The following is a 72089-nucleotide window of genomic DNA, read 5'->3' as shown; positions in this document are numbered from 1 at the left end:
ATGTATGATTTTGTTACTATTGCAAGATTGGCTATCTACTCCATCATATTTTCTAATTGGTTGTAAATATTGATTAGGAAAACTGTTGCTCACTGAACATAGATAGTGTAACCAGCCACTTTACTGTTCTCTTATATTCTATTAATAATAGCTTTCAATTTGACTTTCTTGAATTTTCTAGGCATATTATCTGTTAATAGTAAAAATTTGTCCTATTGTCATTACCTATAATTTTTATTTAATTGTTTTCATCTTATTTCTTTGCCTTTAACCTCCAATACACCACTAAATAATGTTGGTTATAGTAACCATACTTGTCTTATTTCTGCCTGTTTCAGTTAGATGTGTTCAGTCTTAAATCATTTGGCTGAAGTTTCCTTCTCCCCTTATTCGTTAGGAGTTCACAGGTTGTTGGTATGGTACAACTCCTCAATAAAAGTGCCAACAGTGAATTGGGCTCTTTAGATCTTTCTCTGCATCCCCCTTAGTATGGTGGATTTCCTTTAGATTCACTATTTGTGGGTTTCAAGATGGCTCCTTCTCACAATCAAGGCAAAAAGATGAGGGGAAATTAGGGACACTCTGGTACCTCATTCTATCAAGAAAGCAAAAGAAACCTTCCAGAATGCACAGGGGACTTCCCTGTACAACTATAGTGGGAGGACCTCAATCCTATGATCCCCTCTAACAGCAAAAGAAGCTGAGAAAATGAGTACATAACCAGGAATCTAGTTAACATCCCAGGAAGAACGTTGACATTTTGCTAGCAAGGAAGAAGGGAGGAATAGATAACAGGTAAATCAGAGATATCAAGGGAACATGCAAAGATGGGCTCAATAAAAGACAGAAATGGTATGGACCTAACAGAAGCAGAAGATATTAAGAAGAGGTGGCAAGAATACACAGAAGAACTGTACAAAAAAAGTTCTTCAAGACGAAGATAATCACGATGGCGTGATCACTCACTTGGAACCAGACATCTTGGAATGTGAAGTCAAGTGGGCCTTAGAGAGCATCACTACGAACAAAGCTAGTGGAGGTGATGGAATTCCAATTGAGCTATTTCAAATCCTGAAAGATGATGCTGTGAAAGTGCTGCACTCAATATGCCAACAAATTTGGAAAACTCAGCAGTGGCCACAGGACTGGAAAAGGTCAGTCTTCATTCCAATCCCAAAGAAAGGGAATGCCAAAGAATGCTCAAACTACCGTACAATTGCACTCATCTCACACGCTAGTAAAGTCATGCTCAAAATTCTCCAAGCCAGGCTTCAGCAATATGTGAACCGTGAACTTCCAGATGTTCAAGCAGGTTTTAGAAAAGGCAGAGGCACCAGAGATCCAATTGCCAACATCCGCTGGATCATGGAGAAAGCAAGAGAGTTCCAGAAAAACATCTATTTCTGCTTCATTGACTATGCCAAAGCCTTTGACTGTGTGGATCACAATAAACTGTGGTACATTCTGAAAGAGATGGGAATCCCAGACCACCTGACCTGCCTCTTGAGAAACCTGTATGCAGGTCAGGAAGCAACAGTTAGAACTGGACATGGAACAACAGACTGGTTCCAAATCGGAAAAGGAGTATGTCAAGGTTGTATATTGTCACCCTGCTTATTTAACTTATATGCAGAGTACATCATGAGGAACGCTGGGCTGGAAGAAGCACAAGCTGGAATCAAGATTGCTGGGAGAAATATCAATAACCTCAGATATGCAGATGACACCACCCTTATGGCAGAAAATGAAGAGGAACTCAAAGGCCTCTTGATGAAAATGAAAGGGGAGAGTGAAAAATTTGGCTTGAAGCTCAACATTCAGAAAACGAAGATCATGGCATCTGGTCCCATCACTGCATGGGAAATAGATGAAGAAACAGTGGAAACATTGTCAGACTTTATTTTTGGGGGCTCCAAAATCACTGTGGATGCTGATTGCAGCCATGAAATTAAAAGACGCTACTCCTTGGAAGGAAAGTTATAACCAACCTAGATAGCATATTAAAAAGCAGAGACATTACTTTGCCAACAAAGGTCCATCTAGTCAAGGCAATGGTTTTTCCCGTGGTCATGTATGGATGTGAGAGTTGGACTGTGAAGAAAGCTGATTGCTGAAGAACTGATGCTTTTGAACTATGGTGCTGGAGAAGACTCTTGAGAGTCCCTTGGACTGCAAGGAGATCCATCCAGTCCATTCTAAAGGAGATCAATCCTGGGTGTTCATTGGAAGGACTGATGCTAAAGCTGAAACTCCAATACTTTGGCCACCTCATGCGATGAGTTGACTCAATGGAAAAGAGTCTGACTCTGGGAGAGATTGGGGGTGGGAGGAGACGGGGACGACAGAGAATGAGATGGCTGGATGGCATCACCGACTTGATGGACATGAGTTTGAGTGAACTCTGGGAGTTGGTGATGGACAGGAGGCCTGGTGTGCTGTGATTCATGGGGTCGCGAAGAGTCGGACACAACTGAGCGACTGAACTGAACTGAACTGAACTGAGACAACCAAGAGGATCTGCCACACTGACATACTAGAGGCTGTGTATAATGTTCCAGAAATCTCTGGGCTCATTTGTGTCATATGTAGAATCGATAAACAACAGGGTTCTACCGTATAGCACAGAGACTGTATCAATAACCTATGATAAACCATAATGGAAAATAAATCTTAAAAAGAGTATATACATATATATATATATATATATATATGCATAACTGAATTACTTTGCTGTTCAGCAGAAATTGGCACAACATTGTGAAAAGCTCTACTTCAATTTAAAAGAGAAGAAATTATTGGAATGTGTACTGTAATTTCCTGATAGAGCATTTTATCAGCCTAAGGAAGCTGGGTTCTATTCTTAGCTTGCTGAGGTCTTTTAAAATGAAGAAAGAATATTAAATGTTATCAAAACTCTTGTGGCATTTATTAGGAGAATATGTATTTGTATTTTCAATTAATATGCTAATTCAAAGTAATAGGTTTCAATTGTTGAATCATTCTTGCAACCCTGTAATAAACAATGCCTGGAATGTGGTTTATTCTGTCAGCTATTACTATATTTAATTTGAAAACATTATTCTCATATTGTATTTGCATTAATGTTCACAAGTGAAATTGATCTATAGTTTTCTCTATGCTATTGCTGTCCAGTTATTTTCATGAGGATTATGTAACCATGTAGAATATATTGGTGGACTTCTTGTCTTCTTCTACTTGAACAGTTCAAATAGAATTACCTATCCTTCCAGATTAGGTTGGATTCTTTTCAACAAGGTAACCCTGTTGTTTTATTAAAGTGACAGTTGTGTGATTGTTTTCTGTTTTCCCTTGATTATTCATATCTTCAGATATTCTATCCTCATTGAAACAGTGGTTATGTTTCTAGTTTATTGAGTGATGTGCTCTACCTTCAGTTTTTTCCCCCTAATACATAATTTTGTTAAAAACTTGACTCTTAAGTATTGCCTGGCACTTTGCTTTTGCTAACATTTTCCTTCCTTCCCAAATAGACTGTCATTTCAACATTAATTTCTTCTTCTACTTGAGTGATTGAACAGAATTTTCAAGAAAATATTCATACAAATAGCAGAGCTTATTTCTTTTATCTTTTGTTGTTGTTATTTCCAGTACTCAGTATCCGTTGTTTTGTGCTACCTAGCATTCAGCCATACCCCTCTAATTTTGAGGCCAGCCTCTGTAGGATGAGTCTTAGTGGAGAATCCAGCAATTAAGGCAGCAGCAAGATTCCGGTGGCAGCAAGTATCAAAAGATCATGCACAGGGTGACATCTTGGCCGTTAGTTCTGCCTGGTTTGGCCTTCCTTGCATCTCACCTTGTCTCCCCACCTGTAGTCAGCTCTTTAGGCTCTTTACTATCCTTCCAATAAGCTTCTTTAATGCTTAAAAGAGTCACAGTAAGTTCTGTTGCTTGCAGCTAGAAGTATGTTTACTGGTAATTTATAATCTCCGACTTTAGACCTAGAAAGTGTTGTTCAAGATTCTGCTTTACGGAAATTTATGGACTTTTTTCTTTGGGGCCTAATACACAAATTTTATTAATAGTCCATTTTTGCTCATTCCCAGGTTATTAGATATATTTTGTATATCAAAGTTGTTTCTAACATAATTCAAGACCTTTTTTTTTTCTCTTTGGCTCATTACCTTCTGAGATAAGTGGATTTAAGTCTCACATTGTTGTTACAATTCTAGCCAGGTCACGGACATTTCATTGGTGGACTCCCAAATGTTAGTATCTGTAGGCGTTTCTCTTCAGCCAGTTTTTTTCAGAGAAGAATCTTCCAACCCTTTGCCAAGAGAGATAAAAGGCTGGCTGCCAACAGGCAAGCTGAGGATTATCAAAGGACAGCCAAGAATATCTTCACCAGATATGTATTTTCTCTTGAAATACATGCTTCTCAACTGGTTTTTATTCAATGCTTAACCTCTGGCCTAAGACAAGGCATTCCAAGGTTATTTCTATGGGGAATAAAAATAACCCCTTGTCATCTGAAGAGCTGGTAAAGGTGAGCAAGTAAGTGTTTGGGACAGGAGGAGAGGTGTGTGTACTTGGTTGCTCAGTCATGTCTGATTCTTTCTGACCCCATGGACTATAGCCCACCAGGTTCCTCTGTCCATGGGATTCTCCAGGCAAGAATACTGGAGTGGGTTGCCATTCAGTTTACCTAATCCTTACACATACTTCCAACTCTAGTAGCCAATGTGACCTACTGCCTTCAGGATTCTGCGATTCAAATGTCCTTGCTTCTCATTTGCTTTTCTTCTCTAAGCCTTAGGTGTCAGCTTTCTCCTCTCTGCTGAAAATATTCTATTCATCCAGTTATTTCCTTTGTTCCAAATCTGCTGATATTTTTGGTCCACGTTCCCCCTCAGTTCTTTTTCTTTGTGGAGATTATATACATATACACTATATGTTACACACACTTGGGGCTTCCCTGTTGCCTCAGATAGTAAAGAATGTGAGCGTGAAAGTCGTTCAGCCGTGACCGACTCTTTGCAACCCCATGGACTATACAATCCATGGAATTCTCCAGGCCAGAATACTGGAGTGAATAGCCATTCTCTTCTCCAGGGGACCTTCCCAACCCAGGGATCAAACCCAGGTCTCCTATATTGCAGGCAGATTCTTTACCAGCTGAGTCACCAGGGAAGCGCAGACAGTAAAGAATCTGCCTGCAATGTAGGAGGCCCAGATTTGATCCCTGGGTCAGGAAGATCCCCTGAAGGAGGAAACGGCAACCCACTCCAATATTCTCACCTGGACAGTCCCATGGACAGAGGAGCCTGGCAGGCTACAGTCCATGGTGTCACAAAGAGTTGGACACAACTGAGCAACTAACACTTTCATTTCATATGTACACACTAAGCCCCCTATATATGAACGAGTTCCAAGAGCACATTCATAAGTCCAATTTGTTAAGTCCAACAAAGTTAGCCAAGGCACCCAACTAACACAATCGGATACATAGTACTGTAGTATAATAGTTTTATAATACTTTTACACAAATAATACATAAAAACAACTTTAAAAGTAAAGACAACATTTTTAATCTTACAGTATAGTACCTTGAAAAACACGATAGTCCAGTACAATGGCTGGTACACAGGGGCTGGGATCAAGCGAACGGGCCAGAAGAGATACTGACTGGAGGAGGGAAAGAAGGTGGGAAACGGTAGAGCTGAAGGACTATCAGCAAAAGGAGACAAGGCAAGCTGCAATTTCACTCATGCCTGACAGAAAGCCTTTCGAATACCATATCCTAGAAGCCTCCCTTGTCTTACCTTGTCTTAACTCTGTTTAAGGCATTCCCTTGTCTGCAGTGCACTCAAAGCATAGCACTCAACAGGAAGTCATACCATTACTGGAGTCATGAGACAGAATTTGGAGCTGCCAGGGTGGCTGGAAATTAATGGAGGAAGTCACAGAAGGGGAGCTACAAATTTTATGCATAAACCTCTCTCAAATTCTTTGCTGATCCCTGAGTCACGCATGCATGAGACTCTAGGGAGCCTAGAAAAGGCTCAGCACCCCTCAGAGGGTGATGGGTGTGTGCTAAGTCACTTTAGTTGTATACAACCCTTTGTGTCCTTATGTACTGTAGCTCGCCAGGCTCCTCTGTCCATGGGAGAATGATACCAGCAACCAAATTCTCTAAAATGTTCGGCAATATCAAATCTAAAATAATTTATAACTCTTATTTTTTCCACAACTTTTAAACATTGTTAATATCAAAAATTAAAGAGAAACTTAAATCTCTTCAGTGTGTACCCCAGTCATATACCATCTTCTTGGATTTCTTTCATTACCCTCATCAGTGAACGGGTTATCTTGCATAATTTTGATTCATTTGTCTATTTCATTGACCACATTGTCTATCATTGTGACAATGACAAATCTGATAAATCAGATTTCTATAAATCTTAGATAAAGTATTTTTAGATTCACAAAAAGTTTTAAAATATGGTCTATAATAAAAAATAATTACTAGAAACAAAACTACAAATATCCCCAACACCCCAAATTTAATTAACAAAGAAAGACTTTTAAATAACAATAATACATACTACGTTAAAGACTCTGCAAAAAAACAGAGGAGAAAAAATCTACAGGAAAAAATAGATCTAATGGCAAAAGGGTGGGGAATTTCAAGAAAGATATATTTTTTAAAGTACTGAAGCCTTATTTCATATATTGAATTTATAAATAAGAATCAAAGGAAATCTTAAAAGTAAAAAAATATAATTACTGAAATCATTGTTGGATGGTAACATTAATAACAGCATACTGGACACAACAGAAGACTGTAGACATGAAAACAAGTCAAGAGAAAATTTAAAAATTAAAGCACAATAATTTTTTTTAAAGAGTGAAGAGCATTCAATGACAAGGGGACAGAGTTAACTGCTCTAAGACATGTGTCATTGTAATTTCAGAAGGAGAGGGGAAAGGCAATGGAGAATAAACAGATACTTGCAGAAATGCTAGCTGAAATTTTCCCAAAATTGATCAAAAGTGGTATCAGACAAATACAGGAAATTCAAGCAAGAGAAGTACACAAAGCCATACATAGGTACATCACAGTCAAACTGCTAAAAAGCGGAAATAAAGGGAAAACCTTAAAAGAAGTCCAAAGAAGGAGGCACATTGCCTATAAAGAAATGAGGATAGCAATAAGCTGACTTCTCAGAAACTATGGAGGCCATAAAACAGAGGAATGATACTTTTTTTATTTTGAAAGAAAGGAACCATCAAACTAGAATTTTATAATCAGGTGAAAATATCTTAAATATATAGCAAAAGAAAAGTCATCTTCAGATAAACCAAAGCTTAAGAATTTGTCTTCTCTAAATCTACACTGTAAAAATGCTAACGGGAGTTTTTCAGATAAAGGCAAAATGGTATCAGATGGAAATTTTAATCTACAGGATTCTTATGCATCCAAACAGAGAGTGCAATGGAAGCTATGGTCTGGGGAAAAAAATGTTCTTTGTTGCACAATGGAATGGCAATAAAAATAGATACAGGTACCTTAAGCTAACCGTAGGAAGCATTAAAGATGTATAATCTATCAGAGATCAGTGAGTTGAGATACTATTAAGATGCCTTAACAATTACAGGTTCTATGCTTGCACTGCGCCTGCACTGCAGGCAGATTCTTTACCACCTGAGCTACCAGGGAAGCTCACATATAGGTCCATGGTTATGATTAAATGCCTGAATTTTAATTAATATATATGGACTAAAAGTATGAAGATATGGTTCAAGGAGGGGAAACAAATTAACATTCTATTATTTTCAATTTGTATCCATGGTGATAAAGGCCAGAAAAGGAAAGTGAAATTCTCTTTTTCCTCTGTGTTCCACCCTTCTGTCTCTATCTGTGTTTTGGGCATTTCCCCCCACTCCCCATTTTCCTAAGCATCAGTTTTCTTATCTGTAAAATGAGAAATTTCCATTTAGGCAGTGACTCTTAAATCCTTCATATATTCATTTGATAATTTCATAAAACTGATAGATAACTCTTCTCAACTGCGTGAAGCTGGACAACCATTTTCCCTCTCACATTCTCTAATTTCCACAATGGCACTTTTCAAGATCAAGCCAACAGTGAGAGACAGTTTTAAGAATTTAACCCTCTGGCTGATATGGAAACTTGATGTCTGATTGTTTTTAGAGATTTCATCCACTAGCCAGGCTTCTGATGTTTTTCCTTTCTTACTCCTTTATACACGGGAACTGGAGTCTCTCCTGCCCTCTCCAGCAAGTGAAATACCAAACACACAAGAAGGTGAGGACTCCAGAGAAAGAGAAGAGGTTAAAGGACCAAATGATTGGGCTAAAGGGGAATTAGAACACAAGTAAGGACATCACTACTGGTAGATAAGTGTCCACAATGGATTCCCCACATGTTTCTGAGAGACTCTTTTCCTTTCTAGATAGGGAACAAACTCATTAATTTCTCCCCATTCTTTGGACTCTGTGTGGACTGGACTGTATCATTTGAACATGAATGAAAGACTTAATCTTTAAGGGACTCTGTGTGTGTATGTGAGTCTGTGTGTGAGAATGTGTTTGAGTGTGTGTGAGACAGAGAGAGGAGTATGTGTGTGTGTGTGTGTGTGTGTGTGTGTGTGTGTGTGACAGAGAACTGAACTTGCTTTTCTGCTTTACAGGATATTCCTAGATTTTTGTATGTATGATGAAAACTCAAAGAGAGCTTCTCATGGGACTTTCCTGGTGGTCCAGTGGTTAAGTCTCCATGCTCCCAATGCAGAATGCCTGCATTTTATCCCTGGTCAGGGAACTAGATCCTATATGCTGCAACTAAGAGTTCGTATGGTGCAACTAAAGATCATGCATTCTGCTGCTAGAACCTGATGCAACCAAATATTAAAACATACACACAAAAAGAGCTTCTCATGAGTCAAACCAACCAACCAGTTGTTTTGTATGGCTTTTCACCTCCTCCCCTACTTATAAAATTTTACATGTGATTACATGAATTCAAAACCCCTAATGTCTATACCGTGGCTCCCAGGATGGGAACTTTTACAAAAGATAATAACTCAGTTCCTTCCTCTTCTAAAACTTGGCACCTATACTTATCTGTGCATATATCTTTATGAAGCAGAGAAGTTATGTTTTATGTCAGAGAAAAGAAACACACAGAGCAGCATAACTCTTCTCAATCACACAGATGATCCATGAGGAACCATTCCTGGTGGATCTCTCTTTTAGGCTTATTATTAAAGAATTGTGTTAACCTTCACCGTTTTAAATGACTCAGCCACTTTTGGATGAGAATGAAGAAATTCAATGGGGTCCATACTGAACAAATTTTACCTAGCTAGTGAGAATTCAGCCAAAGAGATTAATGAATTCATTATTCAGTAAAAGTCGCAGATAACAGTCAAGGTTTTTTCCAAGTAGATCAACAACCCCAGTCACCAGAGCCCTCACCAGAGTGCACAGCTTTTCTCCCTACATAACCCTGCACATTCAGTCAACGCCCATGTGTTCCAAGGTCAATAGTCTCCTCATGAATTCGCTCAGCTTCATTCTGAAGGATTTCTAATGCAACAAAAGTTAATCCACTGCAAAGATGAAAGAGCTGCTTAACAGCTGTGATAAAGGAAATTAAAACAATTTGACATGCTTTCCATTGGGAATTAAACTATTTTCACTAAGACCCACACATACCAGTGCCCTGATAGAGCTGACAACAAACGAATTGAAATGAATGATGACAAAGCAAATCCATGCTTACATTTGGAACTTATAAAAACGGCAAAATACTTGCAGAGAGAAGCTAATTTTCACTTTTAAAAGGCTTACTTCTCTCTTGAAGGAAATCTATCACTCTAAAATGTCTAGACACCTCCTCAATAGATTCTTTTATTGGCATAGAAACATGATAATTCTATAAAGTCAATAATGTCAATTTGTATAAGTTTACTGGAAATATTTCATAAAATATAGTAAAACATCAAAATGACAGTTATGAAATAACAGATTAGTCATTGTAGCTCATTGAATTAAGTGTATGTATCAGGCAGAGTTGGTCTTCCCAGGTGGTGCTAGTGGTTGAAAAAAAAAAGAAAAAAATACCTGCCTGCCAATGTAGGATATGTAAGAGATACGGGTTTGATCCCTGGGTTGCAAAGATCCCTGGAGAAGGAAATATCTACCCACTCCAGTATTCTTGCCTGGAGAATCCCATGGACGGAGAAGCCTGGCGGTCTATGGTCCATAGGGTCACAAAGAGTCTGACACAACTGAAGCAACTTAGCATGTACATCAGGCAGCGTTATGGCTCTTCAAAAATGGTAATTGAAGATAGTTTGATAAAGGGACCATTTACAACATATATCTAGTTAAAGTTCTCCTGGGAAACAGACCTAATAGTGTATATATAACTATACATATATAAAGAGATTTATTATAAGTAATTGGCTCATGTAATTATGGAGGCTGAGAAGTCTCAAGACATGGAATCAGCAAGCTAGCGAACCAGAAAAGCCAATGAGTGGTTCCAGTCCTAGTCCAAAGTCTGGATAACCCAGAGGACCAATGGTTATAAGTTCCAGATTGAAATCCAGATGGAATCCAAGAAAAGTTAATGGTCTAATACCAATCTGAGGGTCATAGAGGACTGATGTTCCAGCTCAGTAGTCATGCAGGAGTAGTTCTCACTTACTCAACCACTTTGGTCTATTCAGGTCTTCAACTGATTGGATAAGGCCCACCCACAAAGCAGGAGGGCGATCTGCTTAACTCAGTCTATTGATACAAATATTAGCCGTATCCAGAAAATCCTTCACAGGCACACTCAGAGTAATGTTTGACCAAATGTCTGGGCACTCCATAGTCCAGTCAAGTTGACATAAAATAATTTTAGGATTGATTGACTCATTTATTTTTTATTGTGATAAAAATATGTAACATAAAATTTATCATTTAACCACTTTGAATCATGACTTTTTATTTTACATTAAAAATTATCATTCAGCAAACTGATTTTTTGTATGCATTTGTATGAGTTCTTACACACATATCAGTGACAGATTTTATTTTCTTGGGCTCCAAAATCATTGCAGAGAGTGACTGCAGCCATGAAATTAAAAGATGCTTGCTCCTTGGAAGAAAAACTATGACAAATTTAGACATTAAAAAGTAGAGACATCACTTTGCCAACATAAGTACATAGTCATATACAGATGTGAGAATTGAACCATAAAAAAAGACTGAGTGCTGAAAAATTGATTCTTTTGAACTGTGGTACTGGAGAAGACTCTTGAGAGTCCCTTGGACTGCAGGGAGATCAAACCAGTCAATCCTAAAAGAAATCAACTCTGAATATCCATTGAAAGGACTGATTCTGAAGCTCCAGCACTTTGGCCACCTGATACAAAGAGCCAACTCACTGGAAAGACCCTAATTCTGGGAAAGATTGAGAGCAAAAGGAAAAGGGAGCAACAGAGGATAAGATGGTTGGATGGCATCAATGACTCAATGGACATGAGTTTGAGCAAACTCTGGGAGACAGTGAAGGACAGGGAAGCAAGGTGTGCTGCAGTTCACGGGGTCACAAAGAGTTGGACATAACTTAGTAACTGAACAATAACAACAACACACATACAGATTCACAAAACTACCACCACAGTGAAGATACAGAATAGTTCCCTTTCCCCTGAAAACGCCCTTGTACTATTCCGTTCAGGTTAAACCCTTTACTCACTTCTAACCTGTGTAAACTACTGATTAATTTTTTATCACTATAATTTTATTTTCCAGAATGAAGTTGACATAAAATTAATCATTAAAAAAGAAATTGCCTGAGTTTAAGAAAACCAAGTGTTTTGGGCTAGAAATAGAATCCATATTCTGGATTAACAAGAGCCAAGAGGATTAAAATTCTCCAAGTCAGGCTTTAGCAATACGTGAACTGTGAACTTCCAGATGTTCAAGCTGGTTTTAGAAAAGGCAGAGGCACCAGAGATCCAATTGCCAACATCCGCTGGATCATGGAGAAAGCAAGAGAGTTCCAGAAAAACATCTATTGCTGCTTCATTGACTATGCCAAAGCCTTTGACTGTGTGGATGACAATAAACTGTGGAACATTCTGAAAGAGATGGGAATCCCAGGCCATCTGACCTGCCTCTTGAGAAACCTGTATGCAGGTCAGGAAGCAACAGTTAGAACCAGACATGGAACAACAGACTGGTTCCAAATAGGAAAAGAAGTACGTCCAGGATGTATATCGTCATCCTGCTTATTTAACTTATATGCAGAGTACATCATGAGAAATGCTGGGCTGGAAGAAGTACAAGCTGGAATCAAGTCTGCCTGGAGAAATACCAATAAGCTCAGAGATGCAGATGACACCACCCTTATGCCAGAAAGTGAAGAACTAAAGAACCTCTTGATGAAAGTGAAAGAGGAGAGTGCAAAGGTTGGCTTGAAGCTCAACATTCAGAAAACTAAGATCATGGCATCTGGTCCCATCACTTCATGGCAAATAGATGGGGAAACAATGGAAACAGTGTCAGACTTTATTTTTCTGGGCTCCAAAATCACTGCGGATGGTGATTGCAGCCATGAAGTTAAAAGATTCTTACTCCTTGGAAGGAAATTTATGACCAACCTAGATAGCATATTAAAAAGCAGAGGGATTACTTTGCCAACAAAGGTCCATCTAGTCAAGGCTATGGTTTTTCCAGTGGTCATGTATGGATGTGAGAGTTGGACTATAAAGAAAGCTGAGTGCCAAAGAATTGATGCTTTTGAACTGTGGTGCTGGAGAAGACTCTTGAGAGTCCCTTGGACTGCAAGGAGATCCAACCAGTTCATCCTAAAGATCAGTCCTAGGTGTTCATTGGAAGGACTGATGTTGAAGCTGAAGCTCCAATACTTTGGCTACCTGATGCGAAGAGCTGACTCATTGGAAAAGACCCTGATGCTGGGAAGGATTGAGGGCAGGAGGAGTAGGGGAGAACAGAGGATGAGATGGTTTGAGGGCGTCACTGACTCAATGGACATGGGTTTGTGTGGACTCCGGGATTTGGTGATGGACAGGGAGGCCTGGCGTGCTGCAGTTCACGGGGTCACAAAGAGTTGGACACAACTGAGCAACTGAACTGAACTGAACTGAAGAGGCATTACAACACCTAGGCCTGGAGGAGAACATTCTTAGTACATCCCAGAGAGAGCCAAGGTTGTCCAAGGATTGATACCTTTGGCAGGGAAGTAGCAATGAAATGAATACCCTAAAGATTAGCTACTCCTATCATAGATCAGGATAGAAAAGAGAAAACATTAAACATGGATAAGCAAAAGAAAAATGTCTAGTATAGCATTACCTTTGAACTCAGGGAAACAATGAAAGTTATAAAAGCTATAGACATGAATGCTTGCCTGAATCCACTTGATATCTTGCTTGGTCTGTGAGTTATAACAATGCAGCTGCTATAAAACAAAATATAGATTCTGAGACCTCACTTATGCCAGTCAAACAAGAACCTCTGAGACTTGATATTAGGCATGAGTATATTAAATATATATGTATACATTTTTAATTTTTAAAATTTATTTATTCAGATGTGCTGGGTCTTTCTGCTGTGGAAGTCTTTTTCTAGTTGCACTAAGTGGGCTTCTCATTGTGGTGGTTTCTCTTGTTGTGGACCATGGGCTCTAGGTGCTTCGGCTTTAGTAGTTATGGTTGGTGGGCCTAGAGTGCAGGTCAGTAGTTGCGGCTCAGGGGCTTAGTTACCCCGCAGCATGTGGAATCCTTCCAGACCAGGAATCAAACCCACATCCCCTGTATTGGCAGGTGAATTTTTAACCACTGAACCACCAGGGAAGTCCCATGGGTATATTTTTAAGTTTCTACAGGGTTTCCACACCCCCAATGTAGGATTCTATTTTGAATAATGCTTATACATCTTTCATCTATTTATTTTGAAATTATACCCCTATTTTCAAAATAAGCTAGAAGAATTATTTTTTCAAAGATAAAGTGCTTCTATGATGCTAAAATCTCAGATGGCTACATTGAGTATTGAAGTGTTATATGGTAAATATACATGGATTTAGCTATAAAATAGATCTTAATGACCCAGATAACCATGATGATGTGATCACTCACCTAGATAGAGCCAGACATCCTGGAGTATGAAGTCAAATGGGCCTTAGGAAGCACCACTATGAACAAAGCCAGCGGAGGTGATGGAATTCCAGCTGAGCTATTTCAAATCCTAAAAGATGATGCTGTTAAAGTGCTGCACTCAATATGCCAGCAAATTTGGAAAACTGGGCAGTGGTCACTGGACTAGAAAAAGTCAGTTTTCATTCCAGTACCAATGGACAGTGTCAAAGAATGTTCAGACTACCACCCAATTATATTCATTTCACATGCTAGCAAGGTAATGCTCAAAATCATCCAAGCTAGGCTTCAACACTATGTGAACTGAGACCTTCCAGATGTATAAGTTGGATTTAGAAAAGTCAGGGAAACCAGAAATCAAATTGCTAAAATCCACTGGATTATAGAAAAAGCAAGAGAACTCCAGAAAAACATCTACTTCTGCTTCATTGACTAGGCTTAAGCCTTTGTGTGGATCACAACAAACTGGGAAATTCTCAAAGAGATGGAAATACCAGACCACTTTACCTGCCTCATGAGAAACCTGTATGCAGGTCAAGAAGCAATATTAAGAATTGAACATGAAACAACAGATAGGTTCAAAATTGGGAAAGGAGTGCATTAAGGCTGTAATTGTCACCCTCTTTATTTGACTTATATGCAGAGTAAATAATGCAAAATGCCAGGCTGGATGAAGCACAAGCTGAAATCAAGATTGCCAGGAGAAATATCAATAACCTCAAATATGCAGATGACACCACGCTTATGGCAGAAAGCAAAGAGAAATTAAAGAGCCTCTTGATGAAGGTGAAAGAGGAGAGTTTAAAAGCTGGCTTAAAACTCAGCATTCAAAAAATTAAGATCATGGCATCCAGTCCCATCACTTCATGGCAAATAGATGTGGAAACAATGGAAACAGTGAGAGACTTTATGTTCTTGGGCTCCAAAATCCCTGTATATGGTGAGTGTAGCCATGAAATTAAGACACTTGCTCCTTGGAAGAAAAGCAGTGACATACCTGTATTAAAAAACAGGGATATTACTTTGCCGACAAAGGTTCATGTAGTCAAAGCTATAGTTTTTCCAGTAGTCATATACAGATGTGACCACAAAGAAGGTTGAGTGCCAAAGAGTTGATACTTTTGAATTGCTGGAGAAGACTCTTGAGAGTCTTGGACATCAAGGAAATCAAACCAGTCAATTCTAATCAAAGGAAATCAACCTTGAATATTCATTGGAAAGACTGATGCTGAAGCTGAAGCTCCAAAACTTTGCCACCCGATGGGAAGAGCCAACTCATTGGAAAAGACCCTGATGTTGAAAAAGATAGAAGGCAGGAGGAGAATGGAATAACAGAGGACAAGATAGTTGGATGGCATCACTGACTAACTGGACCCAAGTTTGAACAAGCTTTAGGAGACGGTGAAGGACAGGGAAGCCTGGCACGCTGCAGTTCATGGGGTCTCAAAAAGTCAGACACAACTGACCAACTGAGCAACAACAACCTATCAGTCTAAAACACATGGTGGTAGAAATCATACATCTACATACTTTCCCCATGACAGCAATGCTCCCAGAACAACAGGGAAAAGCTCCCCAAAATTAGGAAACCAGGGTCAAAAATCGATGGTCATAGTCAGGGAAAATTTCTCAATCTCATCACTTACCCTGGAGCATTTTATCCTGAAATGACATCTCCTGTTAATTCTTTCCTTGATCCTATTTTATTAAATCCTTTTGAAAGCTGCAATTTCATCTTAAACTTTTAAGATGTGAAATATTTTGAGGACATGCTCTTCACACACAATGAGAGTCATAATGTGAGGATAAATATGAGTACATTTAATAAACAGCCACACAGGTAGGTGTTTTATATGCACTTCCTATTAAATATTTGCAAGTATTCTCTATTATAAGCATCATTTATGGAATTTTTAAAATGATAAATTTGCGAGTCATAGAGATTAATGAATTTGCCTGAGGTCACATGGTTATTTAGTGGCCACACCAGGGTTTTAATTACTTTAGAGACTGTAGTCTTTTGGCTATCATATTCTTGTTGTTCAGCTGCTAAATTGTTTCCAACTCTGCACCCCCATGGACTGTAGCCCGCCAGGCTCCTCTGTCATGGGATTCTCCAGGCAAAAATACTGGAGTGGGTTGTCATTTCCTCTTCCAGGGGATCTTCCTAACCCAAGGATGGAACCCACGTTTCTATGTCTCCTGTGCTGGCAGGTGGGTTTTTTTACCACTAGCACAATCTGGGAAGCCCAATATATGTTGTATTGGAGTATAATTGTTTTACAGTGCTGTGTTAGTTTCTGCTATACAACAAAGTGAGTCTGCTATATGTGCACATATATTCCCTTTCATGTTTGACCTCACTCCCACCAACCCCTTCTCATCCCTCTAGGTCATCACAGAGCACCAAGCTGAGCTGCCTGTGCTATACAGCAACCTCCCACTAGCTATCTATTTAACACATGGAGTGTATAGATGTCAATCCTAATCTCCCAATTCACCCACCCTCCCCTTCACGGCTGTGTCCACATGTCCATTTTCTACGTCTGTGTCTTTATTCCTACTTTGCAGATAGGTTGGTCTGTCCATTTTTCTAGATTCCACTTATATATGTTGATATTTGATGTTTGTTTTCCTCTTTCTGACTTACTTTACTCTGTTTGACAGACACTAGGTCCATCTACATCTACAAATTTAGCATTAAGCTCACAGCCAACAACACTGCAATTACTGCCTAGAGAAGTTTATCTAACTTTCGTTTTCTCCACAAGGCACATCACACTCTCCTGGCACTTTGCAGCCCTAAGCAGCCCTATGTTTGGGGGTCTTTGTAAGCAGAGAAATCACCAACAAAAAAGCAAAATGTAAAAAAGTGTGGGACTAAATACACCATGAAAGGACACTCTTTTCTGGTATGAGAAGTGAAACAAGAAAGTAGAGAGTTACTTTGTCTATCTTAGCTGAGAACTTACATATCATGAGGAGCTGAAATTGTTTGCAGCTTTGTGTGTGTGCATGTCTGCAAATGACTGCAAAGGTGCCACAGCACTGATTTGGGGGTGACAAATAAATTTTAGCAATTAGGCAAATTCCCAAACACAGCATCCATGAATCATGAGGATTAACCATTTGAGAATGTATGAAACCTAAATAACAATCAAAGATATGATAGAGTGAAACTTTTTCAAGCAAAACCCTACTGTATGAAATGAAGAATACTCATCACATCCCAGGTGAAAGAAGAGGCTGACTATGTAATACATTCTGGCAAAATATCAGAGTTACAGTCACAGAAGGAGCATTCAAAATGGAAATAAAAAGAGACTAGCCTAAATAAAGCACTAAGGAAAAATACTCCCCAAAGAGTAACGGGTAAAGTACATAAACAGAATGTTCACATGAAGAAAAGTAGGTAGCCAATAACCATAAAGTGATTGAAACTCAAAAATAACAAGGGAATGAAATCACTCACAAAATTATCTTTTTTATGTCAATATCAAGTGTTAGCAAAGGTATGGAGAAGTAAGCATTCCAATAACTTTTTGGTTGGATTGTCAATAAGGACAATAGTTTTGTGGGCAGTTTGAGAACATGAATCAAAAATCAAAAACTTTTTGAGCTAACAGCATTTCTTATAAATCCCTACCATGAATGAGCATAAATCTATAAAGACATTCACCAAACCACTATTTAAAATGAAAAATTGGAAATTCTGTAAATACCAAATGCTGAATTAGAATAAGAAATAGAATTAGAAATAGAACCATAAGATAGCCTATTACACAATCATGAAAATGAGATTGTACGGCATTCAAATTATAAATATATCTTAAATGCAAATGTACTGAAATTATACACATATGTATATGGTCAAATATGCATATAATCAAGTGGATATATATCAAAAATACACATATCAAAATACTAACAGTGGTTACTTCTAAAATTTGAGTAATTAATGATTTTATATTTTTACTAATATTTTACTTTGTTTTCCAAATGTTCTAAAGTAAATATCAATTACTTTTAAATCAAGAGGAGATGTGTTTAAAAACAGGATCAGTCATAATGAAAATAATTTTAATTTTTAAAGAAAATTTGGGCTGATACAAAGCTCTTCAAAGTTAAGTCTTCTACATAAGATTATCAGTTTTGTTTTTATTTCTTCCTTCAACTTCCCTGTGTTCTCTGAAAAATAACACCAAGCACTGCTCTTCCAAGACGAAGTTCAAATATTAACCCATTCTCAAAGTATTCAGGTTTGCCTGTGTTCCACAGAAAATGATCCTACTAGAGCTACTAATATGTTCATACCTGTTTAAGTTTCCTTCCATTTTGGATCTAAGACTCCAAATAAATGGATCATTGTCATAATAAAATTGACTTGGAATGATCCACAGCCTTGGCATCCACAAACATTGTCAAATCCAAAATTCTAATTCAAAAAGATACATGCACCCCAATGTTCATGGCAGTGCTATGTACAACACCCACGACATGGAAACAATCTAAATGTCCATCAAAAAATGAATGGATAAAGAAGATGTGAGATATATACAATGGAATACTACTCAGCCATGAAAAAGAATGAAATAATGCCATTTGCAGAAACACTGATGGACCTAGAGATTATCATATTAAGGAAAGTAAGTCAGAAAGAGAAAGACAAATACCATATCACTTACATCTAGAATCTAAAATACAACACAAACAAACCTATCTATGAAATAAAAACAGACTTATAGAGAACAGGCTGGTGGTTGCCAAGTGAGAGGTTGGGAGAGGGAAGAACTGGGAGTTTGGGATTAGCAGATGCAAACTATTACATGTTGTTTAGTTGCTAAGTCATTTCCGGCTCTTTGAGACCCCATAGACTGCAGCCCACCAGGCTCCTCTGTCCATGGGATTCCCCATGGACAAGAATACTAAAGTGGGTTGCCATTTCCTTCTCCAAAACTATTATATACAGGGTGGATAAATATGGTCTTACTGTACAGCACAGGGAACCATATTCAATATCTTGTTATAAATCATAATGGAAAAGAATATGAAAAGAATATATATGTATAACTGAGTCAATTTAATGTACAGCAGAAATTAAGCACGACACTGTAAATCAACTATACCTCAGTAAAACATTTAGAACATTGTCAAATCCAACTTGAGTACCTTATACACAAGTCTGTGTGGGGCTCAGGGCAAGAAGGTATATCCTTGGGGATAAGTGGGAAGGATTTAGCATTAGAGAAAGGAGGGCATGCACTGTTCTTGGTAGGAAGAATAGATTCATGTTCATTGGATTTAAATACACACACACAGGCACCCTGTTGAATGTGACTGATTGAGAAAATGAGCAATAGGTGATTATCCCTTGAAAGAGAGTGGCTTTAAAAAAAAATACTGGGTTGAACCCTGATTTGCAGCCATAGGCAACAAGGACCTAGGGTGTGTGTGTGCATGTATGCGTGTGTGTATTAAAAGTTGAATTTTCCTATGGCGGAGCAACATAGACTCTGAGAGTGTGGCTGGGCACTGGTCCCTAGGAAGTCACAAAGAGGTGAAAAGCTGCTCTGTTTCTGCTGGAAGAGCAAAGAAGGAAGGGGCTAATAGCCAGGGAAAGAGGCCAGACCATGGATATTCAACCCAAAGAAAGCACAAACACATGTCACCCTGAAAATAGTACTGGCTGGACAAATGATGGACTGGAGGAGCCTGTTGAGAAAGAGATCACTGAGAACATTTTCATTCTCCTCAACCATCTGACATCTGCCACTATTGTAAAAACCATAACAAAGGGAGAAAGGCTTACTCACTGTGGGAGGGAGCCTGTGTGAAGGTCACCCCCACGAAAGATGTGCTACTGAACAGATGTCCGTGTATCATCTCCTGGGGCAATAAAGTTCTGCTCACTAATTCATGACATAGAAGCTTAATCATCCCTCCCTTCTGGTGTAGGAGGTCATGAGGTCTGGTCCAAGAGGCCTGATGACTGGTCCTCCTTGTAACACTTTTCTGTGCCCCTTTTATTCAGCACAGTGTTGGAATTCTTCTATCCACCTACTGTTCTGCGGACTCATTATTTGAGACACAGAAACCTTGAGAAGCCATGGACTCATCTAAAAAAGAGGCTAGCTGAGACTCTAGCTAGAAAACTTGTATGACAAGTTAGGCTCAAGTCCCAAAGAAGATACTCTGGATCAGATAGTTCCTGACAAGCATTATTAATAATCCCTAATGTAAGGAGAAAGAAGATGTATAATTTATCAATAAATTGTGGTTGTAAACTGCTTATCAGGACATATAGGGCATATTTCACCATGGATGAAAACTCATCTCTAGAATAGAGAATGAGAGATTAAAAAATGCAAAATTCCCAGCTCACTCTAAGCTGTAAGCCTGTTCTTTTTTCATTCATTCTTAAAGCAACTTTCCCATCAAATCAAATTTTCACTTGGGGAGAGAATAAAGCATGTAGGGAAATATTCCTATTTAGGGAGAAGAATTCATTTTGAGCAATCACAGAGCTTTACAAAGATAAGTAATGCATTCATCAGCAAAAGATAAGCACATCACAGGGAACAAAGTAGAACTCATCATTCACTTGAGTTTATTCAGAGCATCGGTTATGCCCATGTGACCCAGAGTGTTGGCTGCCATCTGAATGTGTGTCATATCCATTATGGAATCAGGCAGGGGGGTTTCATTTCTTCTCTAATTCACTCTTCTAGTAGTTATGCTAATAAGTTGCAATGTAGACTTCCATGATTTTTTATTATATTTATAGGCATTGTGTTCTCACAAGGGATGTTATGCTAAGCAGTTCGTGTTTAAATCTATAAAAAATATTTTGCATTTTTCATAGACACACTAAGGGGGTTGTCATTCTTAACGTTATTTCCAATTGCTAAGTTAATTATTTTTCAATCACATGCCTGCTTTTACTGCCCTGAAGCTTTAGAAATTATCATAAATTAAGCAGCTTTCAATTTTTTTTTTTAATTAAACTTTGGGGAAAACAAATGTCTTCAAATTCTTACCTTACCCTTAACTTCATCTGGTTAGTCATCACTCTCATGACTAATTCACAACAATAAATTCCTCTCCAATTTAGTCTTTCTCTTTCCCACCAAGTGTAATCATGACTGCCCTGAAGAGGGTCACCATGACAAAAGCATGGTTTGTGTCTGTGTGTTGAAGAGGGGCAGGGGTAAATATCTTCATGAGTTTACATGGCTGTTTCACAAATAATCCTGATTCAATGGATAACATACTCCCTCAAATTGAAATTTTGAAATATGTAGGGAAGTAGGAATTGGGAAGGGAGTATTAGCAACTGGGGAAAGACTGCACCCTTTCTCTCTCTCTCATTCTATAATTATGCTCACGGTAATTTCTTTAAATTTTTTTTATTTGTGTGGATCTCTAAACAGGAACCTGGAGCAAGCATTTCTGGTATAAAATTCAAACTATTGGTCTCAATATCTACTAAGTTCCACCACTTTTTGTTTTTAAAAATATAATTGTATAGTAGCAGGGGAAAATCAATTTTTTAACCATCATTCACAATCTAATCTTTCCAACTGTCATTTTAACTTTTTATATTTTTTACCATATTTGTACCAATGTATGCCACACACATAGATATTTTAAAAGTAAATGAAATGATAAATATACTGTTATATACCTATAAAATGTATATGCACATATAATATGTATATTATGAAGATGTATGCATGCATGCTAAGTAACTTCAGTCGTGTCTGACTCTTTGTGACCCCATGGACCGTACCTAACCAGGCTGTTCTGTCCATGGGATTCTCCCTGCAAGAATACTGGAGTGGTTTGCCATTTCCTCCTCCAGGGCGTCTTCCTGATCTAGGAATTGAACCCACATCTCTCATGTCTCCTGCATTGAAAGATGGGTTCTTTACCACTGGCGATACCTGGTAAGTCCAATTATGGAGAGAGATATATATATAATTCATATTTCTTGATTATTGGAAATATGAACACTACCCATGTGTTCATTTAGAATTTGATAAATAGCTATTTAGTTATCAATTATTTCTCTCATTACTGTGACCACAACTGCCTTTCATTTTGGCTTAATCAGCCAAACTTTCTTCCTTTTTGTTCAAAGCCGCACTTTGTGCTGAACAATGGAATGTAAAAGAATCATATGTACAATGATTTTAGATATCTACTATCTAGGGAAAAAATTTACAAAATATATAGACCTTTACAGGAATAGATAGTAAACATAAACATTAGGAGATCAGTTCAGTTCAGTTCAGTCACTCAGTCATGACCGACTCTTTGCGACCCCATGAATCATAGCACGCCAGGCCTCCCCGTCCATCACCAACTCTCGGAGTTCACTCAAACTCATGTCCATCAAGTCGGTGATGCCATCCAGCCATCTCATTCTCTGTCATCCCCTTCTCCTCCCGCCCCCAATCCTTCCCAGCATCAGAGTCTTTTCCACTGAGTCAACTCTTCACATGAGGTGGCCAAAGTATTGCAGTTTCAGCTTTAGCATCAGTCCTTCCAATAAACACCCAGGATTGATCTCCTTTAGAATGGACTGGTTGGATTTCCTTGCAGTCCAAGGGACTCTCAAGAGTCTTCTCCAGCACCACAGTTCAAAAGCATCAATTCTTCGGTGCTCAGCTTTCTTCCCAGTCCAACTCTCACATCCATACATGACCACTGGAAAAACCATAGCCTTGACTAGACAGACCTTTGTTGGCAAAGTAATGTCTCTGCTTTTTAATATGCTATCTAGGTTGGTCATAACTTTCCTTCCAAGGAGTAAGCATCTTTTAATTTCATGGCTGCAGTCAGCATCTGCAGTGATTTTGGACCCCAAAAAAACAAAGTCTGACACTGTTTCCACTGTTTCCCCATCTATTTCCCATGAAGTGATGGGACCAGATGCGGTACTTATTAATTTAATGGAAGGAGTTAGACATCAACAACCCTTCTCAGTTTTATAAGAGATTTAGGTAATAGAGGTGGGATGGTCAACCATACTTTCTAAACCTCAATTACTTCCCTAAAGAAAAAAAAAGTTTGAATAATAATATCCACCCAATCTGCTTCAATAAAATATCAGGAACCCTTTAGCATGAAAAGCACTGTGACGCGATAAAGCCTTTGGAATGCAAGATGCTATGGTCATTGTCAGTATGTCAGTGTCTTACACTCCTCTCCAGGGAGAAGTTTCTTCTCCAGGTGAGCTGTTTCTGCCATGCCCTCACATTCCATCAAGATATTAACGCATATATGTGGAATCAAGAAAAATGATACAGATGGTCCTATTTGCAAAGCAGAACAGAGATGTAGACATATAGAACAAATGTACGGATACCAAGAAGAGAGGGAGTGGGAGGAATTGGGAGGCTGGGATTGATACATATACACTATTGATACTATATATAAAATAGATGGCTAATGAGAACCTACTGTATAGCACAAGGAGCTCTGCTTAAAGCACTGTGGTGACCTGAATGGGAAGGAAGTCCAAAAGGAATGGGATATACATGTATGTATGGCCAATTCATTTTGCTGTATGGTGGAAATAACACATTGTAAAGCAACTATTCTCCAATTAAATTAATTTTAAGAAGATATATATCTTAGCTCAAGACCCAGCTGACAATTCAAACTCTACCAGACAGGCTTTTAAAATGAATTCTACTCCACACTCTGTAACTTCAAAGGATACATTCTCAGTGCCTTTGTGGCTGAGGAAGAAATGATGAAAAAGGCTAAATTCTCGTCTTTTATAGGGAAAAGCCAAAATATTTAGTACAATATCTAAAACTACAAAACAATAATAAAAATCAAGAATCAACTTTATTAACATGTTATTCAAGACATGTTAATACCAGGTGTAAAAACTAAAAGAGTTAAAAGCTGTTGCCTATGAATGGTGGGCAATGAGACAAAATAAGTTGGAGAAATTTTTCTTACACTAATTTTTGTAGAATGATTTGACTCCTTAACATATATGCATATATAAGATTTATTAAATTTTTAAAATTAATTTGTTATCAGAGTATGGTTGCTTTACAATGCTTGCTTCCACTGTACAGCAAAGTGAATTTGCCATACATATACATATATCCCCTCTCTTTTGGACTTTCTTCCCATTCAGGTCACCATAGCGCGTTAAGTAGAGTTCCCTGTGCTGTGCACTATGTTCTCATTAGTTTCTTATTTTAGATAGAGTATCAAAAATGTGTACATATTGATCTCAATCTCCCAATTCCTTCCACTCCCCCTTTCCACCTTGGTATCTGTACATTTGTTCTCCAAATTTTATAAAAATACAAACTTTTAAAAACTTTTAAATTGAAAAAAATGTTTATAAAATGTCTTGCACAGTTACCTGGCTTCAGTTCAGTCAATTCAGTCGCTCAGTCATGTCCGACTTTTTGCGACCCCATGAATCGCAGCACGCCAGGCCTCCCTGTCCATCACCAACTCCCGGAGTTCACTCAAACTCATGTCCATCGAGTCGGTGATGCCATCCAGCCATCTCATTCTCTGTTGTCCCCTTCTCCTTCCACCTCCAATCCCTCCCAGCATCAGAGTCTTTTCCAGTGAGTCAACTCATCGCATGAGGTGGCCAAAGTATTGCAGTTTCAGCTTTAGCATCAGGCCTTCCAATGAACACCCAGGACTGATCTCCTTTACAATGAATTGGTTGGATCTCCTTGCAGTCCAAGGGACTCTCAAGAGTCTTCTCCAACACCACAGTTCAAAAGAATCAATTCTTTGGCAATCAGCTTTTTTCACCTAGCTTATGTTTAATCAAAAATGTATCATCTGTTTCAAATGAGAGATAGTGCTGTTTAAAAAATAAAATGAAACAAAACAGAAGTCTGATTCCTAAGTGTTCTTATTGCATGATGATCAATTTGACCTTCTCAGTCATGGCCTGTGTCCCAATAACCAGACTCCATCAATTAATCCTAACACATTTGCTCAGAAGGAAGAACCCAACCTCTATTAATGACAATGCTCTAGAATTCTGTCATTCCATGTCTTTCAAGATTGTTCACACGCTGATGAGTTGCCTAATTTATAACTTTAACCTTGAACTCCACCGAAAGCTCCAGATACAGGTAATATGTACCCGATGGCTTCACTTGGGAGTCTCAGAAGCTCTGACTCAGTATGACTGAAGCTAAACTGTAGTTCTTCCCTGCCTCCTTCAGTGCGACTGAGTCAGTAAAAGGTGTCACCATAAATCCAGACGGTGCTCAAGCTGGAAATCAGAGAATCCACTCCGACCAGTCCCTCTTCATATCCAATTCAGAACCAAGTCATGTGGATCCTGACTCAAACACACCAGAGAGTGGTACACTGCTCTTCATCATCTCTGTCACCAAGTTGTGTGTGTGTGTGTGTGTGTGTGTGTGTGTGTGTGAGAGAGAGAGAGAGTCACTCAGTAGTGTCCAACTCTTTGTGACCCCAAAGACTGCAGCCTGCCAGGCTTCTCTGTCCATGGAATTCTCAAGGCAAGAATATTGGAATGGGTTGCTGCACCTTCCTCCATGGGATCTTCCTGATCCAGGTATTGAACACGGGTCTTCTGCACTGCAGGTAGATTCTTTGCCATCTGAGACATCATCTCAATTACAAGAGCTTTCTAACTAGTCTCTTCGCTTGTATGGTTTGCTCTTCACAGGGTTTCCACAGGCAGGCAAAGTGGTTTCATAAACATAATCTGATCAAGTTATTCCCTTGACTAAACCCATCAATGGGTTCCCACTGTCCCTATAGGTCCTTCAGGGTTTCTGGGAACTGATGCCTTCTCTTCATCTTGTACTGTTCTCCCTCATGATCACTAAGTTCCACCATACCAACCTCATTTTAGCTTCTCAAAGGCACTAAACTTTGTCCCACTTCAGAGACCTTTCACACAAGACCACCATTGACTAAAACATTCTTCTAAGAGTCTGTTGTTACTGTTCAGTCACTTAGTCTTGTCTGACTCTTTGCAACCCCATGGACTGCAGCATGCCAGGCTTCCCTGCCCTCCACTATCTCCTGGATTATGCTCAAGTTCATATCCACTAAGTGCCTGACAACTAGCCAACTTTCATTTACCCTTCAGGTTCCAGTTCAAATATCCTTTCTTGAAAGCATCTTTCTCTTATGTACCAATAAAAACTAACATCTATCACAGTTTTCACTTTCATAGTTACTTATGTGAATATTTGCTGGTTCACTCCTAAATTGTGTCCTAGGAAGTCAAGGACCACTCCTATTTTGATATTCAAGGTTAGCTTCTTGTAGGTGTTCAAGCGCTATTTTAAAGCATCTTCTATAAAAGGTGAATTCATCAAAGAACCATAAAGTTGAATAGACTGCAGAGAACTTGCCCATGGACAGTCTGTGGGGTTCTTGCTGGAATAAAGCCCTTGGAAAACAGCTTTTCTCACCCAGTCTTCCAAACTCCACAGGTCAAAGGCACAGCAGGATTCTTGATGACTTACACAAACTCACCTCACGAGTGCCAGACCTTCTTCTTCCCTTTGGCTTCACTCTCAAATAATATGAACATTTCTTATTAAAAAGGAAAAGAGCATCTAAGATATTTTATTAGGAGTATTTGTTCAGTGAAGTTTACACAGCTTGTGGAGAATTATTCAGCAGGAAATTAAACCTCCGTAATTCTGAATTTTCCCTTTGCTTTCAATTGGCAAAGCTTTCTGGCACACCACTCTCTCCTCTAGAACATTCGTTATACCACATCCGCCACCAAAATGTGCTTTCTGAGCCAAATCACAAAACAGGTTAGACAGGATGACTCTCTGGAGGTCTAAGATACTGGGTCGTTAGACAGGCTATTAACATACCATGAGGGCATTCAAATATGGCCAGCAATTAATGCATGTTTTGAAGTTTTGCATGATCATTTGAAGTTTACAAAGTATTCACATAAGATAATGGATTAATAAGAGAAATTTCTCTTGTATCATCTATGTGAATATGTTATCTGATTTGAGCTTCCTAATGATTTTGTGAAACTGATCTTATAACTATTTTACTAGTGAGACTAAGCAGCTTGGAGAGGCTTTTAAAACTTGTCTACAATTATAAAATCAGTGCCCCAGACATAGAATTCAAAATTAGAGCATTTGACAATTTTTTTTTTAATTGTCCCTTGGTGCTTTTCTCCAGCAGGAATCATTATTTGGCTGTTTCATTTAGAGAAGAGAATTGACTTCATCTAGACACAAAGAGTTTCAATAGAGAATGGATTTGTATGTTAAACAATACAAGTGGTAAAGTATCCGCCTGCCAATGCAGAAGACATAAGAGATGTGGGTTTGATTTCTGGGTCAGGAAGATCCTCTGGAGAAGGAAATGGCAACTCACTCCAGTATTCTTGCCTAGAGAATCCCATGGACAAAGGAATCCTGCAGGTTACAGTCCATAGAGTCGAAAAGACTCGGACACAACAGAAGAGACTTAGCAAGCACGCAAGACACCATAGATTGTTTCACGTACTATTATTTTTCTGCATTTAGAAAGATAAAAAGAATACTGTTCCAGTTAACTCAGGGTAAACCAATGATAAGATGAATCCCAGTTTCAAAAATGGATTTTTAAAACTCTGCATTTAGAATCTATGAAATATAAAAAGAATTTAAATCGGTATGACAGGAACATTTTTATTCCTCAGGTATCTTTGGAAATTTGTATGTTTTATGTTCCTTTTGCTAAAATCTTAATTTAAACATTCATCTTTTTCCCCCTGGACAATTAATATGTCAAACTTAACATTTTTCCATCTCAGTTCTCCTATCTTCAATTCATTCTCAGTATTGTTGTCAGACTAACCTTCCTAAAACATAGCTCTGAAAATATCTTGCACAGACTAGAGATTCTCACTGATTTCCTACCTTCTGTTGTTCAGTCACTCAGTCTCTGAGACTCCATGGACTGCAGCACGCCAGTCCTCCCTGTCCTTCACTATGTCCCAGAGTTTGCTCAAATTCATCTCCATTGAGTCGATGATGTCATTCAATGATCTCATCCTCTGTCGTCCCCTTCTCCTCCTGTCCTCAATCTTTCCCAGCATCAGAGTCTTCAATGAGCTGGCTCTTTGAATCAGGTGGCCAAAGTACTGGAGCTTCAGCTTTAGCACCAGTCCTTCCAGTGAATATTCAGGGTTGATTTCCTTTAGGATTGATTGGTTTGATCTCCTTCTGTCCAAGGGACTCCCAAGAGTCTTCTCCAGAACCACAGTTTGAAAGCATCAGTCTTAGTGCTTAGCCTTCTTTAATGGTCCAATTCTCACATCCATACATGACTACATGAAAAACCATAGTTCTGACTATACAGACCTTTGTTGGCAAAGTGATATCTCTGCTTTTTAATACTCTGTCTAGGTTTGTCATAGCTTTTCTTCTTCTCCAAACTCCTTAAATGAGAGTCCAAGACACTTTACAACCAGCCCCAACCTACTTCTATAATCCATCTTTCTTTGCATCTCAGTGTGTATTTTACCTACACTCTTAGCTTCCCACCATTCTCCAAGACACCATACATGGAGAGGTGAACATTCGGTTTGCTCAGTATTATTACCTCTCTCTCAGCCATAATTCTCCTTTGCTGGTAAATTCTTGTGCATTCTTCAAGATTCGAGTCAAATGAAATATTCTTTACAAAGCATTCTTCACCCAATTCCAGGCAGTTGGAAGAGCTGTATAAGATAATCGGTCATTATTTAGCCTAATCAATTCATCCCTTTTACAGATGAGGAAAAAAAAGCAGAGACCCAAACAAGTCAAATATTTTGTCCAACATCATACAGCAAATTGATACAACACTGGCACAGGAACTCATGGTCCCTCACTTTGAGTCCACTTTTTCCTCCATTTACCTGGACATAAATGAAAAAATAGAGTGAAGGTAAAACCTAAGACCACACCTAGTCAGCAAATCTTCATAGTTAACCTCCAGCAGGCATTTTTGGGTTTGATTTTGCAAAAAGTAATTTAAATATTTTTATCATTGCTTCATGGGATATGGAGGTAGGACATGGAAATAGGATATGCAGGTTGGAAATGGAAAAATCAATCAAATATTCATATTATGCAGAAATTGTTCAAATAAGTGTAGAATGTTAAGACTATCAATTAATTGGTAGGACTAGGTTTGCCGTTTTATTTTTATAAATAAATAAATATTTTTTCAGAATGTGTCTGAGTCCAAGAGTGAGAAAAAATAATGTTCTATTTCAGACTAAAAGATAAAGGTTTTTGAAAGTCTGTATTACTAACTTATTGAATTAATGAGATCCTACAAAGACCACCAGCAAGCAAAATAATGTTCTGTGATGTCAATTACAAGAAGATTCAAATCTTTTGGTTACGTTGCTTGCCTCACCGAACCTGGTTCGGATTAAATAAAACTTCTGTATTTTGTGTGTTTTGAATGCCTATCACAGTGACTAACATAATTCAGTTTCAAGAGTTAGCTCCTTTATCTGTATCCTACTGAGTGAGATCAAAATATGGTCGATTTTAGGTTAAATCCATTGTTAAACCACCAATGCAGTAAAATAAATTTTATTTAATTTAATACATCTGAAAAAACACAGAGCTTTGGTATAAATTCCCCGGTGAAAGTAATGCCATCCTGTTTATGTAATACACACTTGTTCACTTTAAGAATGGGTGGGTGGCATTGACACCAAATGTCATAGCTTTTGGTTATTGACCTCAGCTGAAAAATGGATCAACTGGGCAAATAGAAGGAAGCAAACAAATGTACAACTATAAATACACACACACACACTCAGAAATAGAGAGAGAGATCAAAGGCAGAGCATAGCTATCCAGGAGACACACCAAGAAGATTCACATTGGGACAAGCAAGATCAAGCACTGAGAAGACCTATTCAGGACTTCCAACCATATCTGGAGAGAAATCAAAGGCTGAATCTTTGGCTATTGCATTTCAAAATAAATAAAGGCTCCTCTACTTCCTTCACAAAAGACCAGCCAAGCTAAATTTATGCTGTAGAATATTACCCTCGGAGCTGTCCCTGGAAGAAACCATTTTAACCCTCATACTGCTCTTTGTTTTGAATCCAAATCTTCTGCTTTTGCCCACAGAGCCATTAGCAGACAAATTAGAAAACCATTCAATCAAAAATTATTTATTGAGCAAAATGGTACAAAGTGCTATATACTAGGGGAAGTGCCGGTCCCAAGATATTATTGATGCATCTCTCTTAAACTGTTCTAAACTCCCTCTATTATTAGTTTTTCCTTTAGGGTTAAGCATTGCCTTTCTTTCTTTTAAAGATCCCCCTTTAGGTATCAGATTACTGGTGTAAGAATAAGACATTCAATTAACATTCTTTCCAGAAGAGAATTGCTGACATTCAAGAGCATAGACTGGAAGAGGTCATGAAATATATTAAAAGAGAAAAGAAAGGTAGAAAGAGAACCTAGAAACAAGACATCTTACTTTAGTGAAGTTATATATTGTGTGATATTAAGCCAAATTAAAGATAGATTTTATCTATAAGAGATGGGAATCCCAGACCACCTGACCTGCCTCTTGAGAAACCTGTATGCAGGTCAGGAAGCAACAGTTAGAACTGGACATGGAACAACAGACTGGTTCCAAATAGGAAAAGGTGTACGTCAAGGTTGTATATTGTCACCTTGCTTATTTAACTTCTATGCAGAGTACATCATGAGGAACGCTGGGCTGGAAGAAGCACAAGCTGGAATCAAGATTGCTGGGAGAAATATCAATCACCTCAGATATGCAGATGACACTACCCTTATGGCAGAAAGTGAAGAGGAACTCAAAAGCCTCTTGATGAAAGTGAAAGAGGAGAGTGAAAAGGTTGGCTTGAAGCTCAACATTCAGAAAACAAAGATCATGGCATCTGGTCCCATCACTTCATGGGAAATAGATGGAAAAACAGTGGAAACAGTGTCAGACTTTGTTTTTTTGGGCTCCAAAATCACTGCAGATGCTGATTGCAGCCATGAAATTAAAAGACGCTTACTCCTTGGAAGGAAAGTTATGACCAACCTTGATAGTATTTTAAAAAGCAGAGACATTACTTTGCCAACCAAGGTCCGTCTAGTCAAGGCAATGGTTTTTCCCGTGGTCATGTATGGATGTGAGAGTTGGACTGTGAAGAAGGCTGATCGCCGAAGAATCGATGCTTTTGAACTGTGGTGTTGGAGAAGACTCTTGAGAGTCCCTTATACTGCAAGGAGATCCAACCAGTCCATTCTAAAGGAGATCAATCCTGGATGTTCATTGGAGGGACTGATGCTAAAGCTGAAACTGCAATACTTTGGCCACCTCATGCGACGAGTTGACTCACTGGAAAAGACTCTGATGCTGGGAAAGGTTGGGGGCAGGAGGAGAAGGGGACGACGGAGAATGAGATGGCTGGATGGCATCACCGACTCTGTGGACATGAGTTTGAGTGTACTCTGGGAGTTGGTGATGGACAGGGAGGCCTGGTTGCTGTGATTCATGGGGTCGCGGAGAGTCGGACACGACTGAGCGACTGAACTGAACTGAACTGAACTGAACTTCAACTAATGCAGACAGCTCTGTGCTAAGAATTGTGAGCCCATTTCTGGATAAGAGAAGAGAGATAGAGTGGTGGCACCCACAATGTGTATCCCCTAACCTTACTATAAATGAACAGCACAGTGTTAGCCAGAGAGTCTAGATTTGAATTTGGGCTCTGCCACTTTCGTGACCACTTCCCTGGTGGCTCAGATAGTAACAAGTCTGCCTGAAATGCACGAGACCTACATTCAATCCCTGGGTTGGGAAGATCCCCTTGGAGAAGGAAATGGCAACCCACTCCAGTATTCTTGCCTGGAAAATCCCAAGGAAAGAGGAACCTAGCAAACTACAGTCCATGGAGTTGCAAAGAGTTGGACACAACAGCGATTAACACACTTTTCTGCCACTTACAAGCTCTAATCCTGTGCACATCACTATACCTCTCTGATTTTGATTTCTTTATCCATGAAACAAAATGCAAGAATATTATTATAATTGGTTAGGTTTCAGTTGCAAAATATTTAGCCTCTGACTAAGTAAATTCATTATCAAATATTATGTGGCTTGGGTTTCCCAGGTGGTGCTAGTGGTAAAGTACCCACCTGTGAAAGCAGGAGACATAAGAGACTCGGGTTTGGTCCCTGGGATGGGAAGATCCCCTGAAGGAAGGCATGGCAACCCACTCCAGTATTCTTGTCTGGAAAATCCCATGGACAGAGTAACCTAGTGGGCTACAGTTCATGGGGTCACAAAGAGTCAGACATGACAGTCACTTCACACTCACCTTAATTGGCTTACAAAATCATAAGAAAGCTGGAAAAGCCAACTCTAGGCTGACTTCCTGAAACAATTCCTAGTCCCCAGCATCACACTGCCTGTGCCATGAAGGCAAGAGAGCTGTCAGGAGCAGCTAAAGAAGTTGCACTATAATGAAACCACCAACCAAAACCATCATGCCTGAGCTACAGCCCTACTCAGCAAGATTAATGTCTGCCGTCTGCTCTTTTCCCTCCTTAACTTGTTTCTGAATCAAAATCTCCCAGGAATTCCTCTCATTGCTAGTATCCAAATCATATTCAGACCTCTAACTTCAAGGGAGTGGGAGACGCTGAGATGTTGGGCTTACAACACATCTAGTTCAGGAGGGCACTGTTGGTAATGCTATTTGGGACATTGAGCAGTTGCCCCTTCAGGAATAGGACCAAGTTACTCCAGCTGCCAAGATCATTTGTAGCTGACATTTCCCAGCTAACACTTTCTCTGGGAATTACCATCCATCAGTGGTAGAGAGCTACCTCACTCAAGAGCAGGCCCACTCCCAGGGACACACGACTTCTAATTACTGATCCCCATGAGGGTATGGGGCTTTCCCAGGTGACTCAGTTGTAAAGAACACTCCAGCCAAGCAGGAGACACAGGTTCAGTACCTGGGTAGGGACGATCCCCTGGAGAAGGAAGTGGCCATCCAGTCCAGTATTCTTGACTGGAAAATCCCACGGACAGAAGAGCCTGGCAGGCTATTGTCCATGGGGTCTCAAAAGAGTTGGACATGACTTAGCCACTGCTGCTGCTACTGCTAAGTCATTTCAGTTGAGTCAGACTCTGTGTGACCCCAGAGACGGCAGCCCACCAGGCTCCCCCGTCCCTGGGATTCTCCAGGCAAAAACACTGGAGTGGGTTGCCATTTCCTTCTCCAATGCATGAAAGTGAAAAGTGAAAGGGAAGTCACTCAGTCATGTCCGACTCTTAGCAACCCCATGGACTTCAGCCTACCAGGCTCCCTCCATCCATGGGATTTTCCAGGCAAGAGTACTGGAGTAGGGTGCCATTGCCTTCTCCGGACTTAGCCACTAAACAACAACAAAATGAGGGTATGGGGTCACAAACAGTCAGACATGATTGAGCCACTGAGTCCACACACACACACATAAACACACGAGGGTATAAAGAACCAGACCCTTTGCCTCAAGGCAGTATATCTCTATAGGTCATCTCAACTCCAGAAGTCTTCGTGTAATTAATCGACTGAATCCTTCATGTTGATGGCCTCACAGTTTAATTACTTTGTCCAATATTCTGTGCTTTACTCTCCACAGCTATTGATCTCATGGTTACTTTAATACCAACTTTCTGAATACAAATATTCACCTTAGAATCTATTTCCTGTGGAACTGATGCAAGACAAACATGTTAAAAGTAGATGGAATAAAAGCTGAGAAAGCCAGCACTCAATATTCACCATAATTTTTATTAAGAGTATGAAATGGTATAATACATATGAAAAAAAATCCCTAAGATCTCACATAGTGTCTGGTCCAGGGTGAAATAATCTATATTTTCATAGTAATATCCATTCTAAAGGAGACCAGTCCTGGGTGTTCATTGGAAGGACTGATGCTAAAGCTGAAGCTCCAATACTTTGGCCACCTCATGCGAAGAGTTGACTCACTGGAAAAGACTCTGATGCTGGGAGGGATTGGGGGCAGGAGGAGAAGGGGACGACAGAGAATGAGATGGCTAGATGGCATCACCGACTCGATGGACATGAGTTTGAGTGAACTATGGGAGTTGGTGATGGACAGGGAGGCCTGGCATGCTGTGATTCGTGGGGTCGCAAAGAGTCAGACACAACTGAGTGACTGAACTGAACTGAACTGAATAATAGATATAGCTAACATTTATTGCCTGGAGGAGGACATGGCAACCCACTCCAGTATTCTTGCTTGGAGAATCCCCATGGACAGAGGAGCCTGGCAGGCTACAGTCCATGGGGTCACAAAGAGTCAGACACAACTGAGTGACTAAGCACAGCACACAGCACATTTATTGAGCACTGACTATATTTTTCAAGTATGATTCTAAGTTATTTGCAATTCATTTCATTCTCATCATAAGTTTAGGAAGTACATACTATTATCCATTTTACAAATGAAGTAAATAAGGCACAAATAGGTTTATTTTAATGTTAAATAGATTGTAAGTGGTAGAGTTAGGATTTGAACACAATTGTATAATTTTAACCTACATAATTTTAGCCTACAGAGTCTGTAGTCTTAACCACCTTTCTGTAGTCTCTGCTTTGACATTTCAAAAACATGCTAGGAAGAAGAAAAAGGGACTAAGAGATTTTTTTTATGTTACTATTTTTTTAAACTGTATCAAGGTAACAAAAAATTGACAGTATATAAGTTTACCAGTGCTGCATGGAAAAAATAGCTATTATCATATATCTTTAGTAAGACTGTAAGTAAGTAAGGACTTCTCTGCCTGCAATGCAAGAGACACAGGAGGTCCAGGTTAAATCTCTGGGTTGGGAAGATCCCCTGGATAAGGGAATGGCAACCCACTCTAGTATTCATGCCTGGAGAATTCCATGGACAGGGGAGCCTGGCAGGCTACAGACCATAGGGTCAAAAAGAGTCAGACACAACTGAAGTGACTGGTCTCCAAAAATATAAGAGAATAAATACATCTCTTTTAAGCCAGTAAATGTGTGCTAATTGCTTCAATGGAAACCAGAAACTAACACAGAGACATAGAAAAGTAGTGTATTTTCAGTGTTATGTGCAAGCATCTATTGCAGAATTAAGAGTTAGATCTGCTAGTGATTACAGGTTAATAGGTAGAATCTAAAGGACTCTGACAATTCTGGCCTTGGACTTGGAGACTCCATATCATTATCTATTTCAATACATGGGACAGTTAACTGGTGAGGAATGAAACTCAAAAATACATTGGGTTGGCCAAAAAGTTCATCTGAGTTAAGACATTATGGAAAAACTCAAATGAAGTTTTTGGCCAAGTCAATAATAAATGTGTACTTTTTCATCTGAAGAAGGATATGGCAGCCCACTCTAATACTCTTGCCTGGAAAATCCCATGGACAGAGGAGTCTGGTGGGCTATAGTCCGTTGGATCTGAAGATCCAAAGAGCTGGACACGACTTAGCAACTAAACAAAAATTTTGTCATCAGTATTAATAGGTAAAGCTTCTCATCTCCAAAAATTTAATTTCTGGGTTAGAAGTTGCACATAGGCCAGGGAAACCAGTAAATAGTACTGCATAAGATTCATACTTAATTTTCCGAGAAGCTTTCTCTGTGTTCCATTTGATAAGTAGCCTTACACATAGTCAAAACATGACCCAGAGTTGACACCCACATAAACCCAAATATGAGGCAAACAAGACCAGCTCCCATTCACTAATCATCTGTCAGAGGGTAGGAGAAAAAGAAGGAGGTCCCTCATCTAAAGACCATTAAAACTTAACTTTGAAAACAGAAAATGTCTTCCAAATTTAGAGAGCCTTACTCTATCTCTGCATTGTTAGCCCCTGAGCCAACCTCCTTAAGTCCTTTCTGAAACAAAGTGATATACTATAATAAATACAATAGATAGTTCCCTTTATCTTCACCGTCTAGCTATAAACCGGGTTGGCAACAACCATGGTGTGAGTCAGGAAGTAGAAGAAATATCAATTTCTGAGTAATCTTAAATAACCATTTCAAAGAAACTACAAATAAGGTGATCTAGAACCAATGCTTCTCAAACTATCAGTGGTGAAAGAACAATTTTACTTAAAATCTCCAATCCATCAAGGTTCAATAACTTTATAAATTCAATCAAAATGAATTACTAGAAAAGTAAAATGGTAAGAAAGACATATGAAATGCAGTACTAATATCATTTGCTGATTAGATACAACAAACATAAAATTACTCTATCAAAAGGCTATTCCAGTTTCTGAAAAATGAATTTTAATTTCTGTGCTTATTCTGTCACCAACTGATAACAAACAGTTCAAGAATGGACATCAGTTCAGTTCAGTCGCTCAGTCGTATCCGACTCTTTGCGACCCTATGAATCACAGCACGCCAGGCCTCCCTGTCCATCACCAACTCCCATAGTTCACTCAAACTCATGTCCATCGAGTCGGTGATGCCATCCAGCCATCTCATTCTCTGTCGTCCCCTTCTCCTCCTGCCCCCAATCCCTCCCAGCATCAGAGTCTTTTCCAGTGAGTCAACTCTTCGCATGAGGTGGCCAAAGTATTGCAGTTTCAGCTTTAGCATCAGTCCTTCCAAAGATCACCCAGGATTGATCTCCTTTAGAATGGACCTGTTGGATCTCCTTGCAGTCCAAGGGACTCTCAAGAGTCTTCTCCAACACCACAGGTCAAAAACATCAATTCTTCAGCGATCAGCTTTCTTCACAGTCCAACTCTCACATCCATACATGACCACTAGAAAAACCATAGCCTTGACTAGACAGACCTTTGTTGGCAAAGTAATGTCTCTGCTTTTTAATATGCTATCTAGGTTGGTCATAACTTTCCTTCCAAGGAATAAGCATCTTTTAATTTCATGGCTGCAATCAGCATCCGCAGTGATTTTGGAGCTCCAAAAAATAAAGTCTGACACTGTTTCCACTGTTTCCCCATCTATTTCCCATGAAGTGATGGGACCAGAGTGGCTGTGGCTGCACGGGTGCAGGAGGGCTGAGAGGAGCTATTCCACATTCAAGATCAGGAGGGGTGGCCGTGAGGAGATACCCCTCGTCCAAGGTAAGGAGCAGCAGCTGCGCTTTGCTGGAGCAGCCGTGAAGAGACACCCCACGACCAAGGTAAGAGAAATCCAAATAAGATGGTAGGTATTGCAAGACGGCATAAGAGGGAAGACACACTGAAATCATAATCACAGAAAACTAGTCCATCTGATCACATGGACCACAGCCTTGTCTAACTCAATGAAACTAAGCCATGCCGTGTGGGGCCACCCAATACGGTCAGGTCATGGTGGAGAGGTCTGACAGAATGTGGTCCACTGGAGAAGGGAATGGCAAACCACTTCAGTATACTTGCCTTGAGAACCCCACGAACAGAATGAAAAGGCAAAATGATAGGATACTGAATGAGGAATTCCCCAGGTCGGTAGGTGCCCAGTATGCTACTGGAGATCAGTGGAGAAATAACTCTAGAAAGAATGAAGGGATGGAGCTAAAGCAAAAACAATACCCAGTTGTGGATGTGACTGGTGATAGAAGCGAGGTCTGATGCTGTAAAGAGCAATATTGCATAGGAACCTGGAATGTTAGGTCCATGAATCAAGGCAGATTTGAAGTGGTCAAACAGGAGATGGCAAGAGAGAAGATCAACATTCTAGGAATCAGTGAACTAAAATGGACTGGAATGCGTGAATTTAACTCAGATGACCATTATTTCTACTACTGTGGGCAGGAACCCCTTAGAAGAAATGGAGTAGCCATCATGGTCAACAAAAGAGTCCGAAATGCATTCCTTGGATGCAATCTCAAAAATGACAGAATGATCTCTGTTCTTTTCCAAGGCAAACCATTCAATATTACAGTAATCCAAGCCTATGCCCCAACCAGTAACACTGAAGAAGCCGAAGTTGAACGGTTCTATGAAGACCTACAAGACCTTTAGAACTAACACCCAAACAAGATGCCCTTTTCATTATAGGGGACTAGAATGCAAAAGTAGGAAGTCAAGAAAAACCTGGAGTAACAGACAAATTTGGCCTTGGAGCACGGAATGAAGCAGGGCGAAGGCTAATAGCGTTTTGCCAAGAGAACGCACTGGTCATAGCAAACACCCTCATTCAACAAAACAAGAGAAGACTCTACACATGGACATCACCAGATGGTCAACACCGAAATCAGATTGATTATATTCTTTGCAGCCAAAGATGGAGAAGCTCTATACAGTTAGCAAAAACAAGACCGGGAGCTGACTGTGACTCAGAACATGAACTCCTTATTGCCAAATTCAAGAATGGACATCAGTCCACATGAAAGACTGAAAAGCTCTGGTCTGTACCAGCAGTCTGCAGGCTAAAATTTTAAGTAAATTTACTGCTAGATTCAGTATGCAAGATGCAATTCTCTAATGTCAGTTACAATTCTAGGTAACTTTAGCCAAGTGTGTCTTTCATTAACTTATTGTGCTAGCTTTGAGCATTCCCCACAGTTTTCTTTGAATAACTGAAACATTTCTATCCGCATTAAATAATGATGTTTGCTATTTCTACAATTTTTAAATTACCTTGTCTTCATTCTTAAGTTGAGAGCATCTTGAACTCCTTGGGATATTGGAATTGTGGAAGGTTGAACTAACAATGATCGAAACAATTCAGAATTATAGGCCAATTGAATGAATCTGTGAAAAACAAATAGAACTGAATTTCTCAGAGACCTGCACACCAAAAAATTCCATTCTCCAATTGTTTCACAAAATACAGGATAGAGAAAATCTACCAGATATTCACCTTATGCTTTTTTAAAAGAAATATTACAGGGAATTACAGTAGTCCAGTGTTTAAGACTTCATTTCCAAGTACAGAAGTTGTGGGTTCAATTTCTAGGAGGGGAGCTAAGATCCAACAAGCCTTGAGGCAAAAAAAAAAACAACAACAAAAACCAACCAATACATAAAATGGAATCAATCTTGTAACAAATTCAAAAAAGACTTTTTAAATGGTCCCCATTAAGCGGAAATTAATGTTCTCCATTAATATTTTAAAAAATATTATTTAAAAAAAAATAATATTACAGGGGCAGCACCACAGCCCACTGATTCAGCATCTTTGTTAGTGAAACCTAGGAATTCACATTTTAAATTAAGCAACCTAAGATTTTAGAGAAGGAGAAGGGGATGACAGAGGAAAAGGTGGTTGGATGGCATCACCGACTCGATGGACATGAGTTTGAGCAAGCTCCAGGAGATGGTGAAGGACAGGGAAGCAGTCCATGGGGTCACAAAGAGTTGGACAAGACTGAGCAACTGAACAACAACAATCTAATTTTTAGATGCACAAAGCATTAAGAAATAGTGAGATCATTTTTAAAAAGCACATTTATAGCACAAAATTGTTCTCTAATAAAATACAATTAAATTCTCTTTTTTCATTCTCACAATTTTTTTTGATCTTCATAAATACATCGTATGAGTGTTGGATCAGATGGTTTTACATTTCATCTTTCAATTAAAGTAGCTGGAAATATTTTGAAAATAAACATTTTTTTTCATTTTTTGTAGTCTTTATTTTAGAAATTGCTTGGCAGGAAAAAAGTTAGATATACATCAAGGGAAGAGGTTTAATGACTGACTTTAAAGAAAATGATACTCGTGCTGGAAATCATTTGGGATTCATTTATTTCTGACTTAGTGAGAGAACAGATCAAATGAATCTAGAAACTGAGTGATTAGCACATGGCATCTACAGAGTAACTAGTTCTAGAAATTTGATTGATGGGAGCTTTAAGTCACAGTATAATTTCCCCCTCCCTTTCTGAGATCCCATGATTGAAAAGGGTATGTCTTTACATGCACATCCCAAATTCTCAAGTTACTTAACTTTATTGGCACTTCTCTGATGACTCAGTGGGTAAAGAATCCACTTGCAGAGCAGGAGACAGAGAAGATTAGGGTTTGATCCCTGGGACGAGAAAATCCCTTGGAGAAGGAAACGGCAACCCACTCCAGTATTCTTGCCTGAAAAATCCCATGGACTGTGGAGCCTAGTGGGCTACAGTCCAAAGGGTTGCAAAGAGTCAGACACGATTGAGCACGACCATGAACAGAACTTTATTGGGAAATATTGAGGTGTTCTTTTTTTCATTTCACTCTTTTCTTGCTTCAAAACAATCCACTTACACAAGGTATCTAGAATGATCAAATTCATAGAGTCAGAAAGTACGTTGATAGATGTCAGGTACCAGGGTGTGGGGAAGTGGTAAGGGGGAATGGGGAGGTAGACTTTAATGGGGACAAAGTTTCAGTTTAGGAAGGTGAAAAACTGGGGAGATGGATGATGGTGAAAGTTGCACAACAATGTGAATGCACTTAGTGCTACTAAATGTACAGTTAAATGTGGTTTAAATAGTGTTTTATGTTATGTGACTTTTACCACAATAAAAAAAATTAAAATAAAAAATAGTAAATGAACCAGAACATCACACATTTAAAAATATGATAACATTAGAATTATGTCTTTGGGATCAAGATGGCATGATTTTCAAGGAAGAAGCAGAACAAAAGAAAGAATAAATAATCAAATAACTGAATGATAATTACTGCTGCTGCTGCTGCTGCTAAGTCACTTCAGTCATGTCCGACTCTGTGTGACCCCATAGACGGCAGCCCACCAGGCTCCCGTTCCTGGGATTCTCCAGGCAAGAACACTGGAGTGGGTTGCCATTGCCTTCTCCAATGCATGAAACTGAAGAGTGAAAGTGAAGATGCTCGTCGTGTCCGACTCTTAGCGACCTAATGGACTGCAGCCTACCAGGCTCCTCTGTCCATGAGATTTTGCAGGCAAGAGTACTGGAGTAGGGTGTCATTGCCTTCCCCGAATTGAATGACTATGTATCAAATATTTTATAGACATTATTTCAGTTAATCCTCACAATTCTGCAGTGAGAAAATAGGATCCACAGTTAATAAGGAAGTGAAAGATCAGTGGAGCTAAGGAACAAATCTGATATCCCACAGCATGTAGGTGATCAAGCCAGAACTGCACCCAGCTCCACATGTGTGCTAAGGCACTTCAGTTGTGTCTGACTCTTTGCGACCCCACTGGACTGCAGCCTGCCAGGCCTCTGTCCATGGGGACTCTCCAGGCAAGAATACTGGAGTGGGTTGACATGCACTCCTCCAGGGGATCTTTCCAACCCAGGAATCGAACCCAGGTCTCTGGTATTGCAGGTGGATTCTTTACCATCTGAGCTACCAAGGAAACCCAAGAATACTGGAGTGGGTAGTCTATCCCTTCTCCAGGCGAACTTTCTGACCCAGGAATCAAACTGGGGTCTCCTGCATTGCAGGCAGATTCTTTACCAGCTGAGCTACCAGGGAAGCCCCAGCTCTGCCTTACTCCAGTCTGTGTAGGTCTATTACACAGCAAGGTTTCCAAAGCAAGATTGGCTTTACAAGTGTGCCTTTGCTTCATCGATGTTTATTCTTACATAAGTTTGGGAGTCTATTGTTCCTCCCTATGCTCTATCCAGAATTAGAACACCTAGCTTAGATACCACTGCAAAGGATGTGGTACCAGGGAAATCAACATACTGAATTTGTACAAGATGTCAGCCAATCATCCATTTTAGGCATCAAAGAGTCCAATAAAGCTATCTGAAATTCAGCTATTGAGCTTCATCCCACAACAGCAATTCCTTATCATCCCACTAAATGAAAAAATCCTGGTAAAAAGAAGGCTTCCTAAGTCAATGAGATTGAGTCTCTGAATTTTCCCAGTAGAACCCTCTCTCTGTTTCATAGAGCTTCCCTGGTGGCTCAGATGGTAAAGCGTCTGCCTACAATGCGGGAGACCCAGGTTTGATCCCTGGGTTGGGAAGCTCTCCTGGAGAAAGAAATGGCAACCCACTCCAGTATTCTTGCCTGGAGAATCCCATGGACAGAGGAGCCTGGTAGGCTACAATCCATGGGGTCGCAAAGAGTCAGACACGACTGAGCGGCTTCACTTTCACTTTCTGTTTCATAAGGCCAGACAAATCCTCAGATACAGTCCTATCTTAGGGAAGGGAGCGCTGCAGTTGGGAAAAAAAAAAAGAGGTCAATTAATACTTATTCTTTCATTGAATAAATTCAGGTTTCTAGACAAGAAATAAGTGAGTTCCTTGGGTGTCATATGCATCAATAAAATAGTTCTCAAATACACAAAACCTGAATGACCCTGATAACTTTACTCTGTCTCAGAGCCTTGCATGGGCTACGTTGCAAAGAAATACCTCTTGTCTAGAAGGGGGGCCAAGCAAGATAAATGGAATCAAACAGCACAATTTGATTTAAGTAGAGTTGGCAATAAATTCCTCTTTAAGCCATAGGCATTCCTAAACATAAAATATCTCTTCTTCCTCATCCCCTGCACAGAACACAAAAATGTACACAACTGCATTTAATAAACCACCTTCCAGTTTCTCATAAATAAGGTACAACTAGTGAGAGTTTCTAAGCAGGATTAAAGAAGTATACTTGGTCGATATAGTTTTAACCAGACTAACGTTCTGTTTTTTGGATAATTGTCATGCAGAGAAATATAATTTTTTTCAATCAAATTCCTTGAAAAAGTGTGCAAATATCCCCCCCTCAACCCCAGTTTCCTCATTGCCATAAAAAATGTACAGGAAACAGTACCAGACAATGAATTGTTACATTTCTTATCACCTTACCCCCTTTTTCTTGAGCAATTGAACCTAGAAAACAGCCCATTTATGCTCAAACATTGACATTTTCCTCAATTAAGAGGTTTTATATTGTTATTACTTTTCAGTGAGTTTTGGAAGTTTTATCTTTTTAGAAAAGTAATACACTATATGCAATGTGGTATCCTGGCTTAGATCCTGGAATAGAATAAGAACATCAGTTGATCAATATGTATGCTAAGTTGCTTCAGTCATGTCTGACTCCTTGTGACCCCATGGACTGTACCCCACCAGGCTCCTCTATCCACGGGATTCTCCAGGCAAGAGTACTGGAGTGGGTTGCCATGGCCTCCTCCAGGGGATCTTCCTGACCCAAGCAAGGATCAAACCTACATCTCTTCCTTCTAACCTGCATTGGCAGCCAGGTTCTTTACTACTAGTGTCATCTGGGAAGCCCACAGTGGTAAAATGCATATCCCAAAAGCCTATTATGTGTCTTTTTTGTTTATTAAGTTTATTTTTTATTGGAGCATAGTTGCTTTATAATATTGTGTTAGTCTCTGCTGTACAATGAAGTGTGAATCAGTTATGTGTATTCATACATCCCCCCTCCAACATGAACCTTCCTCCCACCCAACCACCCCCATCCCAGTCATCTAGGATGCATAGAGTTAGTTTTGTGCCTACTAGTTTTAAATAATAATGTTAGGAAAACAAAGAATGACAAGGTCAGTAAATTTGGTTTCCAGTTATACAGTGCATTTTAGGCAAAATGTTCAATGATATAGTCTGTGAATTTTAATCATAACATAAATACTTGTGGTTGTTACATAATCATGAACATAGGAAAGGCAATTAACTGCCACTTGAGTTTAAGAGAGAAAGCTAAAATCACCTGTAAAGTCAGCCTTGCTTGTTTCTCTAACTTAAGAGAGATCTGGTTCTCATAAGCATTTCATCTGTGTTGTGAGCAGGTAAGGTTCAGACAGGTTCTGTGTACATTGCACCATAGTGATTCTCCCTGGAGGCTCATGAAATAAAGTAAGTGTATTAGTCGGTATATGTTGTATTATGTGTATATGTGTATTACGTTCGATTCTTTGTGACCCCATGGATGATAGCCCACCATGGAATTCTCCAGGTAAGAATACTGGAACGGGTAGCCATTCCCTTCTCCAGGGGATCTTCCCAACCCAGGGATCGAACCCAGTGCATGCAATATTTAGAAATTCTCTTTTTCTCTCTCAAAGTCCACACTAACCCTCTCTTCTCTGTGCCAGCAGGCCAGGTATTTTCTTTCTCCACCAAAAGATCTATAAACACTGAGTCATTTGTATGGATAATTTTCCTTACATGTTGTTTTATTTCTTCAACCAGGAAAAAGTAAAACCACAATTTAAACCAGTATCAACAGCCCAGAATTAATGAAAGCTAAAGGAGAAAAAAAATAGGATATGAGAAAATCTGCAGGGACAAATAGCCCCACACAGAGTAGAGGTGAAGGGAAAAGGATATTATGAAGAATTACAAACATAGGTAAGAACTATTTTTAAAAGAATCTTATGAAACAGCTTATAATTCATTTCAATTGCCTCTAATTTTAGATAAGAAGTCAATATGAAACTCATGGCATTTTGGTCAGAAAATTGTGTGGGAGTTAAGTCCAATGAATCTGAATGCATTTCCTTTTAACACAGGAAATAATTAATACTGCCATCATAATATAAGATCGTACCTAAATTAATAAAAACATTTATTCTGGTTCACTGAGTTTTTGGATAATAGGTGTACACAGTAGATATTGCAGGGACCTGTGGCTTAAGAGAGAAATAGAAAGTAGTAGAAAATGTGTTTTATCCTACTGGCACTAAGAAAGAAAAGTGTCTAATTTGCAACCCACTCCTCTAACATGCTGAGAGAGAATTATATAGCCCTTTCCCATACAAGAGCTTCTCAGAATGAACACATTAGGTTGCACCTCATGGAACTGTTTTTGAACTTCTTTTTTTTTTTATTTGAATGACAATTCCATAAGATTCAGGTTTCCCAGGTGGTGCAGTGGTAAAGAACCCTCCTGCCAATGTAGGAGATGCAAGAGATACGGTTTGTTCCCTGAGTCTGGAAAATGCCCTGGAGTAGGAAATGGCAACTCACTCAAATATTCTTGCCTGGGAAATCCCATAGACACAGTAGCCTGGTGGGCTATAGTCCATGGGGTCACAAAGAGTCAAACACGATTGAGTGACTGAGCATACACATGGACACAAATAAGATTCAACCTAGTAAACTGGAGTAGAGGAGGTAAAAGGTGGAACATCGTATGACTTGGGTAGGGGTCATTCCCTCCTATGGCCACCCCCAGGGGAACCATGTTGCTGCTGCTGCTGCTGCTAAGTTGCTTCAGTCATGTCCGACTCTGTGTGACCCCACAGACAGCAGCCCACCAGGCTCCTCCATCCCTGGGATTCTCCAGGCAAGGATACTGGAGTGGGTTGCCATTTCTTTCTCCAATGCATGCATGCATGCTAAGTTGTTTCAGTCCTATCCAACTCTGTGTGATCCCATGGACAGCAGCCCACCAGGCTCCTCTGTCCACGGAATTCTCTAGGGAAGAGTACTGGAGTGGGTTGCCATTTCCTTCTCCACAGGGGAACCATAAGGTACAGCAAAACTGTATGGATATTGGTCAAAAGCCCACCATCTCCTGAAAAAAAAAATTCAACTAACTGATAGCAAGTTCATTATTACAAGCAGCAACATGATAATATAAGAATTAGGCTAATATTACAATAATATAATTGGAGCCAACCCTAAGCAAAATGGTGTAACAGGAAAAGAAAACTGTGATTATGGCTATCTAGGAGTTGATAGACCTGGGTTGAATCCTAGGTCCTAAGTCTGCCGTAAATGTATATGCTTTGTATTTTTCAGTGTATGCTCAGCACCTCATTCAGAACCTATTGACCCCATCTTTTTAGAGTGATTTAGAGAAAACTGTATGCTCTTTCCAATCTTTCAACTATTAGCCCTACAACCCATTCCAGTATTCTTTCCTGGAGAATCCCATGGACGGAGGAGCCTGGTGGGCTACAGTCCATGGGATCACAAAGAGTTGGACACGACTGAGCGACTTCACTCACTCACTCAGTCCTTAGATATATTTTAGGACTGTATTCCTAATAGTCTTTAGTCTTACTAATTCTAAATGAAATCATAGGAATACAGTTGACACTTGAACAATGTGGGTTTGAACTGCACTGCTGCTGCTAAGTTGCTTCAGTCATGTCCGACTCTGTGCGACCCCATAGATGGCAGCCCACAGGCTCCCCCGTCCCTGGGATTCTTCAGGCAAGAACACTGGAGAGGGTTGCCATTTCCTTCTCCAATGCATGAAAGTGAAAAGTGAAAGTGAAGTCGCTCAGTCGTGTCTGACTCTTAGCAACCCCATGGACTGCAGCCTACCAGGCTCCTCCGTTCATGGGATTTTCCAGACAAGAGAACTGGAGTGGGGTGCCACTGCCTTCTCCACTGAACAGGTCCACGTATATGCAGAGTTTGTTCCGTAGTAAGTACTACAATACTACGTGATCTGCAGTTGGTTGAACTGGCAGATGCGAACCATAGACACCAAAGAATCACATATATATGGACAGACAACTCTAAATAAATTATAGGTAGATTTTACAGTATAACACAGAGGGTCAGCACCCTAACCATTGCATTATTCAAGAGTCAACTGTATTTACCTTGCAGAAAAATCTGCATTTTAATAAATAACAATTTTCTCCACTCAAAAGAGGGAAGTTGAAAGATTGAATTTCAAGCATTGGTGAAGATTGTGAGGATGAAGTTTAGTCCTCCAAAAAGAGATCAGCACACTTTTCCATAAAAAGCCAGATAGCAAAAATTTAGGTCTTATGGGCCATGTAGTCTCTATTGCAAGTACCCTGCTCTGCATTGAAATGGGACAGAAGCCAGAGACAATGTGTAAATGAGTGAGCATAGTTGTGTTCCAATAAACTTTATTTATGGACACTGAATTTAAATTTCTTATCATACTTTTGTGTCACAGAAGATTCTTCTTCTTGTTTAACCATTACAAAATGTAAAAATCCTTCTTAGCTCATGTGGTCATATAAAAACAGGTGGCAAGCAGGATTCGGCCCAGGGACCATAATATGGTGACCCATGCTCTGGAACTCAGAATTTATCGCATTAACAACTGTCAGCAAACTTAGCCAAATGCAATCCCTCCTTCTATTTTTTAGTATAAGCAGATAAAAAGAAGAAGAAGGAGAAATATGTATGTATGTACAATATATTATAATATATATATCCGTTCAGTTCAGTTCATTTGCTCAGTCATGTCCAACACTTTGTGACTCCATGGACTGCAGCACACCAGACCTCCCTGTCCATCACCAACTCCTGAAGCCTACTCAAACTCATGTCCATTGACCTTGTGATGACATCCAACCATCTCATCCTCTAGTGTCCCCTTCTCCTCCTGACTTGAATCTTTCCCCTCATCAGGGTCTTTTCCAGTGAGTCACTTCTCATCAGGTGGCCAAAGTATTGGAGTTTCAGCCTCACCATCAGTCCTTCCAATGAATATTCAGGACTGATTTCCTTTAGGATTGACTGGTTGGATCTCTTTTCAGTCCAAGGGACTCTCAAGAGTCTTTTCCAACACCACAGTTCAAAAGCAACTATTCTTCAGCATATACATACACAAACATATATATGTATATATATAAACTTTGTTTGGGTTTTTCTGTAAGATGTTATGGTGAAAGAAAGACATATATACATATGTATCTATATTTTCACAGCTCTTCTCCAGTCTTTGTATCAAAATATTTGCTATTCCAGTTGAAATACTCACTTTCCACAGAAAACCCTGTTCTCCTGCAGAGTGAAGAGGTCCCATGTAGCTCAGTCAGCTACAATGCAGGAGAGAGCTGGTTCAATTCCTGGGTCAGGAAGTTCCCCTGGAGAAGGAAATGGCAACCCATTCCAGTATTCTTGCCTGGAGAATCCCATGGACAGAGGTGCCTGGCAGGCACCTCATGGGATCACAATAGTCAGACATGACTTAGTGCCATCTTTCTTTATTTTTCCTGCATACTGAAATAACTTGGCATGGCATGACAAGTTGGTTCAGATGTTAGTTCTGCTGCAAAGTCTTGAGTAAGGTCATTAATCCCTAGACAGTTTTCTCATTTTAAAAATGGGATAGTAATGCTCAAAACAATCCATGTAGCCATACTAGGGTAGGCCTGCTGAACTTCAGTCCTGTTAATCTTCTAACTTAAGAAAAATTATGGTGATAATTAAATGAAATAATTATATACTAAAATTTTTAGATGAGTAGAGCTGTTTAATAGTACCATCATACTGCCCTGTTAAAAGAATACATATAAGTCTTAAACATTCTATAAGCAAGCATATATTAAGGGCTTCCTGTGTGGCTAAGATGGCTTCCCTAATAGCTCAGATGGTAAAGAATCCACCTGCAATGCAAGAGACCTGGGTTTGATCCCTGGGTTGGGAAGATCCCCTGGTGAAGGAAATGGCAACCCACTCCAGTACTCTTGCCTTGAGAATTCCATGGACGGAGGAGCCTGGTGGGCTATAGTCCATGGAATTGCAAAGAGCTGGACATGACTGTGTGACTACCTTTCAACTTTTGTGGCTAAGATGGTAAAGAATCCACCTGCAATGGAGAAGACCCGGGTTCCATCCCTGGGTCAGGAAGATTTCCTAGAGAAGGGAATGGAAACCCACTCTAGTATTCTTGCCTGGAGAATTCCATGGACAGAGGAGCCTGGAGGGCTACAGTCCATGGGGTCACAAAGAGTTGGACACATACGAGTGACTAACCCTTTTTTTTCACTTTTCAAGCATTACTAGAAGTAAAATTCCAGAAAGAGTACTGGATATGTTCAGATAGACTGTTGTTAAGCTAGCTGATAAACAGATGAAACTCCTATTTCTCAAAAGAGTGCTAATATTAATAATGATGTTTTGAGAAATGGGGAAGTAAATTGCACAAAGCCATATTGGAGGGTCATTTTCATAAGACATGCAGAGGAGGAAGGAAATACCATTGCCTGCCAATTGCTTTGGATTTTTATCAAAATTGGCAAGGAATTCTTATTTGAAAAGAAAAAAAGACATAGCATCAAGTAAATTTGTCATTTTAATGAGAGAGCATAAGAGTGAAGGCAATCTTGCCCACTTTCATGAAAGCTTAATAACTAATTTGGCTCCTGGTTTGTGTTAGAAAAAAAATATACTAGTTAAACACAAGGTAGTTCATATCTGTGAGTCATAGGAAGTACTGTGGTTCAGGGAAATTATATCATGTAATTTTATGATCTGCTGGTCAGTGACTCCATTTAATAAAGATACAGATGTATACTTTGCCACATAGAAAAAAATTTTCAAGCGTTCTCATTATAACATTGATCAATTTTTAGATTTTAATTCTTCTGGCCTATTTTTTCCTTTATTCCTACAGCAAAGTAAATTTTTTAAGGAATTTAAAAAAGTAAACTTCATGGAAAAGCCACTTTACTTAGTTACCCACCTTAGTAGCCACTTCACAGAGTTATAATCCAACCCAGAGAATGGTATCAACTGAGGGATAAACATTTTTAATATCCTGAAAAACTTCTTGGATATAAATGCATGCCAGCATGCTGAGTCGCTAAATCATGTCTGACGCTGTGACCCTATGGACTGTAGCCCACCAGTTTCCTCTGTCGGTGAAATTCTCCAGACAAGAATATTAGAGTGGATTGCCATACCCTCCTCCAGGGGATCTTCCCAACCCAAGGATCAAACCTGGGTCTCTTATGTCTCCTGCATTGGCAGAAGGGTTCCTTACCACTAGTGCCACCTGAAAAGTCCTTTGATGCATTACTAAAAGCTAAGTGTAGACCAGGCTACCCTAATAGCTCAGTTGGTAAAGAATCCTCCTGCAATGCAGGAGACCTGGGCTCCAGAGAGAAACTCCTGGAAGCCAGTCTGAAAAGGATGCCACACTTTCCTAGGCTTTATTTTCAGGACACACATAGGTTCTCAATGTGAAAATCCAAGAAGGATGGCTATATCAGAAGTCAAGAAAGAATAAACATTGTGAAATACATCCAAGGCCTACTCCATAACAAGGTCTATTCTCCAGAAGGAAAAAGTTTCAGTTCAGTTCAGTTGTCCAGTCGTGTCCAACTCTTTCCGACCCCATGAATCACAGCACGCCAGGCCTCCCTGTCTATCACCAGCTCCCGGAGTTCACTCACACTCATGTCCATCGACTTGGTGATGCCATCCAGCCATCTCATTCTCCGTCGTCCCCTTCTCCTCCCGCCCCCAATCCCTCCCAGCATCAGAGTCTTTTCCAGTGAGTCAACTCGTCGCATGAGGTGGCCAAAGTATTGCAGTTTCAGCTTTAGCATCAGTCCTTCAAATGAACACCCAGGATTGATCTCCTTCAGAATGGACTGGTTGGATCTCCTTGCAGTCCAAGGGACTCTCAAGAGTCTTCTCCAGCACCACAGTTCAAAAGTATCAATTCTTTGGCGATCAGCTTTCTTCACAATCCAACACTCACATCCATACATGACCACGGGAAAAACCATAGCCTTGACTAGACAGACCTGAGTTGGCAAAGTAATGTCTCTGCTTTTTAATTAGCTATCTAGGTTGGTCATAACTTTCCTTCCAAGGAGTCAGCGTCTTTTAATTTCATGGCTGCAATCAGCATCCACAGTGATTTTGGAGCCCCAAAAAAATAAAGTCTGACACTGCTTCCACTGTTTCTCCATCTATTTCCCATGAAGTGATGGGACCAGATGCCATGATCTTTGTTTTCTGAATGTTGAGCTTCAAGCCAACCTTTTCACTCTCCTCTTTCACTTTCATCAAGAGGCTTTTGAGTTCTTCTTCACTTTCTGCCATAAGGGTGGTGTCATCTGCATATCTGAGGTTATTGATATTTCTCCCAGCAATCTTGATTCCAGCTTGTGCTTCTTCCAGCCCAGCGTTCCTCATGATGTACTCTGCATATAAGTTAAATAAGCACGGTGACAATATACAGCCTTGACGTACTCCTTTTCCTATTTGGAACCAGTCTGTTGTTCCATGTCCAGTTCTAACTGTTGCCTCCTTTACCACAGCCTTATTCCCTTTAGAATAAGGTCATTTCTCTTACTCAAGCCTCCTTTAGACCTACTGTCTAAAGAGACAGAAGCTAAGAAACACTTGTGAAGCACACACCCCTGGGAGACTGGCCCATGAAAAGACAGATTTTTTTTTAATTGGAATATAGTTACTTTGCAACGGTGTGTCACTTTCTGCTGTACAGCAAAGTGAATCAGTTATATCTGTACATATATATGTCCTTTTTTTGGATTTCTTTCCCATTTAGGTCACCACAGAGCGCTGAGTAGAATTCTTTGTCCTAAACTAGGTACTCATTAGTTATCTATTTTATACATAGTATCAATAGTGAATATATGTCAATCCCAATCTACCGATTCAACCCACCAGGTCCCTTCTCCCCTTAGTGTCCATTTGTTTGTTCTCTAGATCTGTGTCTCTATTTCTGTTTTGCAAATAAGATTATCTATGCCATTTTTCTAGATTCCACATACATGTTACTAATATACAGTATTTATTTTTGTCTTTCTGACTTACTTCACTCTGTAAGGTCCATCCACATCTAAGTCCAACCATGTCTCTACAAATGCCCAAATTTTGTTCATTTTTATGGCTGAGTAATACTCCTTTGTATATATGTACCACATCTTCTTTATCCATTCCTTTGTTGATGGACATATAGGTTGCTTCCATGTCAATAGCACTGCAGTTAACATTAGGGTGCATGTGTCTTTTTGAATTATGGTTTTCTCTGGGTATATGCCCAGCATCACTCTGATAACCAGACAAGGATATCACAGAAAAAGAAAAGGCTGAGATTTATTTGTAAGACTATAGAATGCTTTCCCTCCCCCATATCTTACATGATACCAACAAGTCTCTAGTATAATGACAATGACATAGTAGTATAATACAGCTCAAAGAGCACTAAAGTCTAGACTTTATCTAAGATAGAGCACTTAAGAAAACCCAGAGAAAACAAAGGAAACATACACAAGGACTTTAAAGCTTCTGGCACCAACAGAGAAAATATTAAACACAATCCAGTGCATACCCCTATTAACATACAAGATCACAGTAGAGGCCTATCTATCTCAGTTTCTATTACTAGACAAATTTCTAGCTTTCAGCAAAAAATGTGGAGCAATAAAGACTCTCAGGAATACAAAATGATACAGCTAATTTGGGATTCAGATTGGTGGTTTCTTTCTTTTCTAAAATATTTACTTATTTGGCTGCACTAGGTCTTAGTTGGGGCATGTGGGATCTAGTTCCCTGACCAGAAATTGAACCTGGTCCCTGCACTGGATGTGTGGAGTCTTAGCCACCAGACCACTGAAGACATCCTGGTAATTTCCTATAAAGTAAAACAAAGTCTTACACATAATCCAGCACTTGAAATCAATGGTATTTATTTATCCAACTAATCTTAAAACCCGTCCCCAGGCAAAAACCTCCACATGAATGTTTAGAGCAGTTTTACTTGAATTGCCCCGAACTAGAAGCAACAAATATGTTCTTCAGTGGATGAATGAATAAACAAACTGTAGTGAATCTCTTCAGTGGAATTATATTCTGTAATAAAAAGGAATGATCTATGTGTTTTAAAATATAGGTTTTATTATTATTCACGTATGGCAAAACCAACAGAGTTGGAGATGATTGCTGTTTAAAAAAATAGCCTGTTTAGAGACATGGATAAACCTAGAGTCTGTCATAAAGAGTGAAGTCGGAGAAAAACAAATATCCTATATTAACACATATGTGTGGAATCTAGAAATATGGCATAGATGAACCTGTTTCCAGGGCAAGAATAGAGACTCAGACGTAAACAAGCAGACACAAGGTGGAAGGACGGTGGGACAAATAGGGAGATTAGAATTGACACATATACAATACCATGTGTAAAATAGATAGCTAGTGGGAAGCTGCTATATAACACAGGGAGCTCAGTTCAGTGCTCTGTGATGACCTAGAAGGGTGGGAGGGAGGTCTCTGAGGGAGGGAACATATGTATGTGTGAGCTTTCCTGGTGACTCAGATGGTAAAAAATCTGCCTGCAATGCAGGAGACCTGGGTTCAATCCCTGGGTCAGGAAGATCCCCTGGAGAAGGGAATGGCAACCCACTTCAGTATTCTATTTTTTCTTTTTAAAGTAATATTTTTCTTAAAATATTAATTAATTTATTTTAATTAAAGGATAATTACTTTACACTATTGTGATGGTTTTTGCCATACACTGCCATGAATCAGCCATGGGTGCACATGTGTCCCCCAACCCTGAACACACCCTCCTACCTCCCTTCCCACCTCATCCTTCTGGGTTGTTCCAGGGCACCAGGTTTGAATGCCCAGCTTCAGGTATCAAACTTGCACTGGTCATCTATTTATACATGGTAATATACATGTTTCAATGCTATTCTCTCAAAGCATCCCACGTTCGCCTTTTCTGAGTCCAAAAGTCTGTTCTTTACACCTGTGTCTCTTTTGCTGCCCTGCATTACTATACAGTATTGATGTTCCTCTTTCTGACTTACTTCACTCTGTATAATAGGCTCCAGTTTCATCCACCTCATTAGAACTAATTCAAATGCATTCATTTGTAAAGCTGAGTTTAACAATGGAATACACATTCCATTGTGTATCTGTGCCACAACTTCCTTATCCATTGGTCTGCAGATGGACATCTAGGTCGCTTCCATGTCCTGGCTATTGTAAACACTGCTTCCGTGGACACTGGGGTACATGTGTCTCTTTCAGTTCTGGTTTCCTCAGTGTGGATGCCCAGCAGTGGGATTGCTGGACCATATGGTAGTTCTATTTCCAGTTTTTTAAGGAATTTCCACACTGTTCTCCATAGTGACTGGACCAGTTTGCATTCCCACCAACAGTGTAAGAGGGTTCCCTTTTCTCCACATCCTCTTCAGCACTTATTGTTTGTAGACATTTTGATGGTGGCCATTCTGACCAGCGTGAGATGATACCTCATTGTGGTTTTGATTTGCATTTCTCTAATAATGAGGGATGTTGAGCATCTTTTCATGTGTTTTAATTTAGCCATCTGCATGTCTTCTTTGGAGAAATGGCTGTTTAGTTCTTTGGACTGCTTTTTGATTGGGTAGTTTATTTTTGTGGTATTGAACTGCATGAGCTGCTTGCATACTTTGGAGATTATATCTTTGTCAGTTGTTTCATTTGCTATTATTTTCTTCCATTCTGAAGGTTGCCTTTTCACCTTCCTTATTATTTCCTTCGTTGTGCAAAAGCTTTTAAGTTTAATTAGGTCCCATTTGTTTATTTTTGCTTTTATTTCCATTACTCTGGGAGCTGGATCATAGAGGATCTTTCTGTGATTTATAGTCCATACTGAGGAGCCTGGTGGGCTATAATCTATGAAGTCGGAAACAGTCAGACACACTGAAAGACTTTCACTTTCACTTTCATAGCTGATTTGCTTTGCTGTACAACAGAAGCTAACACAGAATTGTAAAGCAATTATACTCCAATAAAACAAACAAGCAGAGAACTCCCAGGTGGCACAGAGGTAAAGAATCCGATTGCCAATGCAGTAGATGAGGAGACACATGTTCAATCCCTGGGTTGATACTTTGGAGTAAGAAATGGCAACCCACTCCAGTATTCTTTCCTGGAAAATTCCATGGACAGAGAAGCCTGGTGGGCAATAGTCCACAGGGTTGCAAAGAGTTAGACATGACTGAGCAGACATGCACGATCAAAGATCAAGGTCAAAACAAACAAAAAAGACAACCTGGTATACAGATCTCAAGAGGAAGGGTCATGGCACATCATGTTGTGGGGTGGGGGGCAGAACATCACCAGTTAGGAGTCAGGGAGGCAGAAGGAGTAAGAAGCAAATGTGGGCAAGAGGTTTTACTCTGATTTTCACAAGAAGGAATCAATAAGGTAAGGTAAGCAGGTTAAGCATCTGGGAGTTCACGGTTCACATATTGTTGAAGCCTGCTTGGAGAATTTTGAGCATGACTTTACTAGCGTGTGAGATGAGTGCAATTGTGCTGTAGTTTGAGCATTCTTTGGCATTGCCTTTCTTTGGGATTGGAATGAAGAATGACCTTTTCCAGTACTGTGGCCACTGCTGTGTTTTCCAAATTTGCTGGCATATTGAGTGCAGCACTTTCACAGCATCAAATCTTTCAAGATTTGAAATAGCTCAACTGGACTTCCATCACCACCACTAGCTTTGTTCATAGTGATGCTTTCTAAGGCCCACTTGACTTCACATTCCAAGATGTCTGGCTCTAGGTCAGTGATCATGTTATCGTGATTATCTTGGTCATGAAGATCTTTCTTGTACAGTTCTTCTATGTATTCCTGCCACCTCTTCTTAATATCTTCTGCTTCTATTAGGTCCATACCATTTCTGTCCTTTATCGAGCCCATCTTTGCATGAAATATTCCCTTGAAATCTCTAATTTTCTTGAAGAGATCTCTTGTTTTTCCTATTCTGTTGTTTTCCTCTATTTCTTTGCATTGATCACTGAGGAAGGCTTTCTTACCTCTCCTTGCTATTCTTTGGAACTCTGCATTCAGATGCTTATATCTTTCCTTTTCTCCTTTGCTTTTCGCTTCTCTTCTTTTCACAGCTATTTGTAAGGCCTCCTCAGACAGCCATTTTGCTTTTTTGCATTTCTTTTCCATGGGGATGGTCTTGGTCCCTGTCTCCTATACAATGTCACGAACCTCCGTCCACAGTTCATCAGGCACTCTATCTATCAGATCCAGTCCCTTAAATCTATTTCTCACTTCCACTGTATAATTATAAGGGATTTGATTTAGGTCATATCTGAATGTTCTAGTGGTTTTCCATACTTTCTTCAATTTAAGTCTGAATTTGGCAATAAGGAGTTCATGATCTGAGCCACAGTCAGCTCCTGGTTTAATATGTGAACCATGAACTTCCAGATGTTCAAGCAGGTTTTAGAAAAAGCAGAGGCACCAGAGATCAAATTGCCAACATCTGCTGGATCATGGAGAAAGCAAGAGAGTTCCAGAAAAACATCTATTTCTGCTTCATTGACTATGCCAAAGCCTTTGACTGTGTGGATCACAAGAAACTGTGGTACATTCTGAAAGAGATGGGAATCCCAGACCACCTGACCTGCCTCTTGAGAAACCTGTATGCAGGTCAGGAAGCAACAGTTAGAACTGGACATGGAACAACAGACTGGTTCCAAATAGGAAAAGGAGTACGTCAAGGTTGTATATTGTCACCGTGCTTATTTAACTTATATGCAGAGTACATCATGAGGAACGCTGGGCTGGAAGAAGCACAAGCTGGAATTAAGATTACTGGGAGAAATATCAATAATCTCAGATATGCAGATAATACCACTTTTATGGCAGAAAGTGAAGAGGAACTCAAAAGCCTCTTGATGAAAGTGAAAGAGGAGAGTGAAAAGGTTGGCTTGAAGCTCAACATTCAGAAAACGAAGATCATGGCATCTGGTCCCATCACTTCATGGGAAATAGACGGAAAAACAGTGGAAACAGTGTCAGACTTTTTTTTTGGGGAGGGGGCTCCAAAATCACTGCAGATGCTGATTGCAGCCATGAAATTAAAAGACGCTGACTCCTTGGAAGGAAAGTTATGACCAACCTAGATAGTATATTAAAAAGCAGAGACATTACTTTGCCAACCAAGGTCCGTCTAGTCAAGGCTATGGTTTTTCCCATGGTCATATGTGGATGTGAGAGTTGGACTGTGAAGAAAGCTGATCGCCGAAGAATTGATACTTTTGAACTGTGGTGCTGGAGAAGACTCTTGAGAGTCCCTTGGACTGCAAGGAGATCCAACCAGTCCATTCTAAAGGAGATCAATCCTGGGTGTTCATTGGAAGGACTGATGCTAAAGCTGAAACTGCAATACTTTGGCCACCTCATGCGACGAGTTGACTCACTGGAAAAGACTCTGATGCTGGGAAAGGTTGGGGGTGGGAGGAGAAGGGGATGACAGAGAATGAGATGGCTGGATGGCATCACCGACTCGACGGACATGAGTTTGAGTGAACTCCGGAAGTTGGTGATGGACAGGGAGGCCTGGCATGCTGTGATATGGGGTCGCAGAGAGTCGGACACGACTGAGTGACTGAACTGAACTGAACTGAACTGATATACAAAACAGACAACTCTTGAAAACCTACAAAGCATAGGGAACTGACTCAATGCTCCTTTGTGACCTAAATGGGAAGGAAAGATAAAAAAAAGGGGGAGGGGGAGTATATGTATACATATAGCTGATTAACTTTGCTATACTGTAGAAAATAATGCAACATTCTAAAGCAACTACACTGCAATATTTTTTTTTTTTAAAGAAAGAAACCTGGTCAAAACAAAGTCATGTCCAACTCTTTGTGAGTCCATGAACTACAGCAAGCCAGGCTTCCCTGTTCTTCACACTATAAAGTCCTACAAAATCATGGATGATTCAAAGGCATGTTACTAAGTGGAAAAAATCACTTAGTCTGAAAAAGCTGTACAATACAATTTATATGACATTCTGAAAAAGGCAAACTACAGAGACAGTTAACAAATCAATAGGTGCCAGCCAGAAATTTGTGAATAGGTGAGGCACAGGGGATTTTTGTCCTGGCAGTGAAACTATCCAGGCTGATACCGTAATTGCGGATACACAGCACTATGAATTTGTCAAAATCCACTGAATTTTACAACACAAAGAGTAAATCTTGTGTAATCATTTAAAAATCATTTAGGATGTTGGGGAATTTTATGCAGACTGTGGCAAAAGGACCTCAATATATTATAAATGTATGAAATAATTCCTTCCTTTATTAAAAGGAGTTGGGGGAGAGTATTGATCTAAGTAACTATAAAACTGAAGCAAAAAAAAAAGTACATAAGAAATTCATTTTCGCTGATAAATTTGAGTCCCCTGGAAATATGGGTTAGAAATTCTGAAATGATTATATGTTTTAATCTCCTCAGATTTTTATAACAAAATATCTGAGTGGCTTAAACAATAAAGAGTTATTTTTCTAGAATAATAATATTATTTATTTACATATTATTGGTTTATGATTATTATTAATTGAATAGTTCTAGAACCTAGAAGTCCAAGATCAAGCCATCAGTGTTGGCTTCTATTGCCACCTCTCGGGCCACCACCAGCTCATTGTATGTTCACATGATTTCTTCCCTGTGTATCTGCCTGGGGTCTGGGGATGGGGATGGGTGGAAATCTCTGGCTTCTCTTCCTCTTCTAATTAGGACATCAATCCTTTTAGATTAGTGAAAGTGTTAGTTGCTCAGTTGTATCCAATTCTTTGCAACCCCATGGACTAACGCCTGCCTGGCTTCTCTGTCCATAGAACTCTCCAGGCAAGAATACTAGAGTAGGTAGCCATTCCCTTTTCCAGGGGATGTTCCAAACCCAGGAACTGAACCTGGGTCTCCTGCATTGCAGACAGATTCTTTACCATTTGAGTCACTCCATCTTTATGACTTCATTTAACCTTGATTATCACCTTAGAGGCTCTATGTCCAAATACAGTCACACTGGGGATTAGTTTCCATGTATGATTTTTTTGGTGAGGGGGGGCAAAAACATTCAGTTCATAAACTTCTATGCTGGGATAGAATAATTACATAAGTGTACCAAAAATGATGGAAGTAAGATTTCTCATATTTGGAATGAGAGTTTACAAAATAGCAAGGGAAGAAGCCTAAAATGACCCATGTGATACTAGATGGTAATTCATTAATATGAACTCATCCTTACCTTAATATATAAACAAATGGTTACATATATTTATATTTGTGAATATGTGCTGATGGCTCAAGTGGTAAAGAATCAGCCTGCAATGCAAGAGACACAGGAGATGTGGGTTCAACACCTGGGTCAGGAAGATCCCCTGGTGGAGGAAAAGGTAACTCACTCCAGTATTCTTGCCTGGAGAATTTCTTGGAGAGAGGACCCTGACGGGCTACAGTCCATGGGGTCGCAAAATGTTAGACATAACTGAACACACACACATTACACATATAATGTTATGTATATATACGATTTAGGACACACACATATATTTTCTTGTTCTGTCATCTAAGAGGTCCTAGAAACAATGACACTATAGAAGCATTGATTGAGTACATCTAGTACCCAGATCTTGGTTTCTAACACCATTCTCTAATAAAAGAAACCATGGCCTTGGGGAAACATCTGATTCTCAGACTGTGGCGGGAAACATAGTAAGTTCCCTACATAGGAACCTTCAGGGTGCAAATTTTGTTTAATATATAAACAAATGGTTAAAGATTCAAACATGCATTGGGTTCCAGCAAGGAACCAGAACCTGTGCCATCAATGTCAGGTGTGAGTGAAATTACAGCTTGCACTCCACCTCCTATGCTGATGATCCTTCATCTCTACCATCTCCCACCTCCTATTCCTCCTCCAGTCATTAACTCTTGTCTGTTCACCTGATGTCAGCCCATGTGTGCCAGCTGTTGTTATTATACTATTGTACTTTTCAAGGAGCTATACTATAAGATTAAAAATGTTTGGTTTTTATGCCTTGTTTGTTTGCAAAGTATTACAAACATATTGCAGTACAGTACTATATAGCTGATTGTGTTAGTGGGGTACCTAGGCTAACTCTGTTGGACTTATGAACATGCTCTTGGAATGAAATTCATTCATATGCAGGGGACTTACTGAATACAAGATGAGCCTGGAGGCTCTTGTAGTGATGGAAAGTGAGGAAGTATTCAAAAAATCCACAATGATTGTGTTATGTCAAAGAAACACAGAGATAAACTCAAAGAACTCCTAAAGGCCAAACAGGAAACAATTTGAACAACAAAATCTATTAATAGTTTTGGATTATAACTCAAAGTACTAAGTAAATACTCATGATCCCATACTTAATTCAATAAAAACTGAATAAATAAATGAGGGAAAAAAGATATATCTCCATGATGAATTCCAAATAGTCTATCTAAATACTCCATCCAGAGTTAGCATAACTCTCTACGTCTTACATGTGGGCTCTATATGGTGACTGCCCTCCCAAGACACAGAAAAGAAAGGCAGTAAAGGATTAACAATATAGACGGGAAACCTGACAGACATTCCTTCAGTCAGAAGATCAAGGTTAATGCTGACAGTGATGTCATGTTGGTGTTTGTATATCTTCTTGAGAAGATATAATGAGAATGACATTTTACCTCTACAGTCTTCTTCCCAAGAACATATAATCCCAATCTACCTATGAGAAAAATATCAAATTTCAGTTGAAGGCCATTCTATCAAATATGTGAGGAATATGCCTCAAAATGTCCAAGGTCATCAAAAACAGACTAAGAAATTGTTACAGCCAGGAGGAGACTAAGGAGACATAACAACGAAATGTAAGCTTGGATCCTATATGGGATTCTAGAAAAGAAAAATGACACTGGGTTAGAACCTAAGGAAATTTTTAAAACTATGGATATTAGCTAATAACAATGTATCAGCAGTGGTTCACTAATTATGACAAATGCACCATATTAATGGAAGATATTAATTATTAAAGAAACTGTATAAAGGGTATATGGGAACTCTCTAGACTCTATACATTCACATCTTTTCTGTAAATCTAAAGCTGTATTAAAAATAAGGTTTATTTAATCACATCCATTCCATATAATAGATAAAAATTACTGTTTAAAGAAAAACAGTAATTTACCTGGGTACCTAAGGGTATCAGTGTTTATACAAACTGTCATGTATATTTAATCCATATCTTCTACCTATTCATACAAATGAGCATTTGTCCCATTTATATTTATTGATTCATTCTTTGTTCAAGGATAAATTCAACCAGTTTATCAACTGACCACATGCTCAGCGTTTAGGAGGATCCATAAGACTCAATTGTTCTCTTCTTATTCATCTGCAACTTTAAAAACACTCCTAAGGTTTTTAGTTGATAGAAAACTCAAAAAATTATAGAAAATTAATAAAAGAGCAACTCTCAAAGAGTGATCAGAAAAAGCAATGTGAATGTGTCATTGACAAATAAAAAGCTGACCAGCTATTCTTCCCAAGCTTCATAGGTATCCATAACCTGTTGAATATTTTAAATCCAGTTTAGTCCTTCAGTCTAAACTTAGAAGACTTTCTATTAGCAGAATGAGTGGGGCAGAGAATAAGAAAAGGATGTGCAGCCAGTCCAGGCTCACAAGCAAATTGCTCTCAGTCTGGCAGTATGATCCAGCAGATATAAGGGTGCTTGAAATGTATGAAGCAGACAGGCATGCTGCAAACAGTGTTGGGCAAGATCTCTAGGTGAATTACAGTGCAAATTTTGGGGATGATGGAGCAAAGTTCTGCCATCCTCAATCAATAACTTCTATTTTGAGGAACAGCTTCTGGCTCACTGCTGAACGCTGGTATAAACTGAATGTTTAATCAAGGGCCACTAGCTTACCATACGACTCGAGCTGACCATCATTCACTGGGGTTGTGTGACCTACAAAGGGCTTCCCAGGTGGCTCAGTGATAAAGAATCCACCTGCCAATGCAAGAGATGCAAGAGACACAGGTTTGATCCCTGGGGCAGGAAGATCCCTGGAGGACGCGGTGACAACCCACTCCAATATTCTTGTCTGGGGAATCCCATGGACAGAGAAGTCTGGTGGGCTACAGTCTATGGGGTCACAGAATTGGGTGGAACTAAGAGACAGCCATTCTAAGGGAGCTCGATCCTGGGTGTTCATTGGAAGGACTGATGCTAAAGCTGAAACTCCAATACTTTGGCCACCTCATGCGACGAGTTGACTCACTGGAAAAGACTCTGATGCTGGGAAAGGTTGGGGGCGGGAGGAGAAGGGGACGACAGAGAATGAGATGGCTGGATGGCATCGCCGACTCTATGGACATGAGTTTGAGTGAACTCCGGGAGTTGGTGGTGGACAGGGAGGCCTGGCGTGCTGTGATTAATGGGGTCGCGGAGAGTCGGACATGACTGAGCGACTGAACTGAACTGAACTGAACAAGAGACTGAGCACTTACCTACAAAGCCAGAAACCTGTGTAGTAGGATCCCATAATCAAATAAACGAGATATAAAAGAAGAAATTTAAGCAGACCCTGAAGGCCTAGGAAAAGGTTGCCAGTTATAGCTGGTTTATAGACACTGATTAATGGTTTAGTTGGACCATCAGGGGCTTTGTAGGAACAAGATTGGAAACCTGGCCATAAGGAAATCTGGGAAAAAAAGTATGTGGAGAAAACACTCCAAATGGGCACAGTGTAGAAATGTTTGTCTCCCTTATGAATGCTCACCAATGGGTGCCCTCAACAGAGGAGGACCTTGGTAATCAGGTGGATGAAATTTTCCTTTTTTATGAACATCATCTTTTCCCAACTATCACTTTCTTTGCCCAGTGGACTGACAGAGTGGCTACGGCAACATCATGTATCAATACATCATGCATGTGCTTAACAACACAGACTTCCACTCACTGTAATAGTTAGGTTACATGTTGACTGGATTATGCAGTGCCCTGATATTTGCCCAAATATTTCTGGGTGTGTCTGTATGGGTGTTTCTAGATGAAATTATCTGAGTAAAGTAGGTGACCTGGTGAGTAAAGCAGTGTGGATGGGCATCATTCAATTCGTTGAGGGCATGAATAGAACAAAAAGATGGAGGAAGGAAATCTTTGACCCTCCTGCCTGAATGTAAGAGCTGAGATGTCAATCTTGTCCTGTCCTCTTTGCTCCCAGCTCTCGGATCTTCAGACTTAGAATGAATTACACCACCAGCCTTCCTGGATCTCCAGCCTTCAGATGGCAGATAGTGGAACTTCTCTGTCTCCACAGTTGCATGACCATTTCCTTATATTAATAATAAGTGTCTTCCCATATAGATATCTTATTGGTTCTGTTTCTCAGGAGAATTCTAACATATTCACCAAGGTTGATCTGGTAACAGGGCCCAACTGGCCAACACCGTAGACCAATAATACCCTACAGTATTGCATTCCCAGAAAGGATTAGCCAGCTACCTGGTAGCCAGCTACTATGCTGATTATATTGGATAACATCCATCATGGAACAGTATTTAATTCTCACTAAAAAGCAGACACTTTTTCTGGTTATGAATTTGCTTTTCTGCCTACCTCACTTTGCCAATGAATTTAAAAAACACTACCACCCATGAACTTAACTTGTTCACAGTCATGATAGCCTAGATAGCATAGCTTGTGATCAAAGAAATCATTTTATTGCAAGTGAAATGTGACAATGGCCCATTCACATGGAATTCAGTGGACTTACAATGTTTCTATCACTTTGACATGTGACAGAACAGTAGAATGGCCTTTTTACTCAGTCATGGTGTCAGCTGGGTGACAACCCCTTGCAGGGCCAGGATAATGTCACTAGAATGTGATTGATGCTTTAAATCAGTGGTCAATACATGATGTTACTTTTCCTATCACCAAAATTCATGGGTCTGGGAGTCTAGAGATGAACATGAGCATGGTTTCACAAACTCTTACTACTAAAGGTCTATCCTTGAACAGATATTTGCTTTCCATCCTTATGACTTTGAGTTTTACTGGACTAGAAGGCTTCATCACCAAAGAAGGAATGTTTCCACCAGGAGACACAGAATTGTGCTATTAAACACAAAGATGAACTACCACCTGGCCATTTTGGGCTCTTCATTCCCAAAATTAAACAGGCAAAGAAGGTTACTATAATGGTGGGGGTTACTGTTTATAACCCAAGGGGAAATTGAGTTGCTATAACAAAAGAGGAATATTGAGGAGTATGTCTGTAAAGTAAGAGGTCCCCTGGGATGACTTGATACTATTCCCATATGCTAGGAATAAAATCAATAGAAACTACAGCAGTCTAAGAGAGACAGGACTGTTGGTCCAGACATTTCAATAATAAAGACTAGTGTCACCGTATCAGTAAGGAACTATAACTGAGTTTCTTGCTGAGGGAAAATGTCTAGCGGGAAAGAAACCTATCAATGCCAGCTGTAACTGCATGATCCATTACAGAAATAAGGACTGCGATAATTATATTTCTTATTTTGATGTGATATAATTTTGTATATGGGACTTCCCTGGTGGCTCAGAGGGTAAAGTGTCTACCTACAATGTGGGAGACCCGTTTCGATCCCCGTGTCAGGAAGATCCCCTGGAGAAGGAAATGGCAACCCCCTCCAGTACTCTTGCCTGGAAAATCCCATGGAAGGAAGAGCACGGTGGGTTACAGCCCATGGGGTCGCAAAGAGTCGGACACAACTGAGTGACTTCACTAATTTTGTATATATTAACCAATTCTTGTTTCCTTTTTCTTTCCCATTTCCCTCCCATCTAATATGAGATGATACAAGGATGAAAACTCTAGGATATCCAAACAGATGGGGGGCTTCTCTGGTGGTTCAGTAGTTAAGATTCCACCCTTCCAATGCAAAGAGCACAGGTTCGATCCCTGGTCAGGGAGCTAAGATCCCACATGCCTTGGGGCATGGCTAAAAAATATTAAAGGGGGGAGAAGAATTCAGTTATAAAAGGAATGAATATAAAAAATGGATAAAATAAATTTGTATCCTCTTGTGAGGGCAGCGTTAGTGTGTTTTTAGGTGTACATGAGAGAGTTGCATCATGTTAAATTAAAGTATAATTTTACTATTGTCTATTTCAAAGTTAGATATGGTTAAAATAAGTGTGTCTGGGTACCAAATGGTAAACTCTGGTGGCTTTGAACTGTATCAGTTTAGCTAAACTAAAACTACAATTCCCAGAAATTTCTACTTATACATCCTTGAGTAAGGACTGGTCAATATTTGCACAAGATTTGGAAAGTAAGAGTGGAGTCACAGTCGTTTTGTTACTCTCTGAAGATTGGAGAGAGGTCAAGTGCAGCTCATACACATTGTCAATGAAACACATTATCACTGATCATCTTTTTGGTATGGAACAGTACCTGAATCTACAGTAACTCTTGATTCTGCCAGATCTCCTTCTGTTGCTCCAAATCCTGCATCAAGGACATGCACAGTTCAGTCACTCAGTTGTGTCTGACTCTTTGTGTCCCCATGGACTGCAGCACGACATGCTTCCCTTTCCATCACCAACTCCCCAAGCCTACTCAAACTGGTGTCCATCGTGCTGGTGATGCCATCCAACCATCTCATCCTCTGTCACCCCTTCTCCTCCAGCCTTCAATCTTTCCCAGTATTGGGGTCTTTTCCAATGAGTCAGTTCTTTGTATCAGGTAGCGAAATTATTGGAGTTTCAGCTTCAGCATCAGAACTTCCAATGAGTACTCAGGACTGGTTTCCTTTAAGATTGACTGGTTTGGTCTCCTTTTATGCCAAGGGACTCTCAAGAGTCTTCTCTGACACCACAGTTCAAAAGCATCAATTCTTTGGTGCTCAGCTTTCTTTACAGTCCAACTCTCACATCCATACATGACGACTGGAAAAACCATAGCTTTGACTAGACAGACCTTTGTTGGTAAAGTAATGTCTCTGCACAGCCCATGGCAACAGGTTTCAGCTTCTTTTCCAGGTCATCCATGGGAACAGCTCCAATGATGATAAATAGACATAAGTTTCAGTTCTTATGGATTCATTCTTTCTGGTTCTAGTTCTCCTTGCTCTGTTCATTCCCAGCTCTTCTTCCTATCTCTCAGTATGGTTGACTCATAATGGTTTCAACATCAGCCCAGACTTAGAGACACCAGCATTGCACAGACACCTCTACCAGCTCCCACCATTAAATAAAGTCTAAGCCTTGAAACAGATGGGGAAACAGTGGAAACAGTGTCAGACTTTATTTTTTGGGACTCCAAAATCACTGCGGATGCTGATTGCAGCCATGAAATTAAAAGACGCTTGCTCCTTGGAAGGAAAGTTATGACCAACCTTGATAGTATATTGAAAAGCAGAGACATTACTTTGCCAACCAAGGTCCATCTAGTCAAGGCTATGGTTTTTCCCATGGTCATGTATGGATGTGAGAGTTGGACTGTGAAGAAAGCTGATCGCCGAAGAATTGATGCTTTTGAACTGTGGTGCTGGAGAAGACTCTTGAGAGTCCCTTGGACTGCAAGGAGATCCAACCAGTCCACTCTAGAGGAGATCAATCCTGGGTGTTCATTGGAAGGACTGATGCTAAAGCTGAAACTGCAATACTTTGGCCACCTCATGCGACGAGTTGACTCACTGGAAAAGACTCTGATGCCGCGAGGAGACAGGGACAACAGAGGGTGAGATGGCTGGATGGCATCACCGACTCGATGGACATGAGTTTGAGTGAACTCCGGGATTTGGTGATGGACAGGGAGACCTGGCGTGCTGTGGTTCATGGGGTCGCAAAGAGTCGGACACAACTGAGCAACTGAACTGAACTGAACTGAACTGAAACCTTGAAATAAACCTCTTATCCATTATCACTCAATATTCTACTTCTCTGAAAGAACCCAAACTGATACATTGTATCTTATTCTTCACTCTGAAAGGAGGAAAGTAATAATCAAATACCAAAAAGAAAAAAAGATCGTATATGGAATGACCATGAATTTAACTATTATTGTAAAATTACATGTCTATTCTTTTTTTTTTCATGGCCTAGAAATAAAATTGTAATCTTTTTTTTTTTTTAATACAGCTCTTGTTAAAACCACATGGCATGCTGGAAGTTTCCATCCAAAAGGAGAGTGCAAGCTGGGACTAGTTTTAGGTGAAACCAGGACACGTTTACTAGGAAGAAAGGATTGTCCCCGTCCGGGAAAAGAACATCAGCCCAAAACAACCAAACATGAACCTTATCTGGAATAGGCATCTATTGGGCTCATTGAAGGGACTGGCCCAGGATTAGGCAACAAAAGCTGCTGATCATCTGGCAACACTGGTAACATCAGCAGATTCTTTAATTATACATTGAGGAGGCCAATCTCCTCTAGACATGGGGAAGAATCAAACCCTTTTCTTCCTATTTGTTGAAAGACTTCAATAGTGGCCATATCTTACTCATCTTTGTATTCTTTTCACAGACAATGTAGTAGATAGTCAGTCATACTGTTGAATGAAAAAAACAAGTAAATGATTTTCACCAGCTAAGCTAGGGACAGGCAGGAATTGATGATATTAAAAGTTGTTGTCATAAATACCTGCTTTTGAGTAGTGACTTAAAATGTTTCTTAAATAAGGTAAATGATATCATTCCCTCTCTATATATTTTTCCATACCTATATTTTTATATATAAAGGTGTATATATAACTTTTATATGTATAATTTTTAAAAGAGATTTATTGAGATATAAACCCATACCACTAAAATTCACATACAATTCAATGGTTTTAATACGGTCACAGATTTGTGCTACTATCATCATAGATGTATTTTAGAACATTTTTGTCACTCTTCAAAGAAATCCTGTACCTATTTAGTCACTCCTATTTCTCCCTTCTCACAGCTGCTGAAAAACAAATCTACCTTCTGCTTCTATGGATTTGCCTATACTGTAATTTTTAACAAAATCTCTAATGTTGAATGTTTATACTGTTTCTACATTTTTACTATAAATAACAAGGCTCTGATAAACATCTAAGATATGCATTTTTAATATTTTGTCTGGTTATATTCTTTTTACTGGAATATAGTTGCTTTCCAATGTGTTAGTTTTTAATTTTTTAATTTACGAAACTAACAGATATCAGTAAGATCTCTTCTAGCTCTAGATTTCTAGACATCTAATTCTAGATCTCTCTCACATACACAAACTTGCACACATACATTGATATCTCTAGTGCTAAAGTCATTTCAGTTGTGTCCAACTCTTTGTGACCCCCATGGACCATAGTCCGTCAGGATTCTCTGACCATGAGAGGTTCCAGGCAAGAGTAATGGAGTGGGTAGCCATTTCCCTCTCCAGGGTATCTTCTCACCTGGGGACTGAACCCAGGTCTCCTGCATTGCAAGTAGATTCTTTACCACCTGAGCTACTGGGAAGCATTTTTATTTCTATCTCTATATATAGATAGTATGATGCTATATATACTCAGCATACATCCATATGGAGATATATAAATATACAAAAAGAAATCCTGAACCATAAATGTTCAGAGCCACAAGAGACCCTACTGATATTTATTAACTGAACCCTTCTGTAAGACGAATAAGAAGTTTTATTTTTCACAAGAAATTATTATCATCACGATTCAATCTAAACAAACAAACAAAAAAGAATATAGAAAGATAAAGGGGGAACACAGATAATAACCATGAAGAAAATTAGATATTCAAATCGGACTCTTTTTCTCATATGTGGCAGAGGCCCAAAGCCTTCTGACTGCCTTGCCTCCTCATTTAAAGACCCAGTCTGGATTAGTTTCTTTGACTATTTCAAACTGAAAAGATAATATATCAGCAGTAGCCACTGAAAGTACTCTCACTCCCATAAAATGGCATCTAATATATCTGGGGACTTTTGATCATATTTGTGCACTCTCTCCTTCCTCCAGCCTTCTAATCCTGGGACTTCTCAGGTGGCGCTAGTGGTAAAGATTCTGCCTGCCAATGCAGGAGACATAAGAGACGCAGGTTGGATCCCTGGGTCAGGAAGATCCCCTGGAGGAGGGCATGGCAACCCACTCCAGCATTCTTGCCTGGAGAGTCCCATGGACAAGAATACATGGTGTCTACAGCCCAAGGGGTCACAAAGAGTCAGACCATGACTGAAGCAACTAAGCAGCATGCACCCATGTCCCTGTCTTCCCCCTAGACTTTCATGCTAATCCCAACCTGCTAGATTCAGTTCAGTTCAGTCTCTCAGTAATGTCCAATTCTTTGCAACTACATGGACTGCAGCACGCCAGGCTTCCCTGTTCATCACCAACACCCTGAGCCTACTCAAACTCATGTCCATTGACCCTGTGATGCCATCCAACCATCTCATCCTCAGTCGTCCCCCTCTCCTCCCTCCTTCAATCTTTCTCAGCATCAGGGTCTTTTCAAATGAGTTAGTTCTTCACATCAGGTGTCCAAAGTATTGGACTTTCAGCTTCAGCATCAATCCTTCCAATGAATACTCAGGACTGATTTACTTTCAGACGGACTCGCTGGATCTCTCTCCCTGCAGTCCATGGGACTCTCAAGAGTCTTCTCCAACACCACAGTTCAAAAGTATCAATACTTTGGTGCTCAGCTTTCTTTATACTCCAACTCTTACACCTATACATGACTACTAGAAAAACCATAGCTTTGACTAGATGGACCTTTGTTGGCAAAAATATGTCTCTGCTTTTTAATATGCTGTCTAGGCTGGTCATGACTTTTCTTCCAAGGAGCAAGTGTCTTTTAATTTCATGGCTGCACTCACCATCTGCAGTGATTTTGGAGCCCCAAATAAGAAAGTCTCTCCCTGTTTCCACTGTTTCCTTGTCTATTTGCCATGAAGTGATAGGACAAGATACATGATCTTAGTTTTCTTATGTTGAGTTTTAAGCCAATTTTTTCACTCTCCTCTTTCACTTTCATCAAGAGGCTCTTTAGTTCTTCTTTGCTTTCTACCATAAGGATGGTGTCATCTGTATATCTGAGGTTATTGATATTTCTCCTGGCATCTTGATTCCAGCTTGTGCTTCATCTACCCCAGCATTCCTCATGATGTACTCTGAATATAAATTAAATAAGCAGGGTGACAATATACAGCCTTAACGTACTCCTTTCCCTATTTGGAACCAGTCTGTTGTTCTATATCCAGTTCTAACTATTGCTTCCTGACCTGCATATAAATTTTTCAAGAGGAAGTTCAGGTGGTCTGGTATTCCCATTACTTTCAGAATTTTCCACAATTTTTTGTGATCCACACAGTCAAAGGATTTGGCATAGTCAACAAAGCAGAAATAGATGTTTTTCTGGAACTCTCTTGCTTTTTTGATGATCCAACAGATGTTAGCAATTTTATCTCTGGTTGGTTCCTTTGCCTTTCCTAAATCTAGCTTGAACATCTGGAAATTCACAGTTCACATATTGTTGAAGCCTGGCTTGGAGAATTTTAAGCATTATTTTACTAGCGTGTGAGATGAGTGCAATTGTGTGGTAGTTCGAACATTCTTTGGCATTGCCTTTCTTTGGGATTGGAATGAAAACTGACTTTTTCCAGTCCTGAGGCCACTGCTGAGTTTTCCAAATTTGCTGGCATATAGAGTGTAGCACTTTCACAGCATCATCTTTCATGATTTGAAATAGCTCAACTGGAATTCCATCACCTCCACTAGCTTTGTTCAAAGTAAGGCTTCCTAAGGCCCACTTGACTTCACATTCCAGGATGTCTGGCTCTAGGTGAGTGATCACACCATCATGATTATCTGGATCATGAAGATCGTTTCTGTATAGTTCTTCTGTGTATTCTTGCCACTTCTTAATATCTTCTGCTTCTGTTAGGTCCACACCATTTTTTTCCTTTATTGTGAACACCTTTGCATGAAATGTTCCCTTGGTATCTCTAATTTTCTTGAAGAGATCTCTAGACTTTCCCATTCTATTGTTTTCCTCTATTTCTTTGCACTGATCACTGAGGAAGGCTTTCTTGTCTCTCTTTGCTATTCTTTGGAACTCTGCGTTCAAATGGGTATATCTTTCCTTTTCTCTGTGATTTTTGTTTCTCTTCTTTTCACAGCTATTTGAAAAGCCTCCTCAGACAACCATTTTGCCTTTTTGCATTTCTTTTTCTTGGGGACGGTCTTGAACTCTGCCTCCTATACAATGTCATGAACCTCAGTCCATAGTTCTTCAGACACTCTATCAGATCTACTCCCTCGAATCTGTTTGTCACTTCCACTGTATAATCGTAAGGGATTAGATTTAGGTCATACCTGAATAGTCTAGTGGTTTTCCCTACTTTCAGTTTAAGTCTGAATTTGGCAATAAGGAGTTCATGATCTGAGCCACAGTCAGCTACTGGTCTTGTTTCTACTGACTGTATACAGTTTCTCCATCTTTGGCTGCAAAGAATATAATCAATCTGATTTCGGTGTTGACAATCTGATGATGCCCATGTGTAGAGTCTTCTCTTGTGTTGTTGGAAGAGGGTGTTTGCTATGATCAGTGCGTTTTCTTGGTAAAACCCTGTTACCCTTTGACCTGATTCATTCTGTACTCTAAGGCCAAATTTGCCTGTTACTACAGGTGTTTCTTGACTTCCTACTTTTGCATTCCAGTTCCCTACAATGAAAAGGACATCTTTTTGGGTGTTAGTTCTAGAAGGTCTTGTAGGTCTTCGTACAGCTGTTCAACTTCAGGTTTTTCAGCATTAGTGGTCAGGACACAGACTTGGATTACTGTGATATTGAATGGTTTGCCTTGGAAACGAACAGAGACCATTCTGTCATTTTTGAGATTACCTCCAAGTACTGCATTTCGGACTGTTTTGTTGACTACGTCTTCTCCATTTCTTCTAAGGGATTCTTGCCCATGGTAGTAGATATCATGATCATCTGAGTTAAATTCACCCATTCCAGTCTATTTCAGCTCACTGATTCCTATGGTGGAGGTAATGAAGTTAATGGTGACCTCCTTCAAGAGGTCCCATGCACTCACTGGTACACTCAGTGCCCCAACCCTGCAGCAGGCCACCGCCAACCCATGCCTCTGCCAGAAACTCCTGGACACTCACAGAAAGTCTGGATCAGTCTCTTGTGGGGTCATTGCTCATTTCTCTTGGGTCCTGGTGCACACAAGGTTTTGTTTGTGCCCTCCAAGTGTCTGTTTCCCCAGTCCTGTGTAAGTTCTGGTGGCTCTATATCAGGCTTAATGGCGACCTTCCCCAAGAGGGCTTATGTCATACCCAGGTCTACTGCACCCAGAGCCTCTGTCCCAGCAGCAGCCCACTGCTGGCCCATACCCGCTCAGGAGACACCCAAACACAGCTCTGTCTCAGTGTCTGTGGGGTCTCTGGGTCCTGGTGCACACAAGGTAT

The sequence above is a fragment of the Moschus berezovskii genome, chromosome 7 (assembly GCF_049115385.1).
Source record: "Moschus berezovskii isolate FMDL1 chromosome 7, NW_MosBer_1.0, whole genome shotgun sequence".
Lineage (NCBI taxonomy): Eukaryota > Metazoa > Chordata > Mammalia > Artiodactyla > Moschidae > Moschus > Moschus berezovskii.
The sequence above is the reverse complement of the archived record's forward strand: the minus strand, read 5'-3'. Positions refer to the sequence as shown.